This window comes from Coregonus clupeaformis, chromosome 33 (assembly GCF_020615455.1).
Source record: "Coregonus clupeaformis isolate EN_2021a chromosome 33, ASM2061545v1, whole genome shotgun sequence".
NCBI lineage: Eukaryota > Metazoa > Chordata > Actinopteri > Salmoniformes > Salmonidae > Coregonus > Coregonus clupeaformis.
In genome coordinates this window covers 38420130-38492218 of record NC_059224.1, presented here as the reverse complement: position 1 = coordinate 38492218, position 72089 = coordinate 38420130, and the positions used below count along the sequence as shown (strand labels likewise).

The 72089-nt window shown below is 43.3% G+C and overlaps 3 protein-coding genes across 3 annotated transcripts; 2 read left to right on the top strand and 1 right to left on the bottom strand.

Moving 5' to 3' along the window:
* The first annotated feature begins 2702 nt into the window (after positions 1 to 2702).
* On the top strand, positions 2703 to 5314 carry LOC121567158 (proteasome subunit alpha type-6-like). Its single transcript, XM_041877094.2, has 7 exons — positions 2703 to 2867; positions 3523 to 3617; positions 3744 to 3825; positions 4037 to 4192; positions 4461 to 4639; positions 4837 to 4931; positions 5133 to 5314. Exons 1-7 carry the CDS (start codon positions 2792 to 2794, stop codon positions 5188 to 5190), a joined length of 741 nt encoding a protein of 246 aa, XP_041733028.1. The 5' UTR covers positions 2703 to 2791; the 3' UTR covers positions 5191 to 5314.
* Positions 5315 to 7432: 2118 nt separating this feature from the next.
* On the bottom strand, positions 7433 to 9929 carry LOC121567159 (NF-kappa-B inhibitor alpha). Its single transcript, XM_045210085.1, has 5 exons — positions 9608 to 9929; positions 8979 to 9087; positions 8440 to 8736; positions 8061 to 8318; positions 7433 to 7846 (listed from the first exon to the last, which is right to left on the bottom strand). The coding sequence occupies exons 1-5, from the start codon at positions 9850 to 9852 to the stop codon at positions 7814 to 7816; spliced, it is 942 nt and encodes a 313-aa protein (XP_045066020.1). The 5' UTR covers positions 9853 to 9929; the 3' UTR covers positions 7433 to 7813.
* Positions 9930 to 59866: 49937 nt separating this feature from the next.
* LOC121549082 (heat shock protein HSP 90-beta) lies at positions 59867 to 67236 on the top strand. Its single transcript, XM_041860905.2, has 12 exons — positions 59867 to 59993; positions 61244 to 61387; positions 61572 to 61778; positions 61884 to 62043; positions 62977 to 63110; positions 63266 to 63571; positions 64022 to 64187; positions 64477 to 64667; positions 65076 to 65223; positions 65331 to 65599; positions 66210 to 66543; positions 66660 to 67236. Exons 2-12 carry the CDS (start codon positions 61244 to 61246, stop codon positions 66770 to 66772), a joined length of 2172 nt encoding a protein of 723 aa, XP_041716839.1. The 5' UTR covers positions 59867 to 59993; the 3' UTR covers positions 66773 to 67236.
* The last annotated feature ends 4853 nt before the right edge of the window (positions 67237 to 72089 follow it).

The following is a 72089-nucleotide window of genomic DNA, read 5'->3' as shown; positions in this document are numbered from 1 at the left end:
GAATAAGAGCACCTCCTCCCAGCTGCCCACTGCACTGAGGCTAGGAAACACTGTCACCACCGATAAATCTACGATAATCGAGAATTTCAATAAGCATTTTGCTACGGCTGGCCATGCTTTCCACCTGGCTACCCCTACCCTGGCCACCAGCTCCAACTTGCCCATGCCCCCCTCGCTTCTCCTTCACTCAAATTCAGATAGCTGATGTTCTGAAAGAGCTGCAAAATCTGGACCCCTACAAATCAGCTGGGCTAGACAATCTGGACCCTTTCTTTCTAAAATTAGCAGCCGAAATTGTAGCAACCCCTATTACTAGCCTGTTCAACCTCTCTTTCGTATCATCTGAGATCCCCAGAGATTGGAAAGCTGCCGCGGTCATCCCCCTCTTCAAAGGGGGTGACACTCTCGATCCAAACTGTTACAGACCTATATCCATCCTGCCCTGCCTTTTGAAAGTATTTGAAAGCCAAGTTAACAAACAGATCACCGTCCATTTCGAATCCCACAGTACCTTCTCCGCTATGCAATCTGGTTTCCAAGCTGGTCATGGGTGCACCTCAGCCACGCTAAAGGTCCTAAACAATATTATAACCGCGATCAATAAAAGACAGTACTGTGCAGCCATCTTCATCGACCTGGCCAAGGCTTTTGACTCTGTCAATCACCGCATTCTTATTGGCAGACTAAATAGCCTTGGTTTCTCAAATGACTGCCTCGCCTGGTTCACCAACTACTTCTCAGATAGAGTTCAATGTGTCAAATCGGAGGGCCTCTTGTTTGGACCTCTGGCAGTCTCTATGGGGGTGCCACAGGGTTCAATTCTTGGGCCGACTCTATTCTCTGTGTATATCAATGATGTCGCTCTTGCTGCTGGTGACTCTCAGATCCACCTCTACGCAGATGACACCATTTTCTATACATCTGGCCCTTCATTGGACACTGTGTTAACAAACCTCCAAACGAGCTTCAATGCCATACAACACTCCTTCCGTAGCCTCCAACTGCTCTTAAACGCTAGTAAAACTAAATGCATGCTCTTCAATCGAACGCTGCTTGCACCCGCCTGCCCGACTAGAATCACTACTCTCGGTGGGTCTGACTTAGAATATGTGGACAACTACAAATACCTAGGTGTCTGGTTAGACCGTAAACTCTCCTTCCAGACTCACATTAAGCATCTCCAATCCAAAGTTAAATCTATAATCGGCTTCCTATTTCGCAACAAAGTCTCCTTCACTCATGCTGCCAAACATGCCCTCGTAAAACTGACTATCCTACCAATCCTTGACTTCGGCGATGTAATTTACGAAATAGCCTCCAACACTCTACACAGCAAATTGGATGTAGTCTATCACAGTGCCATCCGTTTTGTCACCAGAGCCCCATATACTACTCACCATTGTGACCTGTACGCTCTCGTTGGCTGGCCTTCACTACATATTCGTCGCCAAACCCACTGGCTCCAGGTCATCTATAAATCACTGCTAGGCAAATCCCCGCCTTATCTTAGCTCATTGGTCACCATAGCAACACCCACCCGTAGTATGCGCTCCAGCAGGTATATCTCACTGGTCATCCCCAAAGCCAACACCTCCTTTGGCTGCCATTCCTTCCAGTTCTCTGTTGCTAATGACTGGAACGAACTGCAAAAATCTCTGAAGCTGGAGACTCTTATCTCCCTCACTAACTTTAAGCATCAGTTGTCAGAGCAGCTTACCGATCACTGCACCTATACACAGCCCATCTGTAATTAGCCCACCCAACTACCTCATCCCCATATTGTTATTTATTTTTCTCATTTGCACCCCAGTATCTCTATTTGCACATCTTCTGCACATCTATTATTCCAGTGTTAATAATACATTGTAATTCTTTTGCACTTTGGCCTATTTATTGCCTTACCTCCATGACTTACTACATTTGCACACACTGTATATAGATTTTCTATTGTGTTATTGACTGTATGTTTTGTTTTATCCCATGTGTAACTCTGTGTTGTTGTTGCCAGGTCGCAGTTGTAAATGAGAACTTGTTCTCAACTGGCTTACCTGGTTAAATAAAGGTGAAATAAAAAATAAAAAGTTATTGAACTCAACCTGCAGGAGGTTTGTTTGTTGTAATTGAGTGGGGGGAAACAGTTGTGGCAAGGTTCTGACAGATGGGTGTGTCTTGGTGGTGGCAAGGACACACCAAAGAAACACCCACATGAAACCACACTCCCAAGCCAACTCACTTCAGACTTCTGTCTTGGCCGCCAGCATTTGTTGAGGAGCAAGCCAAAAAACGAGACTAAATCAAAGGGTGCAGTTCCCCTTTAAGCTGTTTGACCACAGAAAAAGGCCAGCAATACTCTGTATTATTCAGAGCCCCATGAAATGACACCATTAAATACATTATACAGACCCTACTGAGTACTCCCCACCCCATTTTTACATCAGCACAAATAATAGTTTTTTCTCTATAACCCAATATGTAATGCATATACAGTGATTTGCATTGGGGGCATTTATTTGACCTTGGAACATGTTTTAAAACCCACATTTAATGCAAATCTCAGTTAAATATGAACAAATATGAATCAATGTTAATGTTTAGAGAATTATTTTTCATACATCATGAAGAAATACAGGTTAATTACACTTTTCTACTATTATGTGTGGGACTTTTATTTAGAACGTTGCCAAAATTCCGTGACCCGGAAGTACTTTTTTTGTATTGCTGATGAGACGCTGATTCATTTATGTTTGATGTGAATATTTTTGACTTTTTAGCTAACTAAATTCCAACCAAAATGTCCCGGGGCTCAAGTGCAGGTTTCGATCGTCACATCACTATCTTCTCTCCAGAGGGTAGACTCTACCAAGTTGGTTAGTACAGTATATTTTCATTTGCATGCACACAATACACGGCTAGGTAAATGCTCTGTCATTGTTCCTAGCGCTAATACATTGATAACTAGCTAGCTTGCAATAAGGCTATAATACTTTTATTTATTTAACATATTCACATTCTGCACGTTGTTTTATGTTTTCGAAATGTAGTTTGACTGCCCTCAACTACTAGCTAGCTAGATATCCGCACAATAAGCAGAATGCTCAGCTAGCTAGGTTAACACCTGACAAGAAACACACTGAACATTACTATCTAGTTAGCTAGCTACCTAATCAACATGAAGTTGTCATTTGTACTAGATAGCTACTGAAAACATGTTGTTTTCTTGTGGTAATAGCAGACGTAAGTGCAGCTAGTTAGTTGCTAGTGAGGAAAGCTAGCTAACTACAGTCAGTATGTTGTTAGCAAGCTAGTAAGTCTCGCGAGGCCATCTTATAAATCTCAACGTGAAGGAAGAATGGGTGTCAGACAATTATGTGTATAGTCATTGGTCAGACATAGAGAGCCTATTAAATTAGTATTCTAATTCTATGGTGTCAGAGGTGTGCTGTTATCTGAAGTAATTTTGATGTGTGTTGTATGCAGTGATTCAATCATGTTCTGAATAACCCTGTTATGTGTTTTACACAGAATATGCTTTCAAGGCCATAAACCAAGGTGGTCTCACGTCAGTAGCAGTCAGAGGTAAAGACTGCGCAGTAGTTGTCACACAGAAGAAAGTACCGGTAAGTCCAGCTGTAAAACCATGCCTGTTTACCTCATTGTTTTAGGCTTTTCACAAGTGGAGGACTGACTTAGTACAACAATTGGATTTATTAAAAATGACAGTTACCTTGTTTTGTCTCTACTAGGACAAGCTGTTGGATGCCTCCACAGTCACTCACCTGTTCAGGATAACGGAGAACATTGGCTGTGTGATGTCAGGGATGACAGGTACTAGGATTACTTGGTAAACTGCTACGATGGTCAAAGCCAACTCTTACTAACAACAACTGAACTTTTACTTGTATCCCAACTCATATAATTAAACTCTTACTAAGAAAAAGTACTCTTCCCGTACCATGTGCATAACATTAAGGCCTACCTTGAAATTGCCAATTCCCAGTGCTGGCTCTAACTGCTTGTCTCTTCTCCTCTCCTCCAGCGGACAGCAAGTCCCAGGTTCAGAGAGCGCGCTACGAGGCAGCCAACTGGAAGTACAAGTACGGTTATGAGATCCCAGTGGACATGCTGTGTAAGAGGATTGCTGACATCTCTCAGGTGTACACACAGAACGCTGAGATGAGGCCGCTGGGATGCTGTAAGTGCATGTTTATTCATGTTCACCATCACTGGATTTATGTGTGTTGAAACTGAAATTTGAAGCACAAGATCTACATACTAGGCAGTCAAAAACATGCAATGGTAATGAGCCATGTTGTACTCCTAATTTTCATTCAGACTTTTATAGAAAGACAATGCCAATGCATCTTTTCCCCAATATTGTTTACAACTCTTAGAGTATCTTCTGCACATACTATACTTTCTCCTTGACCAATATCATGTCTCTCCTTTCCTCTGCTTTTCAGGCATGATAGTGATCGGTGTGGATGATGAGTGTGGTCCCCAGGTGTACAAGTGTGACCCTGCAGGCTACTACTGTGGCTTCAAGGCCACCGCTGCAGGGGTCAAACAGACAGAGGCCACAAGCTTCCTGGAGAAGAAAGTCAAAAAGAAACTCGAATGGACCTTTAAAGAAACTGTTGAGGTAGAAAACCCCTTCCACGCCGCTAACTGTGTACATATACAGTACAGCGTTTAGTGATTTAACAAAACAAAAGTGAAATGAACTACTAGGTGAAATGTTGTACGGTCAGCATTTGTTTCTCCCCTCTGCAAAAACATTGGATGTGATTGCAAGTGGTTTAATTGTATCTCTCTCTCCTTCTGCCTCCCTCTCTTCAGACTGCCATCACCTGTCTGTCAACAGTCCTGTCAATTGATTTCAAGCCCACTGAGCTGGAGATAGGAGTCATCACAACAGAGGATCCTAAGTTCAGGTGAAGCACCACTCTGCCCCATATAAAATACAGTAAGACCTTTGTTGTTGTTTAGGAAGCGTGGAAAAGAGGTACACTTTAGATGTGGAGGTGCTATATTGGTCTGTCCCACTAATGGACCACCAGAATTGTGTTGTCGCAAAGTTTCAAGTTCATAGTGAGGAATGTCGAATTTTAATCTGTATTTTTTTCTAACTGCAGGATTCTGACCGAGTCTGAGGTGGACACCCATCTGGTGTCCCTAGCGGAGAGAGACTGAGCCCAGAAAGAGATGTGTAAGAGAATGATGGGATTTGTAGTCCCCCATTTGAAGAATGGTGTTATCCTTGTTTGCTGTATATTTTACCCCCTGTTCCATTAAAACATTTTCTAGTAAAATATTATATTCTGATTCATTTCTTTTCAGTTTGATCTCTTAATGCCGGGACAGGTTTTCTCTCAGGTACTTGTGACAGACTGCACAGTATTATCTGTGTTTATTATTCGATCATGTTACTATAAAGTTTAAACCCTTTTCTAATTATTTATTTTTTAATCAATGCTCAATGTGGGACCATAGATTTGACTGAATTCTGTGCACAAGGCCTTCGTTATATGACCTAGTACAAACTTGACAATTTTTATACCTGTTAAAGATCTGTTCCAGAGGTTTGTATATGTTTTCGCTAGTAGTTCTGAAAAGTAGCAATCACGAGGCAAAACGGGTTCCAGGAAATGTTGCACAATTGTGTACTACGTCATCCATTTCGTATAATATACAGTATGTTACATCCTACATATAAATACATTTCAAATCGTACAATATGTTATGAATTTGTTAGTGCATTTCTACAATATGTTACAAATTTGTGAGTGCTTAAGATCCCGTTCTCTCTTTAAATTGGGTGACCTGACTGTGAGACAGATTTAGAAGCTGGGAAAGTTTTGAACATTGCTGCAGAGTAGAACATTGACTTCCTGTTGTGGTTCTGCTCATTTAATCACATGACATACTACTGCATAGCTGTGGTAAAGGTTCTTTACTACAGTCAGTCAAAACTGGTTGTGACCTGTTGAGCTCCTATCATTTCTATGCATTCTCCACTTACAGAAAGTCAAAAATAAATTAGTTTGAAAATGCACCTTAGGTGACAATCACAAGGCAAATTGTCTTGAGAAAAGAGTGCAATATTTATACGTGATGAGAGATATGTGAGTAAAAGTTGTTTACCTACCTGAATGCATAGGGGGTAAAGGTGGAATGGCTTCCAGATAAATGTATTATCAATAAGTCATACTAGATGGGGATATGTGCCTATTGGAAAAGGTCACATATCGAATGTTGTTTAGATTATAGAGGCAAAAGACTAATCCGAAGTCTCAGGATTAGTGTTTTGTTGACTCATGTTAGTTCTATGTCCAGAGGGTATGAACAGATCACATGCAGAGGGACTGTTGTGTCCTTGGGTGAGGCTGTCAGATTCCTTAGGAAATCCCCTGAGAATCGAGATGGCTATAGGCCAACTGATGTTTATGACCCACAGTAATTACAACAGTAGTCCAAAGATCATGTATTTTTCTACCACTGACTGACTATAATAGTGTTTATCAGATGTGGCGTGTACTACTGGGAGCAAGGGTTGCTGAAGGAGAGCTGCGGATTTTAGAATATTCGTATGAAAATCTGTCGCCAATTCGATGGAAACCTAGCTAGTGACAACTTGGGGTATATCAAGCCAGCTGAAATTAAGTATTGTCCTGTTATATACTTTTAGCTCTCAGGGTTTCCCAGTCATGACTGCTACTGGTAATGCAAATAATAGGCATGAGTGGTCCAGTCTGGAAAATGTTAATCATTCCCAGATTGGTGAACAGTAGGTTTTGTACAGAATGAGTCGGCACTTCCCAGGCCAACCCAGACACTGATTCAGTGGTACTTCTAAGGTGGAATGTTTCGTACAGAACAGTAGTTCCTCTTACACATCCAATCCGGGAGGGACTTTTAACAATGTGACTCACAGACCCAGTAACCCACCCCAACCAAGAAACCCCAGACTGTGGTCCTCTGTAGCTCAGTTGGTAGAGCATGGTGTTTGCGACGCCAGGATAGTGGGTTCGATTCCCAGTACTACCCATATGTAAAATGTATACACGCATGACTGTAAATCGCTTTGATTAACATAATCTGCTAAATGACATTTATTATTATATATTAATATAAGTCCTGTGTATGCGTGTGTCGAGTGGGGGAAGGGGAGTTCACTTGTCTTGCAAGTCTGTGAAAAATGTACATGAGCCTTGTATGGGTAAGTAGTGTTGGCTAAGTGAGGCAGTTTATTGAGATTGTTTGATACTGTATATTACTGTGTAAAAATGGCCATGGAGAATTACTAGAGTGTGACAGGAAATTCAGTACAGTACTGTACTGTAAGTGAGGTAGTTTAATGAAATAATCATAAAGTCACAGGAAATGAACCAAAACCACAGTGCGTAAGAGTAGGAAATAGAGCAGTCAAAATCCATTTATATTTATAGATGCATATTTTATTGATTCTTTTCAATAGTGTTTCACTCACATTTAATAAAAACATTCCAAGTATAAAAATATATCTGTGTATTTACAATATATTACTGATATATACATGAAAATATAATAATTCTCTCAGAGGTCAGGGGTCATATTATGTGTTCCGGTGCGTTGGATCTTCACGGAACACCAGACTTCTATCCCGACCGAACGCCATCTTCAGTCTTGTCTCTCTGTCGCCTTGTCTGTCGGCCAGCTCTAGGTGGCTCTCCCGAAGGCTTCTGGGACCTGGAGTTCCCACTGCGCTTTGACTGAACTGGACTGGCCAGTAGCAGCTTCATCGACTTGATTCACATCACCATGTGATGCGACCACTTCAATTCTGCCCGAATGTAATGTCATCGTACATCTGTGGAGAAAAAAAGAAACAACATTAGGAATCTGTAAACTCAACTGTAATTTAAATAGAAAACAATATTTATTTGGTACTATAGTCAATCCATTTGTCCAGATAGAGCCTTTGCCCCTCTCTCTAGTACTGCAGTTTTTAATTCATTTAACCTTATACAGAGATCAAATCTCTTTTACAAGAGAAACCAGTGTAGCTGTTGTTACCATCTCACCTGTTCATCATCAGACAGGCACTCCTCCTCGCTCTCTTCTGATTCGCTCTCAGGCAGCTCTCTAAGCTCCTGGGTCGTCTTCTCATACAGCTGGTGGCGGATCTCAGCGTTCTGACGCCCATAGGTCAGGTGGTACGGCGTGTAGCCCCCGTATGTCACACTGTTGACATCTGCCCCCAGGGAGAGGAGCCGGTGGACCAGGGATAGGTTCTGGAGGTCTACGGCCAGGTGGAGCGCTGTACGACCGCTACATTGTTCCTGAGGGGAAACAAAAATACACCAAACATTAGTTCCTTTGGTCTGAGAATACATTTAAGTTTTCAATAATCAATGGGGATACTTGATTCTTGGCAACAGAATACCTGTGTGATGAACATACCTGTGCATTGATATCGGCACCAAGCTGAACCAGGTTCTCCACCATGGAGAGGTATCCATTAATGGAGGCGAGGTGGAGGCAGTTGTGTCCGCTGTAGTTGGGGAAGGTGAGGATGGAGCTGAGGTGGCGGAGGCAGTTCTGGGTGATCACACTGAAGGAAGTGAGAGAGCCCTTCTTACAGGCGATGTGGAGGGCGGTGTTCCCACTGTCGTCTGCTATCCGCGGGTCACACCCGGCCTTCAGTAGCCTCTCTACCAGATGGGGCTGTTCTGTGATCACTGCCAGGTGGAGCGCAGTCTGAGAGAAGATTTAGGTTGTTAGCTATTGTTTTCAGGTGTAAATACCACCATTTAGATGGCTTGTTTATAACTGTTAATAACTATGTATGTGTAGTGATGACAACTTGTTTCAATAAGACAGTTGTTTATCTACCAATTAATTGTGTTTTAATTAACAAATGAAGTATGTTTTTTTTTATTGACCTATATATTTGTTCAATTAATCAATTATCTATTTTCCTATTGGTCATCAATAATTACCTGTCTCTGATTGTTCTGTGCATCCAGTAATATATGATCATTGTGTGACAGTTTGATCATCTGCTCTGCTTGTTCTGTGGCTTCATGAATAATGGCCAGGTGGAGAAACCTGTGTGGAGGAGAGGAAAATAAAGAGTTTTTTAAAAAAGGCTGCGCTTCAAATGTGCATGGCGCAGAGGAAGTGGTTAAACAAAGCGCGAGCACTAGAGCCTTGCGCAAGAAAATATTTTTTTCGGGTTATTTCCACCAGTTGCGGCTTGACACATCTGATGCATTATCATTCCTGGCATCTCGTCAGGGACTTTCCTAACTGCGCAGTGCTGACTTTAGCACCGCCTAGGCGCAGCTCTGAGGCAAAGTACATACTCAGAATAGTCCAAAAGGCCTTTTGTTTACTTGCAAATTCTGACTATAGCTGCTTAATTTGACATTATCTTAATAACATGAGCATATCTGTGCGTTTTGTATTCTTTATGAACGCATAGGATTTTGCATAAAGTGCTGTATTCTCAAAACATTGCTTTGGATTATAATTAGGATATTTAAATTAGCCTTTTTGCGCTTGCAGTAGGTCTATAGGCCTAGGTCCCGTTTAAATGCAACATTACCAAAGATAAAAGTGAACTTACGTGTCTCCATCCTCGGTCACTGTTTTCCTCCAGGGTTCATTACTGCAGGGGTTTGCCTTGATTTCGACATTGGCCACTCTCAAGTCCTCCAGCTCTTTCACAAGGTTAACATATTCATACTCTTTTAGAGAATCCATACCGCTATCAAAACGGTCTTCTTGGCAAGGTACAATTTTCCCATGTTTCGATTCCATATCATCAGAGTTATAATCCATTTGGTTGTGTTTTGAAACTCTAACATCCATAGTGAATAGACTGACTGACAAGTCGACTCACTTCTCTGTTCTCTTTCAAGTTTGGAATGGAGTGTGTGTCAGAGGGAGGCGAGAGTGGGTTTAATGCTCTACGGGGAGGAGACAAAGAACGGGGGATTTCCACGTTGAGTTATCTCGACACAGCTAGTAGGGAAACTCATAGACTGGGCTTTTATGAGAAAAATTCCCCCTCGAATGAGCCCCACAGACTCAGAGTAAGAATGAAAACTTGTAGTTTCCTATTAGACATCACAATATACCTGTGATGCAGACAGAAATACCTTCAATGAATGAGATAGATGAATGAGGGACAGACAGGGGTGCCTTTGACAGTTTCTGGAAGAATTCCCTTTTCATAACTAGGTAATTGAGGGAAATTGCATAATTGTTTTGCACATTTTGCACATTTTTACTGTAATCACTAGAGACTATAGTATTTTGATAACTATGCATGCAGGTGTTCCATGGAATGTTAATTGAAGGTCAACCTCAGTGTGTGAAATATCTCATTAGTTTACCCTATTAATTATTGGACTATTACAGTTCTGCACCTTACCTGATCTCATATGCTATCATACATGGATAAAATGCATCTCTGCAAGCATAAACAGATAGTACATTGCAAATATATTCTCCATATATGGCCAGGTTTTATTCAGGTTGGGATACCATGTTGGAGGGATGTTTGCAGCCTTCATGAAGGAGTACAGAACAAAAGTCCAGTGTGGGGGAAACTAAACCAAAATATTCCCTGTGGTTGCATGGTTCACAGGTCTTTGGTGAGTCAGATAGAGTTGAGAGACAGGTGATTCCACAGGGACTCTCTGACTGTAGAATAAAACCAGGGGGCATGGTGTACATAACCCCACCATGAAACTGACACTGCTGCATGTTCCTTCATGGGATATAGCCTACTGGACTTACCCTTGATGTGCTGCACATACCTAATGTAATATTACATGACATGCCCTTGGAAATCAAAAGGGTTTCCATAAAACGACACTATTGAGAGATGTTGTGAAGATGTAGGTTATGCAATCATCTTTGGTATTTACATCTTGCTTGATGTCTGACCCAGTCTAAGGGTGTGAATGTGTGAGGGGGATATCACCACAGAGGGAAACTCCTCGCCTTGCAAAACGTCCTTGCTGGCTTTACCTTGCGTGACAGCGTTTATAGACTCTATACTGTCTACCTGGGATAGCCTCACCGTGACATATGAACTGAAAACTCCCTGTTTGCACAGGGACAGATGATTTTAACAACATAGCAACCGTAACCACGAGCAGTAAGCGTTCATCTGTGGGGCGATACTGGGCGAGATAACACTGTGCACACACACGCACCCTGCTGTATGATGTAAAGTGAGTGTGTGCGTCACACTGCCAAGAGTCATGACAACAAGCTGGCACACTCCTCTATCTGTGTAACAGAACATCTCTCTGACAAGTAAAGTTCCACAATAATGAAACTAGGCTAAGGACATAATATGCTTTTTCTGGAGGGGATTTGAGTCATATGTCATAATGTTATCATATCTTTTGATTAGATTTTTTCAAGGACAATTCCCTAAAAAATAAATATAGGAAGTTCCTGTTAATTTCTCATAGTAAAATGTTGTAACATCCTTCCTTTGACCACTTTGTTATGTTACTATGGTTTCCATGCGCACAATTTCTATCACCTTAGACACCTTCATCTGTCTCTACATTGCCCTCTATCGGTTTGCAGTTGTAACAGCTACTTCATTGCTTGACTATTACACAAGCATAATCATTGGTCAAGGCACAACATTCACTTGTTTGCAAAGATAGTGCCCTTATGATGTTTCCACTGAGCAAACTTCAACTATCTATTTATGGGACATCATTTGTGGGATCACATCTTATATTCAACTGATTTGGTAGTTTCAGTAGTCATTCATTGTTACATCAGTCACATTAGTTTTTCCAGTCAGTTTTGTGTTACTGCCCCATTTTGCTGTTCAGTCTTATTAAAAAGCCCTAGAGTTGATGTCTCCCGAGTGGCGCAGTGGTCTAAGGCACTGCATCGCAGTGCTAGCTGTGCCACTAGAGATCCTGGTTCGAATCTAGGCTCTGTCGTAACCGGCCGCGACCGGGAGACCCATGGGGTGGCGCACAATTGGCCCAGGGTAGGGGAGGGAATGGCCGGCAGGGATGTAGCTCAGTTGGTAGAGCATGGCGTTTGCAATGCCAGGGTTGTGGGTTTGATTCCCCAAGGGGGGCCAGTATGAAAAAAAAAAATGTATAAAAAAAAATGTATGCACTCACTAACTGTAAGTTGCTCTGGATAAGAGCGTCTGCTAAATGACAAAAATATAAATGTCTGCGCCCCCACGGAAATGTAATTAGCATAATAAACAATCCCCATAAAAATCTAAAAGCAAGTTCCCCTTTAAAGGAACAATTAGATATTCCAGTCTAAAAATAGAATCACACAATTGCACAGCATGTATAACTTGCCCCACTGTTCCATATACTGTATGGCAGGGGTCAGGTGTGAGTGGACACAGTTATAATACAATGCACATTGATTTAGTTGATAATAATGCCTTCTACTTTCTAGCTTAATCTGTGGACCTCCTGACACAGCACCCACCCACAGTTCTTACTGACTTCCCCCACTTTCTGTTTAATGAGTCAATGTCAAAATGAGAGGGCACTTTAATATGGCAATCACTGTCTGAGTAGTATTAAATAGTCAACCTTTCTGCTCCTGAATTGACGTCAGAAGTGACACATCCAAGTCATGCTATGGCCAACATGTCTAAGGGACTTCACCCTTCCCCTACCCACATAAATATATTTATAACGTACGTTGGACTGATGTAATTTGACATAATAGTGGATGTCTGATAAATTATTCTCAGACACAGATTACAACAGGGTTTCAGTTAGAGTGAGGTGTGGGTGAGGACATATTAAGATACACTATATATACAAAAGTATGTGGACACCCCTTCTAATTAGTGAATTCGGCTATTTCAGCCACACCCGTTGCTGACAGGTGTATAAAATTGAGCACACAGCCATGCAATCTCCATAGACAAAACATTGGCAGTAGAATGGCCTTACTGAAGAGCTCATGCATGGCTGTGTGACTTTCAACGTGGCACTGTCAGAGGATGCCACCTTTCCAACAAGTCAGTTTGTCAAATTTCTGCCCTGCTAGAGCTGCCCCGGTAAGTGCTGTTATTGTGAAGTGGAAACGTCTAGGAGCAACAACGGCTCAGCTGCAAAGTGGTGGGCCACACAAGACCGGCGAGTGTTGAAGCGCGTAGCACGTAGAAATGGTCTGTCCTCGGTTGCAACACTCACTACCGAGTTCCAAACTGAGTCTGGAAGCAACATCAGCACAATAACTGTTCATCTGGAGCCTCATGGAATCAGCAGCCGCACAGAAGCCTACGATCACCATGCGCAATGCCAAGCGTCGGCTAGAGTGGTGTAAAGCTCACCGCCATTGGACTCTGGAGCAGTGGAAACGTGTTCTCTGGAGTGATGAATCACGCTTCACCATCTGGCAGTCCAATGGATGAATCTGGGTTTGGCGGATGACAGGCGAACGCTACCAGCCCGAATGCATAGTGCCAACTGTAAGGTTTGGTGGAGGAGGAATAATGGTCTGGTGCTGTTTTTCATGGTTCGGGCTAGGCCCCTTAGTTCCAGTGAAGGGAAATCTTAACGCTGCAGCATACAATGACATTTTAGATGATTCTGTGATTACAACTTTGTGGCAACAGTTTGGGGAAGGCCCTTTCCTGTTTCAGCATGACAATGCCCCTGTGCACAAAGCGAGGTCCATACAGAAATGGTTTGTCGAGATCGGTGTGGACGAACTTGACTGGCCTGCACAGAGCCCTGACCTCAACCCCATCGAACACCTTTGGGATGAATTGGAATGCAGACTACAAGCCAGGCCTATTCGCCCAACATCAATGCCCGACCTCATTAATGCTCTTGTGGCTGAATGGAAGCAAGTCACCGCAGCAATGTTCCAACAGTGGAAAACCTTCCCAGGAGAGTGGAGGCTGTTATAGCAGCAAAGGGGGGACCAACTCCATATTAATGCCCATGATTTTGGAATTAGATGTTCAACAGCAGGTGTCCACATACCTTTGGTAATCTAGAGTATGTTTCTAATAGGAAAGGTATGAGGCAAGTTTTAGCTGAACCCATCCTTACTACAACAAGAATAATCAAGGCATGCTGGGAAAGAAAATACATTCCTCAAAACAAGCAAAGATTTAGTTACTTCTTACCTAGAAAAAGGTATACTTCCTAAATGAACAGATTGTTCATGCGGCAACACAATGATCCAAAACACACAATCAAGTCTACATGAAAATGGCTAAAAAGCAACACATTTGAAGTTTTGGAATGGCCTAGTCAAAGTCCAGACCTAATCCCAATTGAGATGTTGTGGCAGGACTTGAAACGAGCAGTTCATGCTTGAAAACACACAAATGTTGCTGAGTTAAAGCAGTTCTGCATGGAAGAGTGGGCCAAAATTCCTCAACAGCGAAGTGAGAGACTGATCAACAGTTACAGGAAGTGTTTGGTTGGAGTCGTTGCAGCTAAACGTGGCACAACCAGTTATTGAGTGTAAGGGGGAAATTACTTTTTCACACAGGGGCATTGGGTGTTGCATAACTTTGTTTATGAAATAAATGAAATAAGTATGTAATTGTTGTGTTATTTGTTCACTCTGGATCCCGGTATCTAATGTTAGGTTTTGGTTGAAGATCTGATAACATTCAGTATCGAAAATATGCAAAAGTGGAGAAAATTAGAAAGGGGACAAATACTTTTTCACAGCAATGTAGATTTACCGAAACTAAAACAAAATCAGTCCTCAGATCATGCCTCTCCTCTCGTCATTCTCAGGGTTTCATGCTGAGTGTGTGGTACTCCTGTGTGGTGCACATTTTCGGGGAAACGTGGGTGAATTTCAGAGTAGGGGTAATACCTTTTACACTCAAGCGTTCCCATGGTCAGATAATGACAGACCTGAGATCTGGGTGTCATGAGGGCCTTCCTCTCCCTGCCTGATCCACTGCTCCAATGATATGGTTGAATGCATTCAGGTTGTGCAACTGACTAGGTTCCTTTTTCCGTTTATTTTGTATTTTTACTGGAGCTAAACTTCTCACAGTTTAGGCCTAGGTCAAGGTATCACTTCCAGGTTACCGAATCCACCAAAGAGTTCAATCACTTCCTGGTCAAACTCTGTGAAGTGCCCCATGTCTTCATATGTTATTTTAGCTGTAAAGGGTCTAAGGCGAATATAAGCCCCAAAGGTCTCTATTTCAATGTCTATACTAGTATAGACCCCCCCCCCCCCTCTTTTTTCATATTTTTATACATACACACATCTAATACATTGCTTAATTTTTGGTAGTATGCTGGACTAGCAGGGGTCGCTACCCTCAGAATGTAGATCTGAGAGCCGTAGAACAGTAATCTGAAATACAGTGGGAAAAGGAAGCACATGAGAATGATTCAATTTTATCAAGTGACTCCATTTTACTAATCAAACCAGCTCAGAAGTCCCTTGATCCCTAGTCCAAGACCATAGTAAGAGCGCCCTCTTGTGTCCCGACTGTAATTGCATCTACTGCATAATGAATGCCTGACTGCACAGGAATGAATAGGCTTAGTCCAAGCAAAAATAAAAAAGGTATCCCCTGAATCTCCTTTACTTTTAGTTCCAGCTAAAATATTTTTGACCCACTACACTAGCTTAATTTTGAAGCCTTTGAGTTGACCTAGAATACATCCCACACAGGATATAATGCTGCTGTGAGCCTGTGATTGTCAGTCTGGTATCTCCAGTATCTTCCTGATCTCACTGTCTGTGTGAACCTGTCACTAGTCTGGCTACTGAGCACAGTCACATATGTACATAGACCATTTCAACAACTTAAGGTTGCTTGCGTAGCCCCGGTTCTCTGATATTATGAGTGAGATATCTCACGTGTGGGGGTTGTCTAAGGACTGGAAGTACCTATCAAAAGCATCTGTTGGCGATAGACTGGTAGAGTGGCGAATAAGGTGAGACCCTCACCTTCCTTAAAAGGAGCTGCTCTCCCGCCCTCTGGTTATTCTCAAGCATGTTTCTCGTCCTCACGTTCTTGCAAGCAAGGGAATGCGGTGAGATATCTCTGTCACGCCCTGGCTCTGGGGACTCTTAAATGTTGAGCCAGGGTGTGGAGTTTCTATGTCATATTTTCTATGTTGTGTTTTCTAGATCGTGTAGATCTATGTTGGCCAGGGTGGTTCCCAATCAGAGGCAGCTGTAGCTCGTTGTCTCTGATTGGGGACCATACTTAGGCAGCCGTTTGGCACCAGTCTGGGTGGGATCTTGTTCCGTTAAGGTTTGTGTTGTGTAACCTAGGACTTCACGTTTCGTTTGTTTGTTGTTTTGTCGTGAGTTTAGTACTTAATAAAATGTACGCTTATCACGCTGCGCCTTGGTCCGTATCTTCCATAAACGATCGTGACAATCTCACTCATAATATCAGAGAACCGGGGTTATGCAAGTACCCATAAGTTCTCTTCCAATTATTTGTTTCGATATCTCACGTGCGGATATGGCCATCTCCCATATTGCAAAACATGCTCTTAGAAGTCAGGGTTATTCCAACATCAGCAACCCTCAGAGGTCCCGAAACGAACTCACAGTGTTTAATTTGAGCCGGATCCGGCACCTATCAGTATTGGACTGTTTCTTTCCGGAACACATTATCCAGGATCCGGTACCTCTCTTGGCATTTTTTTTTTCTTCAGTGTTTTGAATATAAACATTCTAATAAAATAGTTAATTCAAGTTGCCTCCAGTGTTGCACTTCATCAGTTATTTCCTTATAGAATCATAGCCGCGGGAAGGGGGCTGAAGGTGCCGCAGCACCCCTGATAAATTGAAATACATTTGCCAAAGTTATGGAATTACTGCTGTTCAGATTGAAATTAAATAATTCAGAATACTACACCAGGAGTAGGCCTATAGTTTAGCCACAGAGGATCAATATCTAATATTAGCCTAGCTGTGGATTGTGTGTAGCCCAATCATAAGGCATGCCTACAGTCTGGAACGCACAGCAAATCTGTCAGTGAACAGCATGCAGCCAAAACAGGGCTTTCGCAATATTTCAAATACAATTGCAGGAAAACCAAATTGGAAAGCAAATAGCTCCTGCTGAAAAGAGAAGACTAATCTGCCTGTAGGCTACCAAATATGTTATCAACTTCCAAATAGGCCTATTGAGCAAACAGCATTGTTTTACAGAGTAAAACAAGAGAGCCATTTGACACAAGGGCATCAGCCATCACTGAGTGAGTGAGATGGGTATCATTGGGTGAGTCAGTGCAAAAGCGATGATAATGCATGCAATGCTTTATTATGAAGGTCTTTTTTTTTTTTCATGTCTTCTGGTATCTCAGAGACCCCCAGCACTGAGTATGGACCGAAAAAGGTGCGGAGACAACCCATTGGGAAAAAACTAATTACAAAGTGAGGTGAAGCCCAATACAAAGAGCACACAAAGATATGTCCCAAAAACAGTGCCTTCCAGGCCCCTCCGAAGGCTATCACCCTCACCATTATAAATCAATCTAATAGTCCCCATGACATGGCAAGATAAAGTCGAAGAGAGAAGAGCCCACCAGAGTTGCCCAATGAGCGAAGAGCATGACAGCCTTGCTGAGTTCTCCTACAATCCAAGTAGATGCGCACTACAGCCTTATTCTAAAATTGAATAATTTTTTCACCTCATTAATCTACACACAATACCCCATAATGACAAAGCAAACAAGTTTTTTTGAAAATGTTGCTAATTTATTACAAATAAAAAACGGAAATACCACATTTACATAAGTATTCAGACCCTTTACTCAGTACTTTGTTGAAGCACCTTTGGCAGCGATTACAGCATTGAGTCTTCTTGGGTATGACGCTACAAGCTTGGCACACCTGTATTTGGGGAGTTTCTCCCATTCTTCTCTGCAGATCCTCTCAAGCTCTGTCAGGTTGGATGGGGAGCGTCGCTACACAGCTATTTTCAGGTCTCTCCAGAGATGTTCGACCGGGTTCAAGTCCGGGCTCTGGCTGGGCCACTCAAGGACATTCAGAGACTTGTCCCGAAGCCACTCCTGCGTTCTCTTGGCTGTGTGCTTAGGGTCGTTGTCCTGTTGGAAGGTGAAGCTTCCCCCCAGTCTGAGGTCCTGAGTGCTCTACAGCAGGTCTTCATCAAGGATCTCTCTGTACTTTGCTCCGTTCATCTTTGCCTCGATCCTGACTAGTCTCCCAGTCCCTGACGCTGAAAAACATCCCCACAGCATGATGCTGCCACCACCATGCTTCACCGTAGGGATGGTGCCAGCTTTCCTCCAGACGTGACGCTTGGCATTCAGGCCAAAAACTTCAATCTTGGTTTCAACAGAACAGAGAATCTTGTTTCTCATGGTCTGAGAGTCCTTTAGGTGCCTTTTGGCAAACTCCAAGCGGGCTGTCATGTGCATTTTACTGAGGAGTGGCTTCCGTCTGGCCACTCTACCATAAAGGCCTGATTGGTGGAGTGCTGCAGAGATGGTTGTCCTTCTGGAAGGTTCTCCCATCTCCACAGAGGAAGTCTGTAGCTCTGTCAGAGTGACCATCGGGTCCTTGGTCACCTCTCTGACCAACGACCTTCTCCCCCGATTGCTCAGTTTGGCCGGGCGGCCAGCTCTAGGAAGAGTCTTGGTTGTTCCAAAGTTCATCCATTTAAGAATGATGGAGGCCACTGTGTTCTTGGGGACCTTCAATGCTGCAGACATTTTTTGGTACCCTTCCCCAGATCTGTGCCTCGACACAATCCTGTCTCGGAGCTCTACGGACAATTCTTTCAACCTCATGGCTTGGTTTTTACTCTGACATGCACTGTCAACTCTGGGACCTTATATAGACAGGTGTGTGCCCTTTCAAATCATGTCCAATCAATTGAATTTACCACAGGTGGACTCCAATCAAGTTGTAGAAAGATCTCAAGGATGATGAATGGAAACAGGATCCACCTGACCTCAATTTTTAGTCTCATAGCAAAGGGTCTGAATACTTATGTAAATAAGGTATTTCTGTTTTTTATTTTTAATACATTTGCAAACATTTTTTAAAATCTGTTTTCGCTTTGTCATTATGGGGTATTGTGTGTAGATTGCTACAAAAATAAAACATTTAAACCATTTTAGAATAAGGCTGTAATGTAACAAAATGTGGAAAAAGTCAAGGGGTCTGAATACTTTCCGAAGGCACTGACCAGGTGAATCCAGGTGAAGGCTATGATCCCTCTTTGATATCACTTGTTAAATCCACTTCAAATCAGTGTAGATGAAGGGGAGGAGACAGGTTAAGGAAGGATTTTTAAGCCTTGAGACAATTGAGACATGGATTGTGTATGTGTGCCATTCAGAGGGGGAATGGGCAATACAAAACATTTAAATGCCTTTGAACTCTGCTGGGTTTTTCACGCTCAACAGTTTCCCATGTTTATCAAGAATGGTCCACCACCTAAAGGACATCCAGCCAACTTGACAAAACTGTGGGAAGCATTGGAGTCAACATGGAGTGAGGATGAAGTGCAATCTGTGGATCTAACTGAACAAAAATTCAGAGTTACAGTTCATATAAGAAAATCAGTCAATTTAAAAATATTTATTAGGCCCTAATCTATGGATTTCACATTACTGGGAATACAGATATGCATCTGTTGGTCACAGATATCTTTAAAAAACAAAGTAGGGGCGTGGATCAGAAAAACAGTCAGTATCTGGTGTGACCACCATTTGCCTCATGGAGCGCGACACATCTTCGCATTAGTTGATCAGACTGTTGATTGTGGCTTGTGGAATGTTGTCCCACTCCTCTTTAATGGCTGTGCGGAGTTGCTGGATATTGGCGGGAATTGGAACATGATGTCGTACGCGGCGATCCAGAGCATCCCAAACATGCTCAATGGGTAACATGTCTGGTGAGTATGCAGGCTATGGAAGAACTGGGACATTTTCAGCTTCCAGGAATTGTGTACAGATCCTTGCGACATGGGGCTGTTCATTATCATGCTGAAACCTGAGGTGATGGCGGCTGATGAATGACACAACTGTGGGCATCTTGTCACGGTATCTCTGTGCATTCAAATTGCCATCGATAAAATGCAATTGTGTTCGTTGTCCGTAGCTTATGCCTGCCCATACCATAACCCCACCGCCACCATGGGGCACTCTGTTGACACGTGGTCTGTGGTTGTGAGGCCGGTTGGACTGCCAAATTCTCTAAAACGATATTGGAGGTGGCTTATGGTAGAGAAATTAACATTAAATTCTCTGGCAACATCTCTGGTGGACATTCCTGCAGTCAGCATGCCAATTGTACGCTCCCTCAAAACATGAGACATCTGTGGCCTTTTATTGTCCCCAGCACAAGGTGCACCTGTGTAATGAACATGCTGTTTGATATGCCACACCTGTCAGGTGGATGGATTATCTTGGTAAAGTAGAAATGTTCACTAACAGTGAACATTTGAGAGAAATATTTGTGCGTATGGAAGATTTCTGGGATCTTTTATTTCAGCTCATGAAACATGGGACCAACACTTTACATGTTGCCTTTATATTTTTATTCAGTGTATATGGAGTGAGATTTGTTTCTTTATTCTATAAATATGTCTACCGCGATCAATGCATATATTCAACATAACTCACAAATAAAACTATGATCTGTAAATATATTCAACATAAGCACACAAATAAAACTACAATTTGAACAAATATAGAACGATTTGTGGGCAAATGTTCAAAAATGCCTATCAGTTACAACTGTGGAATTTGCATTTGCGCATTCAGAAAGTGGTTGTGGATCTGTATTCTGTGCTTACATCATTTTTTGACTCTTTTTTCGCCGGTTTGTTTGATCAATCCACAAATGGACAGATCTGTTTCACGTAAGGCACATTGTGATGATGTCATGACAGGGCAGGATGACAAAATCCCTGTGTCTTGGGAAACAAATATAAACTCAGCAAAAAAAGAAACGTCCCTTTTTCAGGACCCTGTCTTTCAAAGATAATTTGTGAAAATGCAAATAATTTCACAGATCTTCATTGTAAAGGGTTTAAACACTGTTTCACATGCTTGTTCAATGAACCATTACAATTAATGAACATGCACCTGTGGAACGGTCGTTAAGATACTAAAAGCTTACAGACGGTACGCAATTAAGGTCACATTTTAGAAAACTTAGGACACTAAATAGGCCTTTCTACTGACTCTGGAAAACACCAAAAGAAAGATGCCCAGTGCTCATCTGCGTGAACGTGCCTTGGGCATGCTGCAAGGAGGCATGAGGATTGCAGATGTGGCCAGGGCAATAAATTGCAATGTCCGTACTGTGAGACGCCTAAGACAGCGCTACAGGGAGACAGGACGGACAGCTGATCGTCCTCGCAGTAGCAGACTACATGTAACAACACCTGCACAGGATCGGTACATCCGAACATCACACCTGCGGGACAGGTACAGGATGGCAACAACAACTGCCCGAGTTACACCAGGAATGCACAATCCCTCCATCAGTGCTCAGACTGTCCGCAATAGGCTGAGAGAGGCTGGACTGAGGGCTTGTAGGCCTGTTGTAAGGCAGGTCCTCACCAGACATCACCGACAACAACGTCGCCTATGGGCACAAACCCACCGTCGCTGGACCAGACAGGACTGGCAAAAAGTGCTCTTCACTGACGAGTCCAGTTTTGTCTCACCAGGGGTGATGGTCGGATTCGCGTTTATCATTGAAGGAATGAGCGTTACACCGAGGCCTGTACTCTGGAGTGGGATCGATTTGGAGGTGGAGGGTCCGTCATGGTCTGGGGCGGTGTGTCACAGCATCATCGGACTGAGCTTGTTGTCATTGCAGGCAATCTCAACGCTGTGCATTACAGGGAAGACATCCTCCTCCCTCATGTGGTACCCTTCCTGCAGGCTCATCCTGACATGACACTCCAGCATGACAATGCCACCAGCCATACTGCTCGTTCTGTGCGTGATTTCCTGCAAGACAGGAATGTCAGTATTATGCCATGGCCAGCAAAGAGCCCGGATCTCAATCCCATTGAGCACGTCTGGGACCTGTTGGATCGGAGAGTGAGGGCTAGGGTCAGTCCCTCCAGAAATGTCCGGGAACTTGCAGGTGCTTTGGGGGAAGATTGGGGTAACATCTCGCAGCAAGAACAGGCAAATCTGGTGCAGTCCATGAGGAGGAGATGCACTGCAGTACTTAATGCAGCTGGTGGCCACACCAGATACTGACTGTTACTTTTGATTTTGACAATATGTCTGTGGAACATGTTCAGTTTATGTCTCAGTTGTTGAATCTTGTTATGTTCATACAAATATTTACACATGTTAAGTTTGCTGAAAATAAACACAGTTGACAGTGAGAGGACGTTTCTTTTTTTTGCTGACTTTATATCTAGAACAATAAACAATAACTTTGTGAAATGTGAGTATTACCTCTATTTATTCAACAAATTATGTTAAAATGTTCAACAAAATACTTTAATATGAATGTTAAATTCAATCATTAGAACATACAATGCCAAGTCAGCCCACTAGCCAAGCTATCTAGCTACCATGCTAGCTAGCTAACATTGGACAAGATATCCATAGATGCAATCTCGTCATGTTTAGATGAACAACTAGCTAGCTAACGTTTATCTAACTAACCACAGGAGGTTGGTGGCACATTAATTTGGGAGAACGGGCTCGTGGTAATGGCTTGAGCGGATTCAGTGGAATGGTTTATGTATTATTATGAGCCGTCCTCCCCTATTATTATGAGCCGTCCTCCCCTCAGCAGCCTCCACTGTAACTAACTAATTATAAATTCAGGAATGTGTCAATTATGAAGGGCCACACAGTTTTTAAATCCTGAATTGGTGAGCTTGCTATCCAGCTAATGACAAAACTGTTTTCATCCAGGGACTAACTAGCTAAATTAGCTAAAGACAAAAAGTGAAGCTAAAGTGAAACGTTGGCAGGACAATACAAAATACTCTTTCTGACTGGTTTAAAGGTACAACATTGATTAAAAAGTAACAAATGCTGCTAGCTGTGTTCTGCTCCATCTAGGCTTACTTTCTAGCTAGCCAAGTCATTTGTTGTGCATTGCTATATTGATTAATATGTTGTTGCCTAGTCAATGATCATGCATGCTGTTTCTGTTTACTTCCTTTTGTCAGTACTCTTCCTCTGTCTTGTGTTTCACCATTGGGTTGAGGGCAATGTTACCAGTTCAATAAAAGGCTAAGTTATTGTAATCATACTGTTGACTTTGATCTGTAAAAATGATTAGCCTAACAATAATAACTTGAGGGTTTAATTGTGTAATAATGCACAGGCTATGTTATGATGATGGTTCAAAGTAATCTAAGTAACCTATGGTAAGGCATCGCCAGGAACATCGCTGTTTGTATTAGGTTCAAGGATTCAGACGAGGAGGACTCTCCGCCTCTCAAGGTGTACTCCTGAGTGGCGCAGTGGTCTAAGGCACTGCATCGCAGTGCTAACTGTGCCACTAGAGATCAAGGTGTACTCCTGAGTGGCGCAGTGGTCTAAGGCACTGCATCGCAGTGCTAACTGTGCCACTAGAGATCCTGGTTCGAATCCAGGCTCTGTCGCAGCCGGCCGCGACCGGGAGACTCATGGGCGGCGCATAATTGGCCCAGCGTTGTCCAGGGTAGGGGAGGGAATGGCCAGCAGGGATGTAGCTCAGTTGATAGAGCATGGTGTTTGCAACGCCAGGGTTGTGGGTTCGATTCCCACGGGGGGCCAGTATAAAAAAAAATAAAAAAATAAAAGATATGTAAGTCGCTCTGGATAAGAGCGTCTGCTAAATGACTAAAATGTAAATGTAAGGTAAAATCAATATCACTTTCAGAGTGATAGTACAGAACAGCAGTTTTCATTCAATTAAATATTGCACAACACTGAACGCAGCCAATACTATCCAGGGTATCAAGCCCTAGAGGGGTATACTACGAAGGAAGATATATCTACTCAGGGTTTTCTAAAGCTAGCCAGTTTCAGTTAGCTTCACATTCCAGCTCAGGCTTCATCCGTACTATGATAGACAGTGGATATTGCTCGTCCGCCTGCCGCTAACCTAACGTAGTAGGCGTAAAATAAATGCCTGAAACTAGATCAAACTACATACTGGTCTTAATGAGAATTTTAAAAAACTGTTGGGGGAGGTTCTCTTCTGCACAGTTCAACCAATCCAGTAAATGTGGAGGAGGAGTTAAGATGGAGTGTCGCCTTGTTAACGTAAAAAAAAAAAGTGGAAATCGCGTGACAGGCTATCTTTCCATTTCCCCTGAAAACCGTAACATCCGGTTATTCGGGACCTGGCAGAGGCTAGCCTGCCGCTGACTTTGCACGTGCATGTCACACGTGCCTTGTCGAACGCCAAACTCTTCATTGAGACAATGCTGAAACATCAATCCATTGGCGAGTCAGTGGCACATTTTAATTTGTGCCGAAATCAAATTGAAAGAAAAGTTATCTTGCAAATTCAGCAGGCTATGGTGTGAAATATGCTTATAGAAGTGCCATCTTTATTTTATGACTTTGGTGTGCTTTGGTGTGAGTAGTTATTGTAGGGTGGCTTCTGTCAAACTATATTTCACACCTCATTGATTTATGAGGGGGGGGGGGACTTCCACCCAGGATTTAAATATCACACCAGGATGTAAATATCACAGCCATTGGGGAATTATCATATGTTGTATGTAAACATCACAACCCACTGCTCTGATTTAAGTACTGCAATTGAATAAACCACTTATCCCAAAAGAGGTAGGGGGAAAGTTGAAAGGAATTGGTATAGGAGAGGTGGGGTACTTTTTTGAACAGTCTTCACAACATATTAAGTGTGTGCCCTCAGGCCTCTACTCTACTACCACTTATCTATAACACAAAATCCATGTGTACATGTGTGTATAGTGCGTATGTCGTTAGTAACGATTGAAAAAAGTAAGGGGCCTAGACAGCTGCCCTGGGAAATTCCTGATTCTACCTGGATTTTGTTGGAGAGGCTTCCATTAAAGAACACCCTCTGTGTTCTGTTAGACAGGTAACTCTTTATCCACCATATAACAGGGGATGTAAAGCCATAACACATACATTTTCCAGCAACAGACTATGATCTATAATGTCAAAAGCCGCACTGAAGTCTAACAAAACAGCCCCCACAATCTTTTTATCATCAATTTCTCTCAGCCAATCATCAGTCATTTGTGTAAGTGCTGTTCTTGTTGAATGTCCTTCCCTATAAGCGTGCTGAAAGTCTGTTGTCAATTTGTTTACTGTAAAATAGCATTGTATCTGGTCAAACACAAATATTTCGGAAAGTTTACTGAGGGTTGGTAACAGGCTGATTGGTCGGCTATTTGAGCCAGTTAAGGGGAATTTACTATTCTTAGGTAGGGGAATAACTTTTGCTTCCCTCCAGGCCTGAGGGCACACACTTTTCAGTAGGCTTAAATTGAAGATATGGCAAATAGGAGTGGCAATATTGTCCACTATTATCCTCAGGAATTTTCCATCCAAGTTGTCAGTTCCCAGTGGCTTCTCATTGTTGATAGACAACAATAATTTTTTTCACCTCTTCCACACTTACTTTACGGAATTCAAAATTACAATGCTTGTCTTTCATAATTTGGTCAGATATACTTGGATGTGTAGTGTCAGCGTTTGTTGCTGGCATGTCATGCCTAAGTTTGCTAATCTTGTCAATGAAAAAATCATTAAAGTAGTTGGCAATGTCAGTGGATTTAGTGATGAATGAGCCATCTAATTCAATAAATGATGGAGCGGAGTTTGCCTTTTTGCCAAAATTTTCATTTATGGTGCTCCAAATCTTTGTTTCATAGTGTAGTTTCTTCTTCTTTTTATTCAGTTTAGTTACATGATTTCTCAATTTGCAGTATGTTTGCCAATCGGTTGTACAGCCAGACTTATTTGCCATTTATTTTGCCTCATCACTCTCAACCATACCATTTTTCGATTCCTCATCAAACCATGGGGATTTAACAGTTTTTACAGTCCTTTTCTTAATGGGTGCATACTTATTAGTAACTGGGAAAAGCAATTGCATAAATGTGTCAAGTGCAGCATCTGGTTGCTCGTCATTACACACCATGGACCAACAAATATTATTCACATCAACAACATGGGAATCACTACAAAACTTATTGTATGACCTCTTATACACAATATTAGGTCCAGCCTTTGGAACTTTGGTTTTCCTAGATATGGCTACTATATTGTAATCACCACAGCCGATGGATTTGGTTACTGCTTTCAAACAAATTTCTGCAGCATTAGTAAAGATAAGATGGCTGCGTTTTACAGCCCTCTAAACAATTGCAATCATACCGGTACCCCCTGTATATACAGTGAGGGAGAAAAAGTATTTGATCCCCTGCTGATTTTGTACGTTTGCCCACTGACAAAGACATGATCAGTCTATTATTTTAATGGTAGGTTTATTTGAACAGTGAGAGACAGAATAACAACAACAAAATCAAGAAAAACACATGTCAAAAATGTTATAAATTGATTTGCATTTTAATGAGGGAAATAAGTATTTGACCCCTCTGCAAAACCTGACTTAGTACTTGGTGGCAAAACCCTTTTTGGCAATCACAGAGGTCAGACGTTTCTTGTAGTTGGCCACCAGGTTTGCACACATCTCAGGAGGGATTTTGTCCCACTCCTCTTTGCAGATCTTCTCCAAGTCATTAAGGTTTCGAAGCTGACGTTTGGCAACTCGAACCTTCAGCTCCCTCCACAGATGTTCTATGGGATTAAGGTCTGGAGACTGGCTAGGCCACTCCAGGACCTTAATGTGCTTCTTCTTGAGCCACTCCTTTGTTGCCTTGGCCATGTGTTTTGGGTCATTGTCATGCTGGAATACCCATCCACGACCCATTTTCAATGCCCTGGCTGAGGGAAGGAGGTTCTCACCCAACATTTGACAGAAAAACACCCCCAAAGCATAATGTTTCCACCTCCATGTTTGACGGTGGGGATGGTGTTCTTGGGGTCATAGGCAGCATTCCTCCTCCTCCAAACACGGCGAGTTGAGTTGATGCCAAAGAGCTCGATTTTGGTCTCATCTGATCACAACACTTTCACCCAGTTCTCCTCTGAATCATTCAGATGTTCGTTGGCAAACTTCAGACGGGCCTGTATATGTGCTTTCTTGAGCAGGGGGACCTTGCGGGCGCTGCAGGATTTCAGTCCTTCACGGCGTAGTGTGTTACCAATTGTTTTCTTGGTGACTATGGTCCCAGCTGCCTTGAGATCATTGACAAGATCCTCCCGTGTAGTTCTCATGATCATTGGAACTCCACGAGGTGAGATCTTGTATGGAGCCCCAGGCCGAGGGAGATTGACAGTTATTTTGTGTTTCTTCCATTTGCAAATAATCGCACCAACTGTTGTCACCTTCTCACCAAGCTGCTTGGCGATGGTCTTGTTGTCACGAGTTACAAAGCCAGAACCCAGAAGCAGACCAGGACAAGGTAAGTTGAAACGAAGGTGAGTGTTTATTTACAAATTCAAGAGTGATGCTGAATAATCCAGGGAACAGAGCGGGCGGCGTTGATTAGTTGTTGGGGGTGCAGTGGTTGTTCCAATCATGGCTCGGCAGCCGCCGACCACCAGGCAGAGGTTGGATGAAGGTTCCGGACGAGTGACTGCAGATGGAACAAAACGGAGGTAAGTAAACAACAAACCAACAAGGTGCAAAACAACAAAACTAACGCTAGAAGCTCTAAGACTGATACTCTGGTAAACCTACTGTTCATGGCTAACGATCCGGCAGGGAATGGATGTTAGGCCAGAGCCTAAGAAGGGTGATGATCAGGACCAGGTGTGCAGATTGCTGATGGGATGCAGGTGCGGAAATCAAGAGAGCTCCCCGGAGCGTTCCAGAACCCTCGGGAAACTGGAGATCACGAGCAGAAAAACTAGTCCACAGACAGGACCCGACTCAGACTGCCGGGATCGTTACAGTACCCCCCTCCGGCGAACGCCACCGGGCGGACTCCCGGAGCGCCAGGATGGAGGCGGTAGAAGTCACGGATGAGGTCAGCATCTAGGATCTGTCGCCGCGGAATCCAACTCCTCTCTTCAGGACCATACCCCTCCCAGTCCACGAGATACTGGAAACCCCGGCCCCGCCGTCTGGAATCCATGATGCGTCGCACCGTGTAGGCAGGACCACCTCCCGATCATCCGAGGAGGAGGAGGAGGAGGCGGAGGAGGCAACAGAGGACTGAGGAAAACAGGCTTGAGGCAGGAGACATGAAAGGTGGGATGGACTCTGAGCGTCCTCGGGAGTTTGAGTCGAACTGCCACCGGATTGATCACCTTCTCCACCACAAACGGACCAATGAACCTGGTAACAACTTCCTAGACTCAGTCCGTAAAGGAAGATCCCGTGTGGCCAACCAGACCCTATCTCCGATGGTATAGGTGGGAGCGGGGATCCGGCGGCGATTCGCCTGGAGCTGATACCGGTCCGAAACTCTAAGGAGTGCCTTTCTGGCCCGATGCCAGGTCCGGTGGCAACGGCGAATATGGGCCTGAACAGAAGGCACTGAGAGCTCCTTCTCCTGAGAAGGGAACAAGGGAGGTTGGTAGCCATACAGGCACTGGAAGGGAGACATCCCAGTGGCAGATGTAGGGAGAGTATTGTGGGCATACTCAACCCAAGGCAACTGAGAGACCCAGGAGGTGGGGTTGGAAGAGGGCCAGGCAGCGTAGCGTGGATTCCATCTTCTGGTTGGCTCTCTCCGCCTGACCATTAGATTGGGGGTGAAAACCAGATGTGAGACTGACTGTAGCTCCAATGGCCAAACAGAAGGACTTCCAGACAGCAGAGGTAAACTGAGGGCCACGGTCGGAAACGATATCACTGGGCAAACCGTGGACCCTGAAAACCTCCCCTAACCAGGATCTCGGACGTCTCCGAGGCAGAGGGAAGCTTGGCAATTGGCACAAAGTGGGCGAACTTGCTGAATCTGTCCACGATAGTCAGAACGACCGTGTTCCCCTCAGAAGCGGGCAACCCAGTGACAAAGTCCAGGGCCAGATGCGACCATGGTCGCGGGGAATAGGAAGGGGGTGAAGTAGTCCAGAGCTGGGCCGATTGGTACTCTTATTCTGCGCACACACTGGACAGGCAGCAACATAACCCCGAGTATCCTCGGCCATGGCAGGCCACCAAAAAGCGTCTGCGAAGAAACGCCATCGTCCGAGCCACGCCAGGGTGACAAGCCATCTTGCTGGCGTGGGACCATTTGAGGACCGCAGGACGAACCGACTCAGGCACAAACAACCGACCGGGTGGACCGTTACCGGGACCGGGCTGCGTCCGAGGGCCGCCATCACCTCCTCCTCAATCTTCCACCTAACAGCTCCCACGACGCAGTTCCGGGGGAGAATTGTCTCGGTCTTGGACCCACTCTCCTCCGTCTTGGAGAACATCCGAGACAAGGCGTCCGCCTTGCCGTTCTTAGATCCAGGTCGGAACGTCAGGGAAAAAATTGAATCGTCCGAAAAACAACGACCACCTGGCCTGACGGGGAGTTGAGAGCGTCTAGCCGATTGCACGTAAGCAAGATTCTTGTGGTCAGTCCAGACAATAAACGGTTGCTCCGCCCCTCCAACCAGTGGCGCCACTCCTCCAAGGCAAGTTTCACCGCGAGAAGCTCCCGGTTACCCACATCGTAATTCCTCTCCGCAGGCGAAAGGCGACGAGAGTAGTAGGCGCAGGGATGGAGTTTACTGTCCGTGGAGCATCGCTGCGACAGGATGGCGCCAACTCCCACATCAGACGCGTCCACTTCAACGACGAACTGACGGGCCGTGTCCGGTTGAGAGAGAATCGGTGCGTTGGTGAATCGCCTCTTCAAATCCAGAAACGCTCGATCCGCCTCCGGATTCCACTTGAAGGTCCTGATACTGGAAGTCAAGGCAGTTAACGGAGCGGCCACACGGCTGTAATCCCCGGATGAATCTGCGGTAGAAATTCGCAAACCCCAAAAATCTCTGGAGCTGCAATCTCGTACCGGGCTGGGCCCATTCCAGAACCGCTCTAACCTTCTCCTGGTCCATCCTAATCTCTCCCCTGGAGATGATGTACCCGAGAAAGGATGTCGTGTGGGCGTGAAACTCGCACTTCTCGGCCTTCACGAACAGGCGATTCTCCAACAATCGCTGCAGAACCTGCCGGACATGCTGGACGTGGTCGGAAGGTTCCTTCGAGAAGATCAGAATGTCATCCAGGTAAACAAACACAAAGAGACCGATCATATCTCTCAGGACGTCGTTCACCATACTCTGGAATACCGCTGGAGCATTGGTCAGTCCAAACGGCATCACCTGATACTCGAAGTGACCCATCGGTGTATTGAAACCCGTCAACCACTCGTCCCCCTCTCTGATCCGGACCATGTGATACGCATTGCGTAGGGTCTAGCTTAGTGAACACCGTAGCACCCTGTAAGGAGTCGAAGGCAGAACTCATCAAGGGCAGGGGATACTTGTTCTTGACCGTGATGTCATTCAACCCCCCGATAATCAATACACGGTCGAAGAGAGCCATCCTTCTTACCCACAAAGAAGAATCCTGCCCCCAGGGGTGATGACGAGGGACGAACGAGACCAGCAGCTAGGGACTCCTTGATGTAGGTCTCCAAAGCCTCACGTTCAGGTCGGGAGATACTGTATAACCTTCCCTTGGGGTAGACAGCTCCAGGGAACAGGTTGATGGCACAATCATATGGTCGGTGGGGAGGGAGTGACAGAGCCTTCTGCTTACTGAACACTTCCCCCAAATCGTGATATGTCTCGGGAACCAGGGACAAATCTGGGGGTTTAGCCTCAATCACCTGACTGGGAACCGAATGGGGACAGGCAGTCTTGAGACAGTTAGCATGACAATCAAGGCTCCAACTCGTTACCTTGCCCGTCACCCAATCGAACGTGGGATTGTGTTCCTTCAGCCAGGGGTATCCAAGGACCAGAGGAACATGGGAAGACGGCAGAATGAAGAATGAAATCATCTCCGAATGATTCCCCGACAACAGCATCTTAACCGGTTCAGTCCTCATCGTGATACGTGCCAGACTACTGCCGTTCAGAGTGGTCGCTTCAATGGCTTCCGGCAATTGCTCCTTGGAAAGCCCCAGCTGTTCCACCAACTCGGCATCAAGAAAGCTTCCATCGGCACCTGAATCGATAAAAGCGTTAATCGCTAAGCTCTGATTCCTGTTCATAAGGGTAGCCGGAAACGGGGTCTGACAGAGGTATTGAGAGGGTCGAAACTGGCTCGCTAAAAGTCCTCCCAACTTTAGCGAGCCGCGCAGTTTGACGACCGCCGGGAACAGGTGGCGAGGTAATGTCCCGAACCACCACAGTAGAGGCAACAGTTAGTCCTACGTCTGAGTTGGCGTTCCTCCTTGGTTAACCCGTGCCGCCCTACTTGCATTGGTTCAGAATCGGGAGACAGGACCTCTCCACTAATCCTGTGTGGTGGACGATGATCGACGTATTCTGGTCCAATCCCCGACCCGACTGGAACCTGAGAAGCTGATCGATTGGACGGAACCCATTGCTTCTCCCTCCTTCGCTCTCGGACTCGATTATCCACCCGAATAGACAAGGCTACCAAGCTGTCCAGGTCACTAGGCTCCGGATAGGAGATCAACTCATCCTTGAGCTGCTCCGACAGACCCTGGTAAAAGGCCGCTTGCAGAGACTCCTCATTCCACCCACTCTCCACAGCCAACGTCTTGAACTCGATCACGAAGTCGGCCACGCTGCGAGTTCCTTGGTGAAGCGAAAACAGGCGCCTAGCTGCGTCCCTCCCTCGGACGGAATGGTCGAAGAGCTTCCTCATCTCGGCCGTGAACCCCTGGTATGAAGCCATGCAGGGGTCTTGTCGTTCCCAAACGGCTGAAGCCCACTCCAGCGCTCGACCACGCAGTAACTCAATCACGAAGGCTATCCTAGCCTTGTCTGTGGCATAAGAGTAGGGCTGTAGATCGAACACTAACCCACACTGCATAAGGAAAGAACGGCATCTTCCCAGCTCCCCCTCATATTTATCCGGCGTCGGAACCTTGGGCTCACGGAAGGACACAGCTCCAGAAGCGGCAGGCGAGATGGGTGAAACCGGTAGTGGATCCTCCACCGGAAACTTGCGCTGGTTCTGGACCTCCGTCAGACCGGTAGAAAGGTTCCGAACTGCCAACGCGATCTCCTGTAGCTCCGTGCTATGATGGCCCAACATCTTCTCCTGATGGGTAATGGCATGGCGAACAGAGTCCAGGTCCGCTGGGTTCATTACTGTCCGGATCGTTCTGTCACGAGTTACAAAGCCAGAACCCAGAAGCAGACCAGGACAAGGTAAGTTGAAACGAAGGTGAGTGTTTATTTACAAATTCAAGAGTGATGCTGAATAATCCAGGGAACAGAGCGGGCGGCGTTGATTAGTTGTTGGGGGTGCAGTGGTTGTTCCAATCATGGCTCGGCAGCCGCCGACCACCAGGCAGAGGTTGGATGAAGGTTCCGGACGAGTGACTGCAGATGGAACAAAACGGAGGTAAGTAAACAACAAACCAACAAGGTGCAAAACAACAAAACTAACGCTAGAAGCTCTAAGACTGATACTCTGGTAAACCTACTGTTCATGGCTAACGATCCGGCAGGGAATGGATGTTAGGCCAGAGCCTAAGAAGGGTGATGATCAGGACCAGGTGTGCAGATTGCTGATGGGATGCAGGTGCGGAAATCAAGAGAGCTCCCCGGAGCGTTCCAGAACCCTCGGGAAACTGGAGATCACGAGCAGAAAAACTAGTCCACAGACAGGACCCGACTCAGACTGCCGGGATCGTTACACTTGTAGCCCATTCCAGCCTTGTGTAGGTCTACAATCTTGTCCCTGACATCCTTGGAGAGCTCTTTGGTCTTGGCCATGGTGGAGAGTTTGGAATCTGATTGATTGATTGCTTCTGTGGACAGGTGTCTTTTATACAGGTAACAAACTGAGATTAGGAGCACTCCCTTTAAGAGTGTGCTCCTAATCTCAGCTCGTTACCTGTATAAAAGACACCTGGGAGCCAGAAATCTTTCTGATTGAGAGGGGGTCAAATACTTATTTCCCTCATTAAAATGCAAATCAATCTATAACATTTTTGACATGCGTTTTTCTGGATTTTTTTGTTGTTATTCTGTCTCTCACTGTTCAAATAAACCTACCATTAAAATTATAGACTGATCATTTCTTTGTCAGTGGGCAAAATCAGCAGGGGATTAAATACTTTTTTCCCTCACTGTATACTTGGAATACGGAGGAGGAATGGAGGGGAAAAGAGAGGCAGAGGAGGTTTAAGAGAGAGAGAGAGAGGAAGAGGGTGAGCTTGAGTCAGTTAAAAATGGCAGAAAAAATGGGGATGGTTTGTTAAAGAAGAATGGTAGAAAGTGTAAGCAGAGTGAGCTGTACGCCGGATCGAAGACAGGAGGAGAAATGGAAGTGAATGAGGGCGAAGTATTGGAGGTGGTAGGTGTGGTGAAGTTCTTGGTGCCGGAGGTTTGCACCGAGGGTCAGGATAAAGATGAGTCTGTGTAGCTCAGTTGGCAGAGCATGGCGCTTGCAACGCCAGGGTTGTGGATTCGCTTCCCACGGGGGGCCAGTATGAAAAATAAATGTATGCACTCACTAACTGTAAGTCGCTCTGGATAAGAGCGTCTGCTAAATGACTAAAATGTAAATGTAATAAGAGTGACGTTTTGGGAAAAAGTGTACCATTGCCTTTTGGCTGATCCATTTGTGGTTTCAGGGTGGGTGAAAACAGAGTTGGGTGCTGTGTAATCGGTGAGGATAATCAGAAGTGGTCTAGTGATAATTGTTTGTGTTTCTGCTGGTCAGAGGGAGCAGCCGTGTTAAGCGAATGGGGGCAAGAAAGCTTTTCGCGTGGCACCAACTGGTAAGACACTTCAGGAGGGCGGTCACATGTGCTAGCAAAGTTTGCGCCAGGTATGAGCCAAATCGGGAGGAAGTGGTACTCGCTAAGTCATGCTGAGGAGTCTGAAATATGGTCCAACTAGCAAGTTGCACTACGAAAATATTCTCAATCCCTTGCTGAATGAAAATCACACTCAATTCATTCAGAAGCTGAAACTAGCAACATCAAAGCAACTTTGTACTGACATACATTCACATTTACATTTTAGTCATTTAGCAGACGCTCTTATCCAGAGCGACTTACAGGAGCAATTAGGGTTAAGTGCCTTGCTCAAGGGCACATCAACAGATTTTTCACCTAGTCGGCTCGGGGATTAGAACCAGCGACCTTTTGATTGCTGGCACAACGCTCTTAACCACTAAGCTACCTGCCGCCCCAGACCCGCCGCCCCAGACCCGCCAATATTTCCAAATCTCCGCTTGTGCGCATTGTCAGCTGTTGCACAGACGTACTGACAGCCAGGAGCCAATTTTATTAACCATTACGACAATTACACTTTTATTCTGTATCACTCAACTCTCATTTATTATGAGTCTCGTTTGTAATGAGCGAGATATAGTTATATGCAGCCTCCCAGGTAACAAGGAACGTAACTGAGACATCTGTAACATTCCCCTTAAGTCTTCCAGAGGTACTGAATGTCATAGCCCGTTTGGGACGTTATAGGCACATTCATAACGTTTCTAATCAATCAATCAATCAATCAATTTTATTTTATATAGCCCTTCTTACATCAGCTAATATCTCGAAGTGCTGTACAGAAACCCAGCCTAAAACCCCAAACAGCTAGTAATGCAGGTGTAGAAGCACGGTGGCTAGGAAAAACTCCCTAGAAAGGCGAAAACCTAGGAAGAAACCTAGAGAGGAACCAGGCTATGAGGGGTGGCCAGTCCTCTTCTGGCTGTGCCGGGTGAAGATTATAACAGAACCATGCCAAGATGTTCAAAAATGTTCATAAGTGACAAGCATGGTCAAATAATAATCAGGAATAAATTGTAGTATTATAGAGGTTATAAATATCCGGTCGCTATACAGACATCATGGGAACATTAAAAACGTTCCTTGGTAGTCCATGAAAGGTTCTGAATATCATGTTATTTTGGAGATATCCTAGGAACATTTCATAACGTTACATTTAGAGCTATAGTTTTTGTCTTCATATAACGTTACAATCGGAATAATAGAAATACATTTTGGAACGTCGTCTGTAAGTCAAGTGGTGGTACACTTGTAACGTTGTCATTCTAATTGTGCAGGAACATTTGTTACGTTCTAAATAAGTACTTTAGATCCAAAGATATTGGGGCCAGCATACTTGTGCTTGGAGTAAAGGAAGTGGATCCAGCTCTTCCCCTCCGCAATTTATTTTTCCATAATTCTACCGATTTAATAAATGTATGGAAATTCAGAATATAATTTTGACCTCAGTATAGGCCTATGGAAGAGGGAACGATATCTACAAATAATACATTTTTATTATATTAATTTATGAATGTAGCCTATAATAATAATTTTAACAAATCATTATAAAGCAGCTAGCAGTAGTGGTGGCCTGACAACGGTTCATCCTGAATGTTCCTTTTGACTCCATTGTCCGTCATTGCAAATATAAAAGTGGGTGTGGCAACTAACAATACTGAGGCTGGAGCCAGAAAGAAACACCTACGGTACTAATTGGTAAAAGTGAAACAACACAGCTGAACAGCGAAGACGCCATCGACTCCGACTGACCAAACACAGTTCACCTCTTGGAAGTTTTTACGAAAGGTAAGCTATCCAGCGTGTACTGTTTAAACCAAGTAAGTTAGTGTACTCCCAGCTCCCCAGATAAAGACATGTTGATTATGTCAGGCTATCTAACTAGTGAGGAAGCTTGCCAGTTAGCTAATTAGCCAGTTGGCTAATGGATAGTTTAGCCTAGCTACGTTACTTGGATAGTGCCGCGTGTAACCACAGCCTGTGTTACAGGGTTCAGTAATCGTGTTCTTAGGTCCTGATGAAGAACAACTTTGACAAGTGTTCTTGGTCTATTACTAGCATAAGGGCTGACTAAATTTGCACAATCCAGATAATGAAAAGTGCAATTTATCCGGTCTATAACACCAACATTATTAAAATGCCTTGCAGTGTCACGATAGCCTGAGAAGCTGTAGTCACCTCTTTCCTCATTTAAGTTCTGATTCAAGATGGATATTATGGATAACGTCTTGGGTAGTAGAGATGAATGTTCTTTCCATTTCTTTACGTAGTGTTCTGAAGATTGAAAATGTCTTCAAAAAAGGTAAACCTATGTGTTGTAGGCAGTCCAATGTCATTTTGTACTGTATGTGTAGAGCCATTGTCATATCATTTTAAAAACATTTTCAGACTGTTAAATCCACTGGTGTAACACGGATGTCAAGTACTTCAAGAAAGAGAGAATACAATAGAATCTGGACTAAATTGTCAAGGGAGAAAACCAACCTTAAGAAAAAAAGGGTAGAGAAGGATGACAATGACAATGAAAGTGGATCTAGTCTCATCAGCCAGTCTGACACGAAGAGTGAAGATACCAGTTCTACTGAATCTGAGAGCAAAATTGAGTCAGACAGTGAAGTTGAGGCAGTGGAAGGTACTCCTCCAAGACTGCCAACACATGCTGACGAAGAGTCAGATGGTGAACTTCAGACAGTAGGTGGTACTCCTCCAAGACTTCCAACACACGCTGAGGAAGAGTCAGATGGTGAGCTTGAGGCAGTAGGTGGTACTAAGCCAAGACTGCCATCACACAGTGACATAGATTCAGAGACTGAAGTTAATGCTGGTTGTGCAATTCAGGAGACAACTGACTCTGACAATGATGATGTTGAAAAATATTATACCTTCAGAGAGGACCTGGCAACCTGGATAAGTGATTTCCAAGTGAACCACAATGCTGTTGATGCACTTCTGAAGATGCTGCAGTCTAATGGTCACCCAGATTTGCCTTCCACTGCTAGAACTCTCCTAGAAAAGAACAATGTTTTTGTTGAAGTCAAGTCTAATGTGGAGTTTGTCAGATTTAAAGTGAAGGTGGAGTTAGTGAAACATCTAAGCATCTATCCTCAATCTGTGGTTTGAGATTTTAATGTTTTAGAAATATCCCTTAATCTGGATGGTCTCCCTTTGATCAAAAGTACCAATATGTCGTTATGGCCACTTTTGTGCTCCATCCATCTATCACCACCCACAGTGTTTCCTCTGTCACTTGCAATGGCATCATCAAAACCAAGCTCCCAGGAATTCCTCAATGACACTTTGCTGGAGCTTATTGAGCTGATGCAGACCGGCTTGAAGTGGGGAGACACAACACTGCAAGTGAAAGTTTGTTCTGTAACATGTGATGCACCTGCAAAAGCCATGGTAAAATGCATAAAGATGTATTCTGGCTACTATGGCTGTGTCAGGTGCACACAAAAAGGCAGGTATGATGGGAGGACACTGAGCAACACTGAAGCATGCATGAGAGCACCAGCTGTTCCGGATGACTGTGATCACGCTCTCTGTAGCCGATGTGAGTAAGACTTTTAAGCAGGTCAACATTCACAAGGCTGCAGGGCCAGACGGATTACCAGGACGTGTACTCCGAGCATGTGCTGACCAACTGCCAAGTGTCTTCACTGACATTTTCAACATGTCCCTGACTGAGTCTATAATACCAACATGTTTCAAGCAGACCACCATAGTCCCCGTGCCCAAGGACACTGAGATAACCTGCCTAAATGACTACGACCCGTAGCACTGACGTCTGTAGCCATGAAGTGCTTTGAAAGGCTGGTCATGGCTCACATCAACACCATTATCCCAGAAACCCTAGACCCACTCCAATTTGCATACCGCCCCAACAGATCCACAGATGATGCAATCTCAATTGCACTCCACACTGCCATTTCCCACCTGGACAAGAGGAACACCTACGTGAGAATGCTATTCATTGACTACAGCTCAGCATTCAACACCATTGTGCCCTCAAAGCTCATCACTAAGCTAAGGATCCTGGGACTAAACACCTCCCTCTGCAACTGGATCCTGGACTTCCTGACGGGCCGCCCCCCAGGTGGAAAGGGTAGGTAACAACACATCTGCCACACTGATCCTCAACACGGGGGCCCCTCAGGGGTGCGTGCTCAGTCCCCTCCTGTACTCCCTGTTCACCCATGACTGCATGGCCAGGCACGACTCCAACACCATCATTAAGTTTGCCAACGACACAACAGTGGTAGGCCTGATCACCGACAACAATGAGACAGCCTATAGGGAGGAGGTCAGAGACCTGGCCGTGTGGTGCCAGGATAACAACCTCTCCCTCAATGTGACCAAGACAAAGGAGATGATTGTGGACTACAGGAAAAAAAAAAGGGGACTGAGCACGCCCCCATTCTCATCGACGGGGCTGTAGTGGAACAGGTTGAGAGCTTCAAGTTCCTTGGTGTCCACATCACCAACGATCTATCATGGTCCAAACACACCAAGACAGTCGTGAAGAGGGCACGACAAAGCCTATTCCCCCTCAGGAGACTGAAAAGATTCGGCATGGGTCCTCAGATCCTCAAAAATTTATACAGCTGCACCATCGAGAGCATCCTGACTGGTTGCATCACCGCCTGGTATCGCAACTGCTTGGCCTCCGACCGCAAGGCACTACAGAGGGTAGTGCGTACGGCCCAGTACATCACTGGGGCCAAGCTTCCTGCCATCCAGGACCTCTATACCAGGCGGTGTCAGAGGAAGGCCCTCAAAATTGACAACTGTAGTGCTTTCAAGTTTGAGAACTACTTGCAACAACTAAAGAAGATGGTCCATTCAGGGAGGCGGCCACTTGTGCAAATTTGTAAAAGAGTGCAAGAACGCACAGTTAGAGCTTCTCCCCGCCAACAGGTCATCAAAATGAAACGGCCAAACAATGCCTACATACTTAATGATAGGTCATGCTGTGAGGGAGTGAGCCAAGAAGATGCCTCTGATACTTACCTCTGCAGGGTGTTTCAGCATCTGGAATCTTACACGCTGAGTCCTTGTGACTCAAGACTGTATTGGACTTTCCGCACCACTACGAGGAGCACACAAATGCATCTCATTGCAAAGAGCAGTCTTGTTAAGCAAGCTATTATACTTGAGGAGGACCATGGCACTCGTGTTGTGCTTACCATCTTGCACAGCCTGTAGCAAGCCCCATTTAGCTACAGCCAAGTTCACAAGCTGTATTAATTTTGCAAACTATCTTGGCTGGTAAATCAAGAGACTGAACAGTGTAGAATTGGTGTTTTGTTTTTCTGCATAGGGCACACAGCGTTATTATGTTGTACATTTTGTAAAAGAGAACACTGTTGAAGTTGTACCAGAGCAGTGCGTGGAGAAGAGATATGGGGTGAGTTGATCAGTTAAATGGTTTACCCTTTTCAGGCAAAGAGATGGATAAATAGTTAACTTTAAACAGTGTCTCATATCTTGCAGGTCCTGTGTTGCTACTGGCCAAGAAATGCCAGCGCAACAATGATTAAGAGAGGAGACCAGCCTGACAAAATATTATTGGAGAAGTACAGAATTTCCATTTTTTCATCCACTGGTAAAATAATATTTTACTGTATCCATCCACTCCCGTTTATATTGCAATGTATGCTTGGTTGTGTGGCTCTGGAGGAGGTTGCATCAGTTGAACATACTCCTATACCTAAGGCTAGTTCGAACGTAGAATATGTTCTAAGCCAGGCGTAAACCTTTTGCTACGCCAGGGTGTAAAAACTAAGTGTAATGTGGAGTAGACGTATAGTATCAATCTATAACTAGTTTCCAGGGTAAGTGTTTCATGACTAGTCATGTCGCATCTTGTTCAATTTTCTAAATCATTATGTCGGGCGTAGGTAGGCCCAACTTATCTCTTACACCTTATTAGCGTCTAACTGGTGCAACCCACTCCTGGTCAGTAGAGTCAGGAACTTCCCCCTCTTAAGTACTGTATGTATTTGCTGAAAGTATTACTATGTGAATTACAAATACTCAATACCCTGTTTTGCCAGTGTTAATAGGAAAGTATTTATGACTATGTTTATTGCACGTACAGACAATTACTCTGTGGCAGAGCAACGAGCCAAACGGTGGGTTGACACCTCCAATGTTGAATCTGACGAGGAACCAGCGAAGAGGGCGGTGACTAAACCAATCAGATTCCGTGTAGAGCCACCTGGTGAGGATTTCTTAACTGCTCTTATTCCATTGTGTGTATTACATGCATCAGGAAGTAGATGAAATAAATAACATTTTTTTTGTATTGTGCTTCGTAAGATGATGATGGAAGTGAAGCACTCCAGAAAAAGACAAATGAACTCAGACAAGCCCAGCTTCCAGTGCCCCAGCTTCCACCAGCCCCTAGTGGTAAGATCCTGCATTAGGCTACTAGGTCATTAAATGTATAATCAGCAAGTTGATGGGAAGTTTGACACACATTCAAGTATGTGGGTGAAGAAAAGCTTACAGTTAATGCAAGTACTAGTCTTAAATTGAGACGGCATGAAATCATAACCTAATGACAGTTGATATGACAATAAATTACCACACCCATCTGGTCTTGACATACTTGATTATTAGTCACATTACCGAAGTGTAACAGTTCTTTATTTTATTTTATTAGCAACTTATTAGCAATTTTATTAGCAACTACAAGGTACATAATGTTTCAAGTCTGATAAACAAGCCTACTTTCTCAAAGTTCTGTTCCCACCAACTGTATGGGATGAACAGGAAAATCTGTTAAGGTTGTACTGTAAATGTGGTAACGGTTTGACATCTGTGATATTCTCTTAAGTTGCAGATGCAGAGGACTTGACGCCATGTGCCATCTCAAGCCAGAGCGACAGTCTGGTTGTAGTTTGTAAGGGTAAACAATTGAATTGTATGAAGTATTATACCTTTACAAACCTTTCAAAGCCAATTCAATAGAATACAATTACCATCATATTTTTGCATATTAGGTTATTTAAAGTCTTATTTCTACTTTGTGCATACTGTTAGAACTTTCCAAATACTTGTGGTGCTGTGTATGTGTGAAACTTGTATTTACAACAGTAGTGACATCACCATATTCTTCTGGGGTAAAACACAAGTGTGATACCATGTTTGTAAATGTCTGTATGTATTTGCCATCAAACTGAAATAATGATTTAAAACAAAAAATTATGCTTAGCATTTATTTTTGTTGGGATTCATTAACCTTCCCACTGTGCTCCTGACTGACATCCCTTCTTGATGAGCCTGTGGCTTCTGAGATGCCCGCTGGATACATTAAAAGTATATTATGTTAGCCTATATGTTACAAAATGTTGCTTCTCTTGTATTATCAACATCAATTCCAAATTGTATGGCTGTCAGCAGCTATACGGTTATCAATACTACTTATATATATGAAGGATGGATATTTTGATCGAGGTATTTCACATGGCCTTGATACATGTCCTGCCTGGTACTCATGGCTTCTATCGTCACGCTGCTTGCAGCTAAACTGTTGAGTCTTTTATTATTTTGCAGATCTTCAAGAAGTGGAGATGAGGATAATGGTGAAACTGGAGATGATCCGTACAGAGTTCAAGACTGCTCTGAACCAAGTTATGGAGGCCATAGAGGCCCGGCAACCAAAGGAGTCGGAATCCTTGGGGCAACTTGAAATGTTGCAAACCCTGCAGAAACAAATGAGGAACTGAAGGATATCTGTGAAATACTTAGACTCCCACTATTGAAAGAAAATGGTAGGGATGGCCATTTAAAATGTATCTGTTTGTAAAAAATGGGAAATCTACATCAAGTATTTTAACAGAAATTGACAAAAACAAGTTAGCTGTTTATCAAGAGCCCCTTGAATGCATCCAGATTTGAGAGAAGATTGCAACCTGCAATATTATTGAATCCAAATCTCTTAATGTCAACGAAATGCAGTTGTCATATATGCCATATGCCTATTTAGTGTTTGGATTGATTTCCCAATGAACACTTAATTTATCTTAAGAAGAAACGATCAGCCCTCTGCCTGTTTACACAAGTTTTAGCCCATGATTACATGATACACTACAAAAATGATTTCTCATTACTATCAATCAGAACTGTATGGCCAGCTGTATGGCCAGCTGTTTTAGCTGAGGAACACACAAATGAGTGTTTAAAAAAATATATATATTGTTAATTTTTTTATCAGATCCGATACCTGACCCTCTGCTGTGGCCTGGACCTGGGCTCAGGAATCAGACGAATTATGAGAGAAATTGTAACAGAGGAGCTGTGGACAGGCTACTCTTTGAAGGGCAGGAAGGGGAAGAGGGCCTTTAATGAGCTTTCAATCTATGATGCTGTCACAAGCAAGTAAATTCACAAGTTTAGATCGTTATTTATTATTATTTAGTAGATAGTATTATTGGTCAAGTGATGGTAAGTCAAATGTGTATTTATTTACATTTCAAATGAATTAAATCAGTAACAAGGCAGTTACCAACTAAATGTGAAATCCTACCACCTGTTAAAATTGGAGAGAGGACAAAGGAAAGGTGAAGGAGAAGTCTCATGGCCAAAACTGCCTATGAGGGACGAGAGGGACAATACCCAGTCTCAGCCAGCATAGGTGGAAAAATAGTGATATGACATGGAATGTACCATTTCAATTCTTTTTCACAACATAGGAGCGTCCCTGAAAGCACACCCCAAGGCTACCTACCAAGAGGTAGATGACAAAATAGCAGACGCTCTCAAACATGCACCAGCTCGACTCATGAGTAAGAGAAAGGTATGATTAAAAATAACACTTTATGATTCTTTAAAAAAAAAAATGCTTCACTTTAATCCAGTCGGTCAGTATAGGTAAATTATTGTGCTAGTACAAAAGGAATGTAGTAGGGAGTCGACGTTAAACCAGCATTTTGATCATTTGTTTACGGAAAATAATGACCCATTTGTGTTATTGTGACTTCCAGGAGCAGGTCGAGGAAGCGACAGTGGATGAGGATGGAGCAGCAGCACCTGAATAAACATAACATAGTTATTCACTTTTAGCTTTAAGCAGTTTTACAGTTCTTGATTGGAGTGCAGTGTTCATGTTTTTACTGACTTGTTATTTTGTGAGCTTATTGCTGTGATTTTGTTTACAAATCTATTGTGATACAGTTTAAGTAAAAAAAATATATATATATTTTCTGGAATTTTTGCGAACGTTACATTCCCAGTGGTTACACTAGTCCCATGTAGCTCAGTTGGTAGAGCATTGCGCTTGCAACGCCAGGGTTGTGGGTTCGATTCCCACGGGGGGCCAGTATGATTATTATAATTTTTTTTATGTATGCACTCACTAACTGTAAGTCGCTCTGGATAAGAGCGTCTGCTAAATGACAAAAAAATTAAAATTGAATGTAAAATGTTACCAGAAACTGCATTTTATGGGGCTCTCAACGTACTTTCTGACGTTTAGCAACGTTATGAGGTTGACCTAAAAATACACTTATTTAACTGTTTAAAATCCACCACATTTCTACGTCCTGAAAAGACTTGGGAGGTAAGTTTTGTCAGCGGACACCACAGCTACGTAGAAGGCACGTTTCACAATAACGTTATCATGACTTATGTAGGGCCTAAAATAACTTTGTGGTCACGTCCTGGAACGTAATTTTGTAGCGACTCCTGTGGCAGGCCGGGCACATGCACACCATAACGTCGCTAAACGTCAAAGTACATTGAGAGCCCCACAAAATGCGTTTTCTGGTAACTACTGGGAACGTAACTTTCGTCAGTGGGTACCTACAGTAGCAATAAGGCACGTTACAGTGTGCACGTTCAGGGAAGATTCAAGGATATCTCTTATAACGTTACTGAATAACGTTATTTAGCTGTTTAAAATCCCCCACATTTCTACGTCCTGAAAAGACTTGGGACGTAAGTTTTGTCAGCGGACACCACAGCTACGTTTCACAATAACGTTATCATGACTTATGTAGGGACTAAAATAACTTTCTGGTCACGTCCTGGAACGTAATTTTGTTAGCTGGGCTATTGTTGATGTGTTGTTGTAGTCATGGATGGATCAAAGGAACAGAGAACGTGCGCTAGATAAATTATCAATAGGCCTACAGTGAGGGAAAAAAGTATTTGATCCCCTGCTGATTTTGTACGTTTGCCCACTGACAAAGACATGATCATTCTATAATTTTAATGGTAGGTTTATTTGAACAGTGAGAGACAGAATAACAACAAAAATATCCAGAAAAACGCATGTCAAAAATGTTATGAATTGATTTCCGTTTTAATGAGGGAAATAACCCCTCTGCAAAACAAGACTTAGTACTTGGTGGCAAAACCCTTGTTGACAATCAGAGGTCAGACGTTTCTTGTAGTTGGCCACCAGGTTTGCACACATCTCAGGAGGGATTTTGTTCCACTCCTCTTTGCAGATCTCCAAGTCATTAAGGTTTTGAGGCTGACGTTTGGCAACTCGAACCTTCAGCTCCCTCCACAGATTTTCTATGGGCTTAAGGTCTGGAGACTGGCTAGGCCACTCCAGGACCTTAACGTGCTTCTTCTTGAGCCACTCCTTTGTTGCCTTGGCTGTGTTTTGGGTTATTGTCATGCTGGAATACCCATCCACGACCCATTGTCAATGCCCTGGCTGAGGGAAGGAGGTTCTCACCCAAGATTTGACGGTACATGGCCCCGTCCATCGTACCTTTGATGCGGTGGAGTTGTCCTGTCCCCTTAGCAGAAAAACACCCCCAAAGCATAATGTTTCCACCTCCATGTTTGACGGTGGGGATGGTGTTCTTGGGGTCATAGGCAGCATTCCTCCTCCTCCAAACACAGCGAGTTGAGTTGATGCCAAAGAGCTCCATTTTGGTCTCATCTGACCACAACACTTTCACCCAGTTCACTCAGTTCTTCAGACGGGCATGTACATGTGCTTTCTTGAGCAGGGGGACCTTGCGGGCGCTGCAGGATTTCAGTCCTTCACGGCGTAGTGTGTTACCAATTGTTTTCTTGGTGACTATGGTCCCAGCTGCCTTGAGATCATTGACAAGATTCTCCCGTGTAGTTCTGGGCTGATTCCTCCATTCTCCACCGTTCTCATGATCATTGCAACTCCACGAGGTGAGATCTTGCATGGAGCCCCAGGCCGAGGGAGATTGACAGTTATTTTGTGTTTCTTCCATTTGCGAGATGTTGTCACCTTCTGCCCAAGCTGCTTGGCGATGGTCTTGTAGCCCATTCCAGCCTTGTGTAGGTCTACAATCTTGTCCCTGACATCCTTGGAGAGCTCTTTGGTCTTGGCCATGGTGGAGAGTTTGGAATCTGATTGATTGATTGCTTCTGAGGACAGGTGTCTTTTATACAGGTAACAAACTGAGATTAGGAGCACTCCCTTTAAGAGTGTGCTCCTAATCTCAGCTCGTTACCTGTATAAAAGACACCTGGGAGCCAGAAATCTTTCTGATTGAGAGGGGGTCAAATACTTATTTCCCTCATTAATATGCAAATCAATTTATAAAAAATTTTACATGCATTTTTCTGGATTTATTTGTTGTTATTCTGTCTCAATAAACCTACCATTAAAATTATAGACTGATCATTTCTTTGTCAGTGGGCAAATGTACAAAATCAGCAGGGGATCAAATACTTTTTTCCCTCACTGTATATGAGTCATAATTCCCTGGAGAAATCTGACATGGAATAGGTAATTATTAATAAAACATCACAATACAGTGCAGAGTGTTTGATTTGGCTGCTGGAGGGCAAGGAGACCCCCAGCTCTGCTAAAACCATTGACAACTACATGCCGTTTTTCAAGGGATTGTTTAATAAATGCTATAGGTAACTATATGATTTTAATATCATCACCTTTTGAAGATGTTAAGTTGTGTCAATTCAAATCTGGTATAGGAACAAAAAGAGGTCAATACACGTCTTCTAAAATAGACTAGTATTTTAATTAATGCAAACACTTGAATGGTAAATATGATGTTCGTATATACGGGCCCACTGAAACACCACGCAGGGCAGTCAGAGAACTAACTTTTGTTATAAGTTCTTCTTTAAATACTCTGACAGAGATAGTTCCCGCTCCCTGCTGGGCCTGTCAGAGTAGAGGCTGGGTGTGGTTTAAACTTACCCAACCTATCGATGGCACACAGGCTGGTCCCAATCCCTTGGCGCTTCACTGTTGCCTGGCATTAGTTGTTATCTTTACAACTTGTCTCCAGTCAGCAACCTCAGACATAGTTTGTCCTTCTTTGTAGCAGAACACATGTCCTTGAGCGGTTTAACAAAGAGGCTGTGTGTGTGAGTCACAAGCCTGTCTCAGCCTACCCCCTAACGGTTCTTCACATTAATCACAGCTTGTTATGTTAAACAATCTATATCAGTACAGCACAAACCTATTATGTTTAATCATTCATGTATTCTTTCTAAGCTAGGCATCACATCTAGTTGTAAGAGAATAGATCCCCACAATCCCCCTTTTCACACCCGCTGGGTGTGAACCCAAAATAAGAAATTTCAGGGAAATTTAGGATTCCCCCTTTTGACACTCACTAGGGTGTCACTCATTAAAATACAATACAAACAAAAAGAATCACACTTTTATTAATAGGCAATAATGATAATAAAAAGGCCTTCAGTCCTTCCATCTACACCTAACTTGTACTAGGTTGGCTACCAGCCACCCAGGAACTTCAAACCTTCACATAAGGAAAGACAAACATTCACAATAGTTAAAATGGATTTATAAAACATAAAAACACAAACAGGGAATTTTGATTAGACACCCACTAGGGTGTCACTCCACCACCTCACCAATAGCAAACCAAGGGTCATCCTCAGTCAGCTTCATCTCAGTGTCTGCATCTCCTTCTTGAGCCCCTAGGAGGGGCATCATACCAGCCGTATGCACGACATCTGTAACAGACTTTCTCAAACAAGGAATTACACAGGCAGCACAGCACATTAATATTAGAAACACAACTACTAGGGTCAGAAATCCAGTAACCACCAGTGCAGCATACTTACCAAACCACTCCACCAACCAGGAGAACAGTCTGTTTCCCTCCATTCCAGCCATGCTCTTCATTTCAGCTGATAGTTTATCTAAACTAACTAGAGCTTTAGAGATACTCCCGTCAGGACTGGTATTGTTAGGGATAAACGTACAACAATGGCTTACCATTCTATAGACACCACCCCTTTCTGCCTGATCTAGAGCCAACCTCTTTTTACTAAGTCATAAGAGTGAGATGGCGGATAATTGTTCAAAGATCCCTTTTGTTGCATCCCTAGTCTAGCCAATAAATCGTTGTTGGTCGTAACAGATATAATTAATCCAATCCACAATTTTGCCTGTCACCCACCAAAAGAACGTGGTAGTAAACCCTTCCCCTAATTGTTTCATAGCTCGGTATCCATCCGATACCCCCCTTGGTATCCCAATCGCATCCATCTAAATAGGGCTATTCTCCTTCTTGTTAAAACTCCTCCTACATCTGTTTAATCCTTGGTTCCTGGTGACTAATTCTAACTAGCTGAACCAGTAGAACCAGGGCGCACGTATCTAGCCACCCTTTTGGAATTCTCTGCCTTATACTGCCTTTACTGGCACACGCCCACCACACATCGGTTACAGGGGCTGTAAGGTTCAAAATTCTCTCCTGTGCTTCCGAACTTAAGTCCGTCACATTACTACTATCTCCAATTGATAATTGGTGATGTCTTTGTTTCTCTTTACCCCCCATCTGGATGTTCAGTCCCCCTCGGTCTCATATCCCCATCCCCAAGTGTTTTTAAACACCTGAGTCTAGGAACAATCTGCCGTGGGGGCCGAACACGAATATAATGGGATTTTATAATCCCAAGTTGCTTATTGACATGTACCCCACCCATTGGCTACGTCCCTAACCCTTATTTTGAATCTGACAGTCTGCCCTTCTCTGACTCCCATTTTGTAGGCCACTCGTCCTTGACGGTCAGTATGTCGGGTCGCTTCTCTTCTCTTTTACTTCTTAACAATGGTAAGGGCATAGCGTAATTGGTGGTGGATCTTGACATATCAAGACCATTACCGAGACTATGATGCAACTCAAGTTATCCATATTCCCAAAAACCGCCAACCCTCTCCTGTCCTCAGTCTTTCTGCTTGGTACTACCCCATACTCACACCCTGAGAACACACTACAGTGATGATAGGTCGGGGTAGGAGATCTTCGTTAACAGAGGTGATCCCCAGACCCTATTGGTCCAGTTCTTCTCTCTAACTCTGCATGTGTTCAGTGGTGCTTGCATGTGTTCTTACCTTTTTGCAGTGGGTAACGTAGACCCAGGTTGCTCTTTCTGCTATTCTAATGGCAAAGGCAGTGACCAATATAACCTGATAGGGCCCTTCCCAACAGGCCTGCTTCCAGTTTTTCTTCTTTAGGGACTGGATGCTCACCAGTCACCTGGTTAGATAGAGTGGGTCACCTTCTCCTTTAGTTCACCTGTGGGGCACAAAACCTCTGACATACGGGTGTGGTTAATAAACTATCTTCACATGTGTTCAGCTCTCAATTTCTATTTCTCACTGCATTCTCTTTCTAGACTGTATCTAAAAAAAAAAGAATATATATATTTTTTAAGTATTTTGTCCTCTCCTTCGTATACATTTATTATTTAATCCTACCATCTACTATCATCCCCCTTTTGACACATGATTCTGCTCATGTGTCAATATTACCACCTAAGATAAAGGCGAAAGAAACGCACACCTATTTAGGCGAGGTGCTGGCTAACGGCGTAAAACACTTAAAAAAGAAAAGGAAAGCCGCACACTCTAGGAGCTCAGATGCAATAATGTAATATCTTAATAACCAACGTTTCGACAGACAAGCTGTCTTCATCAGGGTATAATCAATATTACCACATACCTAAACAATCACTTAGGTAATATTGGTAATTTATCATCCATTTGCCATCCCTTATTTTTATTTTTTTTAGACTGTCCCTTGCTTCTTTATTGCTCCTCCCACTTCCTTTGTCTTTTATGGCGGCTAAATTCGACTTTCATTCAGTTCAAAATCAATAGTAATCCAATCAATCAATCCCTTATCTTGTAAAAACACTCATGTTTAGTTCAAACTCTGTTCTACCCCGGCTCTCCCGGGCTTGACCTGAAGACTGATGGTTGGTCATGACAAGTCCATACTTAAATCTTTCAAACCTAACACAAACCCCCTAAATTTAACATAACAACCCTTTATAACCATCATACTAGGTGTGTTGTTTTTTTATTTGAAAAACCCAATTTGAAAAACAACAACCACAAATAGCCAGGCCCCACTTAATTTGGTAGCTCACTTTTATGACCTAAATACTGCCTAACTGCACTACTGCTCCCCCTAGCCCTGGGCAACATTCCAATGAGATAAACTAATCTCTTTCTCCTGGTTATACATTTTGTTAACCTTCAATTACCATCAGTAATCTAAAGATGGTAGTACACACAAAACATGATACAGATATCCCCAGTCCTAACCCATCAATAATTGTTTGTATCAATCTAATTCCTCATAACTAATCCATAAAACCACTCAAAATTCCTCGAGTATACAATGATTATTTAACTGATTACCCTAAATCTGCTACATGTGATCTCATCTCAAATGATCCATTATCAATTATTTGATCAACCCCCTAGGAAAATCTGTCTCCCCTTCTATTGTTCCTGTCCCCCCTGTAAATGTCATATTTAATTTTTTAGACAATACAATCACGGTTACATCAAATGTTCCCTCCTTTGGCCATTTAGTTACTATCTTTCTGGTCCTTTTTCTCATTTTTTAGAGATATTACCAATATCTTCACTATTTTTTGGGAACCTTCTCTTCATGATTGCTACTGGTGATCCTGCCATCTCTACTTCTGGTGTGGTCTGATGTCTATATTAGGGTGTAAGGTAAATTATTCCTGTTGTCTTTTTCAGCTAAATGTTTTATATCCCTCAGTTAATGGTATTTTCTCCCTAATATATCTTCATTCTCTTCCTCTTTCCCTAAATGAGATTGAATCCCTTGCCTTTCCTCTACTATCCTTCTATCATTACTGGATCAATGATAATAACTGTAATAACTATTAATAATAATTGTAATAACTATTTCACATTAAATTGTGCCTTTTTCTTATAATGTTATAATTGTAGCCTATTGCATTACTTTAGTTTAAAATATAAGTTTGTTTATTTAACAAATCTAGAACCCACTATAGGTTGGTGCTATTCCCTCAGCATAATAGCTAAAGCTACTTGCATCCCCTGGTCCCCGTAACGAAAATAAATTATTGTTCTAGAATTCACCAACTATTTGCATACACCACTGGTGTAACCACCTATCTATCTATCACCTATCACCTATCGAATAAAGTAATAATAAAGTAATAACAATTAGAATTTATCAAAGCACTGCCTTCCAGTCAAGTATTTAGACCTCTACTTCAAATTTTACAGCTCAATCTAACTCGCTGGACTGTCTCTATTTTATTTTTTATTTTATTTTTTCGCTAACCAGAGCCATAAATTATTCTCCTTTGTCCTCAACTCAATTTTCACAGCTCTATCGCCATTTCAGTTCGCTATTCAATTTCTTTAACTGTTCTCTCTGATTAGGCCCTAATTAATAAAACAAATACTTGCTATCGTTGATAAGCATACATTTAATGATATTCCTATCATTTGAACTATCTCTCACCCCTATTTAATTCAAACCACGCTACAACTCTTCCATTCAACATCACCAAACCAAATACTCAGTAGTATCCGGTTACCACCCATACCAGCCGTTGAATTCACTCATACATACAGATTTCACCTTATGTCATTGAAATGCCCAATAAACCATAATAGTTCAATGGAACCCTCTATTGGCTCTCTACTATATTATACATTACTTCTATAACCTCATTAGTTATGGTCCGATTACCCATTAAACCTTATCACATAATCAAACAACGGCACAACCTTAAACTCATATTCTCTACTTTCTCACCCATGATGTACGTCTACGTTCGGGTGAGCAATTCATACGTATATATCGTTAGAAATGTATAGGTACCTCTCAAATAATCGCTTCGTGGTGTTTTTAGCCAATTCTTAATTGACACAAATCACTTCTTCAAACTTTTTACCAGTGGAACCAAAAAATAGACTGTCATTTCCCGGACATTGCCCTTTCCTTTAGCTCTGCAGTCACGATGGTTATGACCTGTTTTGTTACAGTATTTACACGGGGCCTCACACTCTCTGGCAAAATGTCCCTCCTTGTTATAGTTAAAGCATCGACCTCCCCCGCTGTAGCCTTCACTTTTCCCTGCCTATACCCGCTATTTCCCCAAGAGTTGGCATTATGTACTCTGCTCCTTTCTGCTCTTTCTTGGCTCTGTCCTGTCTGTTATTCTGCTCATGATGGATTGCATGTCTCTCTGAGGCTATTACACAATTCAGTTATTTTCCCAACATACTCTCCGTGATCGGCCCATGGCAAAAGTGTCCTCTGGGCATCCCCTGAAACCCATTGCCCTCTAACGGCAGCCCAAACCTTACTTTTCCTGTTTTGGGGTGGGTCATCCTTCTACCGCTCTGGCCATGTCCTCTGTGTTCATGGCCTGTCTGCTAAATGGCATATTATTATTATTACTGTATACATCTAAGGTTGCTGGGGCCCCTTTCATTCTCCGCCAATAGATTAGGTAAGGCTATCAGTGGGTACTGGCCCCCTCCTACTCTCTCTCTCTCTCTCACTGCTTCTTCATGCTCTTCTCCCATATCTATATAGTGCCCTCTGGGAGGTGAAACCGGTCTGTGCATCATTGGTGGAGAGGTTGCTCTATTTCCTTGTTTCCTCTCCTCGCTCAGGTCTCGCATAGTTTGTTCCATTTCTTTCAGCTGTTTCGCACCTCTTCTTACTTCCTCTTCCAATATTTTCACTTTCCTTTTTCTTTCTTCTCTCTCTCTGTCCTCCCTTTCCTGATTCTTCTGCTCCGACTGGGTCCACCCCCCTCCAAGCACCAGGCCTCCCCTGTCGCCGTCACCCGTCAGGCTCATACGACTTTCTTCTTCCTGTAATCTGGACATGTTCTCAACCCCGTCTCGTATAGCTCTTGCTGCTTCTAGCAGTGCCCCACAATATCCAGTGTTGGAGCCATTAGCTTTGGTGCCTCGTATGAGGGTGGTGACGTAGGCAGTTCTGGGTATAATCTGGGCGGGGGTGGAGCCATAGGCAATCTGGATTCTTCTTTCTTGTCCTGCTTCTCCTCGTTGTTCTGTTTTTCTTCCCATATTTTCTTAAGTTTTCCCAACACTGCTAGTCCTATTCTTTCCTTCAGCCTTGCTTTTTCCATTGCTTCCTTGATTTGACCCCTTCTGGGTTCTCCCTCTTTCTTCCATTCACCTTCTGCTTTCTGAGTTCTTCTTTTCAGTGTTTCTAGTATTCTGCCAGGTTCGCCTCCTACAGGCACTCCATCGGGGGATAGTATACAACCATCTTCTATCCATTCCTTATAGAGTTTCTCTCCTCGCCTGCTCCATTCCTTTCCATCTTTTCCTCCGTTTGTTTCAAGGGTGGACTTCAGTACTTTCAGCACCCGTTCCGCCTCTGTGTGTCCCGCCATATTTATGTACACGACACTTCTTTCTTTTTATCTTTATTTTAGAAATTTAAAATGTTTAGGCTATGATTCTATGTCTCACTTTTAATATATATTTTATTTTAATTTCTCTACCCTAGTATATCTATTCCCAATTGTTATTAACGGGTTATACGGTTTAAGCAACCACAGACTTCTTTAACTCCTAATTAGTTTTCTATCAAGGTATACAGGTTTATTAATTTTAATAACCCGCATTCACTCTTTTATTTCATTTGCAATCACTCTTTTATTACACTGGGATCATTCGCACTCTCATTCATACAACACCCTATACTTTAAAGTGCTCCTCCGATCTGGGCTGTACCCCCAAGTACAACTCCCTTCCCGAAGCGCAACACTATAGTGTACTTTAAAGTGCTCCTACGATCCTAGCCGTACTAGTTACGGACCTTGCCGATAGCGCAACACTATCTAAAATTGTAAGTGTCCCTCTGATCCTAGCCGTACCCTCGTAGTTACGATCCTTGCCAGTAGCGCAACACTTTTAATCCAATAATTCCCTATACCCCCAGTTCCCACCCCTGGTGGTCCTAGCCTGAGGATTTCAGTATTTTCCCTGGTCCTAGCCGTACCCTCGTAGTTACGGACCTTGCCGGTGGAACAATACTCTATGGTACCATGGTTTAACACTCACATTCACCAAAGGTTTGCATGTCACAATATGGTGCTTATCTACTCATAATAATTTGTATAATAATTCATAATTTAGTTCACTTACATCAAACAGGTGTTTCACAAAATTAATTTGGATAAAGCCAATGTGCAGAACTTTAGTTATATAACAATAGGTGTCTGCTTACCTGTTTTTAGTTGTCCGGACTCTTTGTGAAACACACCGTCCAACGACAGCGATGTCCAATCGGCCGGACAATACCCAGCAAAGTCCCTCTACCAGATCACGTCCGCGGTCACCAATTGTCAAGTTGCGTCAATTCAAATCTGGTATAGGAACAAAAAGAGGTCAATACACGTTGTGATGTCACGAGAGGCTGTGTCCTGGAGGGACGTTACATCCCCCTGAGATGGCTGCAAACCCAGACAGCTATGGCTCCATCTGCTGGTATGGTCGGGAACTCCACCCCTCTATGGCCAATCTTCCCACGCAGCTGAGACAAATGAGGAGCTGATGAGCTGAAGGTTTGGGAAGGGAAGACACACAGTCTCCAACCTGGGCTCTCTGGAGGACAAGAGTGCTGCACGTCCACTTCCATGAGGAATATAAGGATTTGGAGATACTTACCTTTGGGAAATACTCACCTTTGGATATATGCACCTGTGGAAATACGGGAGAGACACTTGGAAGGACTTTTTTGCTGGGTTGGCCACTAGCTGCAACGTGGACTACAGTAAGGCTGTGGAAAAGTTATCTGAGCGAGTGAGAATTATGATTTTGGATGTGGAAGAGACATCCCTGAACTGTTAACCCTTAAAAAGCCACAAGAGAACAGAATTTTGTTATATTTTCGTTAATTTCCCAAGACCTATAATAAAATCCTTGTGTTGTTTGAACCTTGTCTCCTTGCACTACTTGAGCAATCCCGCTGAAAGCTGTGTAGCCTCTCGTGACGTCACAGATGGTGGAGAATACAGGCACGCTCAAGCGTTAATAGTGCATGTCAGAGGAGGATACCGAAGGTTTGATCACCCAGTTTTCCAAGTTGGCCGTAGGCTCCCCGCCGACTGAAATGGAGGACATATTGAAAGCCCTTGTTGCTGGCCAGCAAGCCCAGATGCAAGCAAACGTGGCTCTCTTGGAGGAGCAAAAGAAAGCCAACCTTCTGAAGGCAGAGGAATTGCAGTTGCAGAGACAGAGGGTGGTCCAAAATACCCGCCCAATAAAGGCAAGTGACTTTATATCTAAGATGGGAGCTACCGATGACATTGAGGCATACCTGCATGCATTTGAGGCCACGGCCACTAGGGAAGCCTGGCCCAAGCAACAGTGGGTTGGTCTGTTAGCCCCCCTTTCTAACCGGGGAATCGCTGAATGCTGTCCGGGACCTGGGCCCTGACCAGGTTACTGACTATGATGCCCTGAAGTCTGAGATCCTCAGCAGATATGGAATCACAAAGTTTGGTATGGCCCAGCGCTTTCACAGTTGGACCTTCCAACCAGACCAACCTCCTCGGGCGCAGATGCATGAACTTGTCCGAATCGCAAGGAAATGGCTGGATCCGCAGAGGAATACAGCAGCGGCGGTGGTGGAGGCCGTTGTGGTGGATCGTTACCTACGCGCCCTGCCTTATGAGGCAAAACGGTTCATCAGTCAACAGGCCTTGACCACGGCTGATCTGACCGTGGAAGCTATGGAAAAGTACCAGGCCACAGCGGAGATGCTGAATGCTTCCCGAAAAGACCCCAGGAGTGCGGCCCCACCACAAATGGGAAGAACCCGTCCAAAGGACCCCAAGGTCTCGAACCCAGCCACGTCAGGACTTATCCCGGCTCCAGGGGGAGCCAGAAACCAGGCGGGTCCAAGAAGAGTACACCAGGAGGGGGGAAACTCGACAGTGTTACCGGTGTGGGGAGATGGGACATATCTCCTGGCAGTGTGGGAAACCAGCCGATGAACCTATGCCCACTGCGGGAGTCCTCCAGCTCAGCACCCACACACCGTTTGCCTCGCTCTTGGGAGTCGTAGATGGCGGCCCAGATCGACCCCCCACCTGCCCGGTAACTGTGAATCACCATGATGTGGAGGCCTTACTGGATTCTGGTAGCCGGGCCACCCTGGTGCGTAAGGATTTGGTGGGCCCAACGTGTCTGACCCCGGGGAAAGTCCTCCCAGTTTCCTGTGTCCATGGGGACACCAGAGAATACCCCATTACTGAACTTACAATGACCAGCACACGGGGAACCATACACACGACGGCGGGGGTGGTTGATTCCCTCCCCGTCCCTGTCCTAATTGGACGAGACTGCCCAGCCTTTTACCCACTCTGGAGAGAGTCTCAGGAGAGGATAACCCGAGTACCTCGGAAACGGAGAGGCAAGACTCATCCTGGGAAGGCTCCGGTGCAATCCTCCGAATTACTCACTCCCGCCCCGGGCTCTGATAGGGATGGCAGGTGCCCAGACCGACACAGAGACGGAGCTACAGAATCTGGACAAAGAACTGTCTGGTCTGAAGGGGACCGCTGAGAGGTATCGTTTGTTAAAGCAACAGTTAGACATGAAGACAGAAGAGTTAGATATCCTCCAGGCTAAACTCCAACAGAGCTCCTTCCATAAGCAACAGGAGGAGCTGGAGAGGCTGCGCAGGACCATCGAGGAGTGTGAGGAGACCCTGCACAGTAGTAAGGAGGTCCAGAAGAAGGCAGAGGAGAAGTACAAGGTGTTGGAGAACAAGATGAAGAATGCGGAGGCAGAGAGAGAGAAGGAACTGAAAGCTGCTCAACAGAAGCTAAACTCTGCTAAAACCAAGGCTGATGCGTTCAGTAAGAAACTCAAGGAGCGACAACAGGAGGCTGAGTCCCTGGTCCTAGAGTTGGAGGAGTTGAAGAGAGAGCAGTCTGGCAAGCACCACGGCAATGCGGACGCCCTCTCCCGGCGTGATGCCTTCTTCGCTGCCTTTACCCCGACGAGGACGTCGGTCCCGAGGAGGGGGATGTGTGATGTCACGAGAGGCTGTGTCCTGGAGGGACGTTACATCCCCTGAGATGGCTGCAAACCCAGACAGCTATGGCTCCATCTGCTGGTATGGTCGGGAACTCCACCCCTCTATGGCCAATCTTCCCACGCAGCTGAGACAAATGAGGAGCTGATGAGCTGAAGGTTTGGGAAGGGGAAGACACACAGTCTCCAACCTGGGCTCTCTGGAGGACAAGAGTGCTGCACGTCCACTTCCATGAGGAATATAAGGATTTGGAGATACTTACCTTTGGGAAATACTCACCTTTGGATATATGCACCTGTGGAAATACGGGAGAGACACTTGGAAGGACTTTTTGCTGGGTTGGCCACTAGCTGCAACGTGGACTACAGTAAGGCTGTGGAAAAGTTATCTGAGCGAGTGAGAATTATGATTTTGGATGTGGAAGAGACATCCCTGAACTGTTAACCCTTAAAAAGCCACAAGAGAACAGAATTTTGTTATATTTTCGTTAATTTCCCAAGACCTATAATAAAATCCTTGTGTTGTTTGAACCTTGTCTCCTTGCACTACTTGAGCAATCCCGCTGAAAGCTGTGTAGCCTCTCGTGACGTCACAACGTCTTCTAAAATAGACTAGTATTTTAATTAATGCAAACACTTGAATGGTAAATATGATGTTCGTATATACTGGCCCACTGAAACACCACGCAGGGCAGTCAGAGAACTAACTTTTGTTATAAATTCTTCTTTAAATACTCTGACAGAGATAGTTCCCGCTCCCTGCTGGGCCTGTCAGAGTAGAGCCTGGGTGTGGTTTAAACTTACCCAACCTATCGATGGCGCACAGGCTGGTCCCAGCCCCTTGGCGCTTACTGTTGCCGGGCATTAGTTGTTATCTTTACAACTTGTCTCGAGTCAGCAACCTCAGACATAGTTTGTCCTTCTTTGTAGCAGAACACATGTCCTTGAGCGGTTTAACAAAGAGGCTGTGTGTGTGAGTCACAAGCCTGTCTCAGCCTACCCCTTAACGGTTCCTCACATTAATCACAGCTTGTTATGTTAAACAATCTATATCAGTACAGCAGAAACCTATTATGTTTAATCATTAATGTATTCTTTCTAAGCTAGGCATCACATCTAGTTGTAAGAGAATGGATCCCCACAAAGAGCACAGTCAGAACTACACATTTCCGATGATTCCACATTTAGCTCTATCATCAGAGTTATACAGCAAGTAACTGCATGCTTTTCATGATCAGTAAACATCAATTGATCATGTAATTTCAGATACGCAAGGGTAGCCTATCCATCTGGCATGTAGCTAGCTAGCTAGCTAAGAAAACAACATGTTAACAACAAGTGGCATAACCCAGGTGGGTGCTACATTCCTGGCAATGGAGGACCAGTACCAGAGAAGGGCTCCTGTGGAGTGACTAACCATTCAGAGAAGCAGGTGTGGTACACTGTTGAAGAGCTCCGGGCCTGTTTTTTCAGACTCAATCAAATGTATTTATAAAGCCCTTTTTACATCAGCAGATGTCACAAAGTGCTTATACAGAAACCCAGCCTAAAACCCCAAACAGCAAGCAATGCAGATGTAGAAGCATGGTGGCTAAGAAAAACTCCCTAGAAAGGCAGGAACCTAGGAAGAAACCTAGAGAGGAACCAGGCTCTGAGTGGTGGACAGTCCTCTTCTGGCTTATAAGAGTACATGGCTATTAAGGCCAGATCGTTCTTCAAAAGTTTACAGATAATAATCACAGTGGTTGTAGAGGGTGTAAAATAAATGTCAGTTGGTTTTTCATAGTTTAGCATTGAGGTCGAGACAGCAGGTGCGGTAGACAGATTATATATATATATATATATAGAAAGAGAGAGCTAATAACATTTCACTCTGTTTCTCCTTGGCTGTCCCATCGATGGCTCTCCACTGCCTTTCCAGGCCCAACTGCCTCAACTTAATCCCAAAACGACTGAGACATTTAAATGTTTTGTTTGCTGTTTTACTTTTTATGCACTTTGATATTGTTTGAAAAGCGCTGTACAAGTTAAAACATGTATGTAATTTAGCTTCCTTCATCAGAGCTAGACATCGGCAAGTCCGCGACCTGATAAAGTTGTCAGTCAGACTTCTGTCATCACCAAACATGGCAAGCAAATCAAACAATATTTGGATATAGCTAGTTGTCAATGGTTTTAGCAGAGCCGGGGGTCTTCTTGCCCCCAGCAGGCAACTCGAACTCTCTGCACCTTATTGTGACGTTTTATTGATAACGACCTATTCGTAAACAAAGCTGCTCTACTTATAATTCGTCAAATCACTTTGAAGTGACCCAAATGATAAATTAATCTTTCATAGATACATTTCGAGATATATTAAACCAAAAAAACTTGACATTCTACTTGGGATTTAATGAGTCTGGCTTTAACCCTAACTTTAACCACACTGCTAACCCTATACCTAACCTTAATTCACTGTCTATCTACTCCGAAATCAGAGCACGAGTCTGATTATGCCAGAGCGCAGAATAACTGATGAATTTACGAACACACCTGTTGAATATGACCGGTGTCAGTAAACTTCGGCAAAAAAAAAATACTTTATTAAATTGTTGCCAGCAGCACAGTTAGTCACTAACGCTCAATATAACATGAAAACAGCCTAACCAACTCTGCTTGAGCGTGTAAAATGGTCAGACTGAGGTTCTCTCTCATTTGTGTCTGGAAGTAGCTAGCAAGCTAGCCAACTTTAGCCAGTTAGCTTGGGTGCTTCATTGCCATTGTGAGGTCAGAACTCTCGGATCAACCCTTCTCCTCCGCCAGAGCGTCCAGTGTGCGCTCTGAACGCTCCGAGATCGAAACGAACAGACAATTTAACAGCGCTCTGAATTTAAGAACGCCCCAGAGCACACTCTGACACACTGGAGAAAATGGACGAACCCGTTGACTTTGTGGCGGTGGTAACTAGTGACACCCGCGAGGACTGCGTTTGACAAACACGTGACGTCAGTTTTAGGCGGGTTTTTCATGGAAAGCGCTGGAAAAAACGAAGTACAGCCACTAGAGTTGATTGATATTCTTCCGCGAGATTAAAACTATCCATAATTTCCACTGTTTTGTATATTTTTTTGTAATATGTGGCAAATTCTGACTACACAGTCCGATGAATACAAAATGTGACATCACGGTATTCAATCATATGCTTCTCTATTCAGTCTGTCCAGTACTAAATGTGAAGATTTGCTTCGAATAAAACTGTGGTCTATAATCCTGCAATGTAATCAAAAATCATAAACCGGCAATTCAAACAAAAGCCTTTCCCGAAGATATTTCTGATAATGTACTAAATATTTCCTAACGCTGAGTGCATGCTAAGGAAATTCATGATGAAGATCATCATCATGATAGAATTGGGGAAAATAACAATCATTCGATTAAGATATTCACTTTTTTTTTTTACGTGACAAGCATTTACATGCATTTTAACTTGAATGTAAGGGATTCGTAAAGGAGATGCTGCACCCGCAACAAAGTGCAGCGGATGGATACGCCCGCAGAGTGAAACACACAGAGGGTATAAAGATATCGGTCTTTTAAAAGGAAATCTCTTTGTAGTTTTCTGCGTCAGAGAGACGAGGGGACTGGTGATATTGGCAGCATTTTTTTCAAGAGAAGTCAACGGAACAAATAAAGGTGTGTACATATTGTCTTAACGCTAAAGCTCATCCATGTACTCAGATATTGTTGCCTTTATCAAATCAGCGCTCAAAAGTTAAGTCACCCTCATGCTAGTCTGCTAACGTTAGCCTAGCATCTCTGGCTTGGTCTAGCATCAGTCGAGAACGTTCGATTCGGTAGCTAGCTAGCAGTCGCGCTAACCAGTTTACAAACGTCTGCTATATTTTACGTACAGAATAATTTCATTCATATTCCGTACACTAAATTATCTAACTAGCCTTTCCGGCAATGTCATTCACCACATTCACTGTGACAACTGATTCTCCGTCTCATTCTGCCTCGTTGTGTGTTACCTAATTATAGCCAACGTTAGATTGGCTTACCTTTTTTGGAAAAGTTATTTGTGGTTAACGTGAGTTAACCAGCAAGTTTAGTTGGCATATAACGTATGTTAACGGGATTGGGTATCAAACTGTCAACGGTTTCGTCAGCATCCTTCTGTTAGCTTTCATTGTCCGGATGGCTAATGCAGCTAACAGTAGTTAACACCAGGTAACGTTAGCTGGCTACACTTGTATGGAGTCATTTTAGTGGCAATTTGGACTGCCCTGAAGTTGCAATTGGTTGTACAAAAAAGTGTAGCTAACTAATTACGTTACATATTGGATGCAATGGGAAACCTGGTCATTATTTGACTGCAGTTACGTTAAATTGTACATTCTGGACACCGGCAGCATGACTTTGCGCGACGGCACGCTAACTAGCTATTTCCTCGTGCATGTCTAGCGTTGCTGAATCGTCGTCGCCTTTCCATTGAATTAGTGACGTGATATCTACGTACCATTTTTAACGTTTAAATTCGGTTAACCTTCTGTTGGAGTTGAGTTCTATATGGATTTCCTGAAATCCCTTCACAAAGTTTGTGAAACACGTGCTAGCGACGTCCATTGTCTCCAGGATGTTGCCATGTTGGCTGGTTACTCAACATCCGGTAGTTGGTGTTTAAAAAGGATGAAATGCGACTGATCGTGTATTGATGCATCATTTTATAGTCAATTGTGTGGACAGATTGGCATGAAAATTAACCGTTGGATTTGATGACTTAACTATGGAGGGCATAAATACATATGCATTTCAACTGAAAGCAATTCACTCCCCTTGTTGCTAACAGCACTAGAGTACACATGCATGTGCTTCATTTAATTATGTAATTGAGATATATGGTCATTTGGGCAATTTCATAACATTGCTGCTTTTGCCCCTAGATGCCTGAAGAAATGCGCCAAGAGGAGGAGGCGGAGACCTTTGCCTTCCAGGCAGAGATCGCTCAGCTCATGTCACTGATCATCAACACCTTTTATTCCAACAAGGAGATCTTCCTCAGGGAGTTGATCTCCAACGCCTCTGATGTAAGTGTGTTTTTATTAGGGATGCATCATGCTGTTCAGACACACAGACCAATTGTTGATGCTACTGTACAGCACTTTTTAAATACTTTAGCATCCAGCAAGATCATCCATACAATAAAGTTTTCCGTGCATAGGTATGATTACAACTTTGATGGTGATGTCTGCTTTGTTCAATATTTTTCAGGCTTTGGACAAAATCCGCTACGAAAGTCTGACGGACCCCACCAAGCTGGACAACGGGAAGGAACTGAAGATTGACATCATCCCCAATGTGGAGGAGCGCACCCTGACCCTCATTGACACTGGAATTGGCATGACCAAAGCTGACCTCATCAACAACCTGGGAACCATCGCCAAGTCTGGCACCAAGGCCTTCATGGAGGCCCTGCAAGTAAGTCCATTGCATTACAAGATTATTCACTAATATGAATTCAAATACTATTCTGACGCGCATGAAGAGAACATGTTGTGATCAATTATTTTCCCTCGTTGCTAGGCTGGAGCTGACATCTCCATGATTGGGCAGTTTGGTGTGGGATTCTATTCTGCCTACCTGGTGGCAGAGCGAGTGACGGTCATCACCAAGCACAATGATGACGAGCAGTATATCTGGGAGTCCTCAGCCGGAGGCTCATTCACAGTAAAGGTCGACAGTGGTATGTCTCACTCAATGAAGGCTATGGGGGCGGGTTTGCAAACATTTACAAAATCATGATTGCATTGTTTTTAGACTGGATCACAGGTAGGGCTGTGATGGTCAGCCAAATGGCCATGGTCACTTATAATATATCTATCTCCTCCTGACTGCATGTGCTTCCATAAGAATGGAATGGGCGTCCCCATGCAAGTCGATGATGGCATAATGGGTGGACTGGCGGCCATTGCGAGTGTACCCATAGGATAAAAGCAGGAAATGAAAGCACAACGGTCACCCATCAATATTTTATTTGTACCTTTTATTTAAGGCCAATTGTGCGCCACCCTATGGGACTCCCAATCACGGCCGGTTGTAATACAGCCTGGAATCGAACCAGGGGGTCTGTAGTGACGCCTCAAGCACTGAGATGCAGTGCCTTAGACCGCTGCGCCACTCGGGAGCATAATATGTGCTGTGATTTGATTCATCTAACATTACAAAAGTACATTCCATTGCATGAGCCTCCTCAGTTAACATAATTTGAACGAACGTTCTACATTTACCATGGATATGATTCCATCAAAATACCAGACGGCCATTGCTACCCATGAGTCAAATTGCCAGGGTTAGAGGTTCCAAGGCCATTCTATTGCATAGGCAACCAAAGATTTGTTTGCTACAACACTGTTTCAGCAAGGATCAACAGTTTCATCACGTTGTGAAGTCCATGTTACAGCAGAAACCAACTCACCCGCACGAATGCCCAGGCTTCAGTCGGCTGTTTGTTCCACCCCATTTTATTTGCATGACTGTCTTTATATAAGTCTGTTATACGGTTATTGAGCCAGCCCTAATAACAGGTGTTATTAAACTACATCTATTGTAGTGGCACTGAAATGGGCAAATGGTTTCCTATGGTGGGTGTGTAATTTCTGTTGAAATAAATTTCCAGGGGAGCCCATGTTGCGTGGAACTAAGGTGATTCTGCACATGAAGGAGGACCAGACTGAGTACGTTGAGGAGAAGCGGGTCAAGGAGGTGGTCAAGAAGCACTCTCAGTTCATTGGCTATCCCATCACACTCTTCGTGAGTATAGAATTATGGGAATGTTTATGACTAAAACTAAAGTGCGATTAGTGACCATTTATGTAGACCTGGTTGAGGACACTAAAGTAAGGGAATGTTTTTTAGCTTTTGTTGAAGGCTTAAAATAAAATTGCTTCTTTTTTGTTTCTGTGCAGGTTGAGAAGGAGCGTGAAAAGGAGATCAGTGATGATGAGGCTGAGGAGGAGAAGGAAGAGAAGGAGGAAAAGGAGGAGGCTGAGGACAAGCCCAAAATTGAGGACGTGGGCTCGGACGATGAGGAGGATTCCAAGGACAAGGACAAGAAGAAGACTAAGAAGATCAAGGAGAAGTACATTGACCAGGAGGAGTTGAACAAGACCAAGCCCATCTGGACCAGGAACCCTGACGACATCACCATGGAGGAGTACGGCGAGTTCTACAAGAGCCTGACCAATGACTGGGAGGACCACCTAGCTGTCAAGGTACTAACACTGAAATATAGAAATTACAATGAGGTCAAAGTGGTATGCCCATGTTTTCCTAGATGATGGCCTACGCATTACATACGCACTCACACTTTTACACTCATTTGCTGGTGCTACTCTGTTTTATTTTACTCTTATCTATCCTGATGCCTAGTCACTTTACCCTGCCTTCATGTACATATCTACCTCAAATATCTGGTACTCTCTGTATATAGCTCCATTCTTGTGTATTTTATTCCTCTTGTGTTACAATTTTTAAACTCTGCATTGTTGGGAAGGGCTCGTAAGCAAGCATAAAGTCTACACCAGTTGTATTGGGCGCATGTGACAAATAAAAATTGGATTTGGGTAGCTCTTATGACTGGAGTTGGCTGCACAAACAAATCTGAGAGCAGGATAAGGTGATGGGATTGTAGTAACCCTCACCTGCTTCTTCCCCCTTTGCAGCACTTCTCAGTGGAGGGCCAGCTGGAGTTCCGCGCCCTGCTATTTATCCCCCGCCGTGCGCCCTTTGACCTCTTTGAGAACAAGAAGAAGAAGAACAACATCAAGCTGTATGTCAGGAGAGTCTTCATCATGGACAGCTGTGAAGAGCTCATCCCTGAGTACCTGAGTAAGTAGTCTAGTCTCCACATAGTCTGGAGGTCCAAAATGGCTGGCACTTTCCGCTGGCCGTGTACAATTTCAATGCCACTGACTACAAAGGCACCGTTGTCTCCTGGATGAGTAGCCTACATGTGAAGAAAATGGCAACTGCAGATAATGCTGCTCTGAAATGGTTGGCTACTTGTCTTCTCTGTAGCCAAGTCTGTGTATACAGTTTGTTTTGCTTTACATAGATTTCTGTAATAGAAATCGCTATAAAAGTTAAATGAATAAATGTCTTCCTTCTCCCGCTACAGACTTTGTGCGTGGTGTGGTGGACTCTGAAGATCTCCCATTGAACATCTCCCGAGAGACGCTGCAGCAGAGCAAGATTCTCAAGGTCATCCGCAAGAACATTGTGAAGAAGTGTATGGAACTGTTTGGTGAGCTGGCAGAGGACAAAGAGAACTACAAGAAGTTATACGATGGCTTCTCCAAGAACCTCAAGGTAACGTCGGGAGATGGTGGGGTGGGGGGGGATCAGAATTTATCTTGAGCGACGATTTTTGCTACTAGTAATCTAACATGTCTTCTGCCACAATTGCTGTCATCTGGTGTTCTTCAGTGCATCAACATGGTTTAAACCAAGGTTTACCTAAAGTGGATCATGGACTAGATGATCGATCTCCTCACACTGTGGTGCTAGTCGTTGTGCTTTGTGCCAAACTAGTATCCGACCCTATTTAGTGGTTAGAAGAACAATTGACTATATTTAGACTGGCTTCAAGAGCCACAGACTTTTCTTAACCTTCAGTAGCTAAATGGTTATATAGAACCGTTCCCCGTGCAATAGTTGAATGTGTCGTGAACTACTATTGAATACCTAGTTATACTAATGGTAATTGTTTCTCTGCAGCTGGGGATCCACGAGGACTCCCAAAACCGCAAGAAGCTGTCCGAGCTGCTGCGCTACCACAGCTCCCAGTCCGGAGACGAGTTGACCTCCCTCACAGAGTACCTCACCCGCATGAAGGACAACCAGAAATCCATCTACTACATAACTGGTGGGTCTAGTTACACATTCAGTCACAATAACGTTGCGCTCCAAGCCCAATAGCAGTCATTGAATTACTTAGACACAGAAGTTGACTGACACCACATTTTTCTTCAGGCGAGAGCAAGGACCAGGTGGCAAACTCTGCCTTTGTGGAACGTGTGCACAAGCGTGGCTTCGAGGTCCTGTACATGACGGAGCCCATCGACGAGTACTGTGTCCAGCAGCTGAAGGAGTTTGACGGCAAAACCCTGGTCTCTGTAACCAAGGAGGGCTTGGAGCTGCCTGAGGACGAGGAGGAGAAGAAGAAGATGGAGGAGGACAAGACCAGGTTTGAGAACCTCTGCAAGCTCATGAAGGAGATCCTGGACAAGAAAGTAGAGAAGGTAAATGATGGGAACCAACCTGTGCTTTCTGCAATGAGAAATTAGCCATGATATTATTCTTTCTGTGCTCTGAATTTTGGTGATTGACAATTTGACTTTTATTTTTGGTTGTGAACAGGTGCCCTAGTTCATCATAAGCTAATATTGACCCTGGTGAGTCCTTTGACCATGTGTATTGAAGTGGTCCTGTCCCATTAGGCTCACGCGTTGTGATGCTGTCCCGGCTTTGCCATTGACTTGAATGGGAATGCCCAATGTGTCGTGATGTAGTTTTTGTCCCCAGAAGGGGGTTGTGATATTACCCAGAAACTAGAAGACCTTGTGAGTTTGTGACGCATCGTTTCTTTAGTGTTGACTGCTTGTGATAATAACTTTCTAACATTGACAACCTTTTTCAGATTTGAGAATTTGCCTGTTTCTGACTACATTTTGGATGGTGTTTTATGTGAACTCTAACAACTTTCCTGCACAATATTTAATTTAGGATTTTGTTATGTTTTATTATTATCTTAACTATTCAATTTAGGGTCAACTTGCCTGCACTGGCTTGTCACCTGCACATTGTATGCTGTTAGCATGTGAAGTAACATTCGCCCCTCTGCCCCTTCAGGTGACTGTGTCAAACAGGCTTGTGTCTTCGCCTTGCTGCATCGTGACCAGCACGTATGGCTGGACGGCCAACATGGAGCGCATCATGAAGGCACAGGCCCTGAGGGACAACTCCACAATGGGCTACATGATGGCCAAGAAGCACCTGGAGATCAACCCAGACCACCCCATCGTGGAGACCCTGAGGCAGAAGGCTGACCTGGACAAGAACGACAAGGCAGTGAAGGACTTAGTCATCCTATTGTTCGAGACGGCGTTGCTCTCTTCAGGCTTCAGCCTAGATGACCCCCAGACTCACTCTAACCGCATCTACAGGATGATCAAGCTGGGCCTGGGTAAGGATGCACACTCAGAACTGTTAGGGGAGAGGAAACTGTTCTCTAAACGGTAACATGGTTGACTATAATGGAAATGTGGCTGTAGGCTGGATCTAATTTTTCTTCCCCTTCAGGAATTGATGATGACGAAGTGATCCCTGAGGAGCCCACCTCTGCACCTGCCCCAGATGAGATCCCACCTCTAGAGGGAGACGATGACGCTTCACGCATGGAGGAAGTGGATTAAATGCCATCTCAAATCTACCCCTTATGTAGTGTCACTTTTCTTTTTTCCCAATTGAATCTGTTTATTTACTTTTTTTTTTACTGGAGAAACCTGGTCGTGTCTTATGGTATAACAATCAATATCTTAACTCATGCTGCCCAGTGTTGCGCTTGTCTTGAGCCTTCAGTGAAAATTCTAGAGAAGATGATTTTGTTGTACGAGCTGTGTAATAATAGTTAACGGTGGGCAACTTGGAGGAGGAGGGGGGGGGGGGAACTGTACCTTGTTGCACTGAGTCTTAAATATTGGACTGGTAGCTGTGTTGGGGAAATTGAACATTCCATTAGACTGACACTGAAGGTGGGTTTTTCTGATGTGCAACTTGCATGCTGCTTGGAGTGGACTGCAAGAATCCTTTGCCTGAATCCAGATTTGTCTTTTTTTTGTGCAAAAATTAAAAGACTTAGTACCTTTTTTTAAATGTTCTAATTTGTGGTCTGGACTGTTTGCTTCCTAACATTAGAAACTGGCGGTTGTGATGAATGTCAGATCCCCATTCAAAGAACCACTAGGTGTCCCTGTTTCTTTTAACCTTTCACAATCTTTTTAGGCTTTTGCCACAAAGTGGCAATAACAGTACAGGAGTTGTTTGAACAGTTGACACAGCAGGCCATGAGCCACAACATTTCAGGAAAACTATACTTAAAAGATAAATGCAACGATTTCACTGATTTAGTTCTATAGACATCGGGCAATTTATATAATTAATCTCTGGATTTCACATGACTGGGAAATGGTGCAGCCATGGGAGGGTGTATATCCACCCACTTGGGAGCCAGTCCCAGCCAATCGGCATGAGTTTTTCCCCACAAAATGGCCTTTATTACAGACACGTACTCAGTTTTATCAGCTGTCGGGGGGGCTGGTCTCAGACCAAGCTGGATGTGGAGGTACTGGGCTGGCGTGTTTACATGTGGTCTGCGGCAGTGAGGCCGATTGGACGTACTGCCATTCGCTAAAATGACGTTGATAGAGAAATTAAAATTACATTCTCTGGCAACAGCTCTGATGGACATTCCTGCAGTCAGCATGGCAATTGCAGGTTCCCTCAACTTGACATCTGTGGCCTTTTACTGTCCCCAGCACAAGGCGCAATGATCAAGCTGTTTAATCAGATTTTTGATATGCCACAGCTGTCAGCTGGATGGATTGTCTTGGCAAAGGAGAAATGCTCACTAACAGGGATGTGCACAATTAGCAGTGGTGGGAAAAAGTACACAATTGTCATACTTGAGTAAAAGTAAAGATGCCTTAATAGAAAATGACTTGTGAAAGTCACCCAATAAGATCCTATTTACATTTTAGTCATTTAGCAGACGCTCTTGTCCATAGTGACTTAGTTAGTGAATGCATACATGTTTTTTGTCATACCCCGTGGGAAACGAACCCACATCCCTGCCGGCCAAACCCTCCCCTACCTTGGAAGATGCTGGACCAATTGTGCGCCAATTGAGAAAGTATTTGGTTTAAATAAGTATCAAAAGTAAATGTAATTGCTAAAATATACTTAAGTATCAAGTTAAAGTAAAAGTATAAATTATTTATATTAAGCAAACCAGAAGGCACCATTTTCTTGTTTTTTACATTTACGGATAGCCAAGGGCATGCTCCAACACTCAGACATAATTTGCAATTAATTTATTATTGCAACAATAATACCAATTTTACACAATACAGGGACATTCCTGTGAATACAATGGGAAAAATAAAATAAAAGACTAAGCGAACCCCCCAAAAAAAGATTAATTCATGACATCATTTAGATGTGACAAGGCAATGAGACATTCAGAGACATGACTTCTAATCATTTTTCCAACTTTAAGTTTCACAAGTTTGAGGGATTTATACAATTTTAACAGTTCAATTAAAAAAAATACAAAATAAGGAATTTTCCCACCCCATTTACATTTGTGAATAGAATATTTGGCCAAGAGAATAATGTTAATAAAATAGTTATGATCGGAATTACGAGGATAAGCATAATGCCATTTAACGTCATCAAAGGTAAACATATGTAATTTTGGAGATTTTATACACCATTCATTAATTTAAACTAGAATGGCGGCATGAAAAAAAAAAAGAGGCTTTTTATCAAAATTGACCTTTTTGTGCAAGAAATCATGAGTTTCTTTAACTTTTGGAATAACTGGACAATTAAGGTAAAAGGTAGTCGCTTTTGACCATAGCATGGGTTGATCACTTCCATAGCAATATATTGAATTATAATCACCAAAAATGACTTAGGCCTAATTAACTGCCAATCGTATCCACATATTGTTGATTTTTTTTATTCAAAAGGTTCAAGTCATTAATTTGTAAACTTGGAAAAGTGGGAACAACCTCATAATATAACAAAGTGTTCTTAATATGTCCAAGTAAAGGAAGTGGAATTGCTTTGCAAACCTTAATATATTCTCTCTGAGTAATATTAACCTGAAATGTACCAATGAACTCATCAAATGGCAGAAACTCTAACAAATCACATTCAAAATTAATACCCTTGTCAAACCAAAGGCCTTTGAAAATGGATTTCCTATTAATTGTAATAACTCTATTATTCCAAATCAATGTTTTATGGGGGGATGGTGCTTGAATATCATTTTCCAGACAAATAAAATGTGCTGCTGAAACTTAGACAATTTCACAGGTAATTTTGGAGGGTCAAAATCACATTTCATTAGGAATTCAAGTCCACCAAGTTTATTAAACATACTGTTAGGGATATGATACCACATAGAGGTAGGATTAGACTGACATCATTTCAACCATTTAATTCTAAAAGTACCCACTAACGACTCAAAATCAATAGCCTGTAAACCTCCACGATCATAGTCTTTCACTAATTGAGATTTCCGAATATAATGCGTTTTATTCCTCCAAATAAATCTAAATATAACAGAATTGACTTTTTTGATGTTATTAGAAGAAAGAAAAAGGGACTGACTTGGGTAAATGATTCTAGATAAACCATCAGTCTTGGACAAAAGAATGTGACCAAAAATGGAGATATCACGTTGCTCCCACTGACTTAATGAAACTCTCATGGAATTAATCCTACTATCAATGTTTAAAGATTCTCTATCTGAAAAGTTTTTAGTGATAACAATTCCTAAATATTTAACTTCCATTTTAACAGGTATGGAGGCAATGTTGATGGAGTCACAGCAATGAATTGGCATGACATCACATTTGTTAAGGTTGAGAGTCAACCCAGAGGCCATAGAACATTTCTTGATTATGTCAATAGCCAAGAGAATAGCCGCCCTATCATTTAGGAAAAGGTCAGTATCATTTGCAAATTGACTGATATTTATATTTTTACTAAAAATAGGGATCCCTTTTAAATTATCTGTTTGTTAAGAAATACGGATAGTAAATCTGTGGCTAAAATAAATAAAAGGGGAGATTGGACAACCCTGTCTAATTCCTCTAGCAATCGAGAAACGAGGGGATGTTCCATTACTCATAGCCACCGAACTGCTAATATCATTATACATCATCTTTATCACTTTACAGAAATTCTCCTGAACCCAAAAGTAGAGCTAGTTGTAAATAAAAAGTTGTGCTCTGAAGTGTCAAAAGCCTTTAAAAAATCTAAAAAGAATATAAAGCCATTATCTTCTATGAACTCACTGTAATCTAAAATATCTAATACCAATCATATTAGGTTATGAATACTCCTTCCTTTAATGAAGACTGATTGAGTTTCACTGATTATATAATCAAGGCCTTTTTTCAGCCTATTGGCATAGACATGGGCTAGTAACTTACAGTCAGTTGCCAACAACGTGATTGGTCTCCAATTGTCCAGGTAAAGAGAGTCCTTCTTTGGTTTGGGTATAATAACTATTAGTCCCTGTCTCAAAGGAGGAGGTAAAATAGCATTAGCAATACCCTCTTTGTAGACCGAAATCAATAACTCTCTAATATCAGGCTAAAAATGTCGATAGAATTCAGGAGTCAGGCCATCTGGTCCAGGAGATTTACCTATAGGCATTTGTTTAATGGCTTGGTCCAACTCAGTAATATCTATATCAGAATCACAGAGTTTCTTCAACCTTTCTTCTATAGGCTTAACAGAGTTATTAACTGAATCAAAAAAAGGAATCCAAGTCGCATTCCGAAAGATGAGATTGATACAGTGTATTGTAGAAAGAGTGTATTTCCTTATTAATCACTTCAAGATCATCAGATATAGTGTCATTTACATAAATGGAGGAAATACTTTTCATAGTCTGCCTACTTTTCTCCAAATCCATTTGGCCTTTGAACGGATGAAGGCACCCTGTGCCTTATCGTTGTATATGTCATCCAGTTCACATTGGCATTTAGCAAGCCCGGCTTTTTCATCTTAATTTAAATCAAGTTTATTACTCAGCCTGTTAATATCAACAATAATATCCATCTGCTTGGAGAATCTTTTCCGAGCTAGCATTTTACCAGTAGTGATGGCAAGACATCGAATTCTGAATGTAATCATTTGTTAGTAGAAGAAAGAGCAGAATGGAGACAGGTCTCTCTGATAAGATCTTTATACTATAAACAAAATGACTCATTCTTTAAAAGAAAATAGTTAAATTTCCAGTATGCTTTAGAAAATCTCTTGTCATTATCAAAACAAAAGGAAAGAATAATGGAACAATGGTCTGTCTGAGGAGCTGAGGAAACACTACATTCACTGACAAGATTCATAATATTGGAATATACTAGATTTTAATTCTGTCGCTAGTTGTAGAGTTACCCCAAGAAAATTGTTTTAAAGTTGGATTCTGAGAACGCCAAATATCGGAAAGTTGAAAGTTGGAGCAGAAATGTAGAATTAAGTTATTAAAACAATGGGCTGAATGCCTGGTGGGATACCTACCCATCCAGTCATCAGTAGCAACAATAATGTTATCTGTTGAATATTTGTTTTTCAACTCAGTTAAGACTTTACTAATAGATGTTAGAAGAAGATTGTTTTTTGACCGTATATTATAACCATAAATATTTAGCAATATGTAACGTGACCCTTTATAGTCGAAAACAATAGTTATCCAGTGACCCTTTTCATCACACCTGCTTTCTAAAACTCTACCTGGAAAACGTCTTAAAAAAGTATTGCCACACCAGCAGAATGAGATGAGCCGTAGCTAAAAATGATCTTATCACCCCATTGAGAAGTCCAACATTTTAAGTCAGCATCTGAGGAATGTGTCTCTTGAAATAAAAAACTGTTAGACTTTAATGAATCTTTACAAAAACAAAAAAAATAGCCTTGCGTTTTGTATTGTTATGT

Coding starts and splice junctions, on each gene's coding strand:
- LOC121549082 (XM_041860905.2), top strand. CDS start 61,244: ATGCCTGAAGAAATGCGCCAAGAGGAGGAGGCGGAGACCTTTGCCTTC. Junction 62,044..62,976: donor CACAGTAAAGGTCGACAGTG/GTATGTCTCACT, acceptor ATAAATTTCCAG/GGGAGCCCATGTTGCGTGGA. Junction 64,668..65,075: donor GCTTCTCCAAGAACCTCAAG/GTAACGTCGGGA, acceptor GTTTCTCTGCAG/CTGGGGATCCACGAGGACTC.
- LOC121567159 (XM_045210085.1), bottom strand. CDS start 9,852: ATGGATGTTAGAGTTTCAAAACACAACCAAATGGATTATAACTCTGAT. Junction 8,737..8,978: donor CACAGAACAATCAGAGACAG/GTAATTATTGAT, acceptor ATCTTCTCTCAG/ACTGCGCTCCACCTGGCAGT. Junction 8,319..8,439: donor GTGCCGATATCAATGCACAG/GTATGTTCATCA, acceptor GTTTCCCCTCAG/GAACAATGTAGCGGTCGTAC.
- LOC121567158 (XM_041877094.2), top strand. CDS start 2,792: ATGTCCCGGGGCTCAAGTGCAGGTTTCGATCGTCACATCACTATCTTC. Junction 4,193..4,460: donor GATGAGGCCGCTGGGATGCT/GTAAGTGCATGT, acceptor TCTGCTTTTCAG/GCATGATAGTGATCGGTGTG. Junction 4,932..5,132: donor ACAGAGGATCCTAAGTTCAG/GTGAAGCACCAC, acceptor TTCTAACTGCAG/GATTCTGACCGAGTCTGAGG.